The sequence below is a fragment of the Silene latifolia genome, chromosome 3 (genome assembly GCF_048544455.1).
Source record: "Silene latifolia isolate original U9 population chromosome 3, ASM4854445v1, whole genome shotgun sequence".
Taxonomy (NCBI): Eukaryota; Viridiplantae; Streptophyta; class Magnoliopsida; order Caryophyllales; family Caryophyllaceae; genus Silene; species Silene latifolia.
In genome coordinates, this window is record NC_133528.1 from 106,960,845 (window position 1) to 107,032,933 (window position 72,089).

General features: G+C 35.4%; 2 protein-coding genes across 2 annotated transcripts; both read left to right on the forward strand.

Annotated features, from left to right (window-relative positions):
* Window positions 1-17,235: 17,235 nt before the first annotated feature.
* LOC141649449 (uncharacterized) lies at window positions 17,236-18,120 on the forward strand. The gene has a single exon (XM_074458138.1). The coding sequence runs from the start codon at window positions 17,236-17,238 to the stop codon at window positions 18,118-18,120; it is 885 nt and encodes a 294-aa protein (XP_074314239.1).
* Window positions 18,121-58,939: 40,819 nt separating this feature from the next.
* On the forward strand, window positions 58,940-60,405 carry LOC141649450 (uncharacterized). Its single transcript, XM_074458139.1, has 2 exons — window positions 58,940-59,620; window positions 59,734-60,405. The coding sequence occupies exons 1-2, from the start codon at window positions 58,940-58,942 to the stop codon at window positions 60,403-60,405; spliced, it is 1,353 nt and encodes a 450-aa protein (XP_074314240.1).
* Window positions 60,406-72,089: the final 11,684 nt, after the last annotated feature.

Here is a 72,089-nt window from a genome sequence, read left to right on the forward strand (position 1 = left end):
GTAAGGTGAAATTTATACAGCAACTTGGTATTTGCAAATTCATTGGAAAGTATCTAAAGGTAATGGTGGGCACAAGTATCACAATTATAGCACTGACAAATTACGAAGATTAGAACATGAAAACATAACGAAGTTACCCCAATAACATTTGACTGACACACACGGCCACCGAGATTAGAACATGAAAACAAACACAACTACTAAACTTTACACAATCCCATTCAAACTGTCAAATGAGGCAGCATGCCATTTGACTTTGTCAACAAGCACCCAACCCAAAATCCTAATTTCTAAAAAAACTTAAAAATAGTGTAGCTAGCATGCTAGAAGTAAGTATCTACCTACTGTGAAGAGTTTATCTACGTGATAAGAGGTATGTATGTAGCAACTAATTCAAGTGTATCTAAATAAATAAGGGAAATTCCTACTTGTACCCCTCTGGTATGAGCTAATCCCACTTGTACCCTTACTTTTCAGGAAAGCCCACTTGTACCCTCCAACTTCCTAGTTATTCTCACATATACCCCTTAAGTATAGTAAATGATGAATATTGAGGATGAAGTGTGGTAAAAGGGTAAAAGATGAACGTTGAAGATGAAGTGGAGGCATATAAAAATGAATTTGGAGGGGAAAATGATGTTTGTTGGAGAGAAAACAAATATTTCAATTAAAGTATCATATTGTTTACATAGCCCTTTACATCGTACGTAAGGGTACTTAACACTTCTTCCCCGCTTCATAATGACAAGCAAGAATTCACTTAACGTCTTAGTTGTTGGTGCTTAGTATTATGATGTTGGAGTGGGACTTTCCTTTAAAGTAAGGGTACAAGTGAGACTAGTCTATACTTGAGGGGTATAAGTGAGAATAACTAGTAAATTGAAGGGTATAAGTGGGCTTTCCTGAAAAGTAGGGGTACAAGTGGGATTAGCGCATAGAGGGGTACAAGTGGGAATTTCCCAATAAATAAAGATATGTATCTAGCTACTAAAACAGGTGCATCTATCGAGCTATGTATCTATCAAGGCTTTAGGGTGCAGATGCAATTGCTAGCGGATACATTAATCAATTTGTGTATCCAGTAGAAGGACCATGTGTATTCAATAAGTGACAAATGTGTATATACAGTAACAAGACCTAATGCTCTCCATAGTTGTACTATACAATGTAGCTGATATCATGTCATTATGAATATTTTATGAACTTGACTTGCACGGCCTAAAATTTAGGACGTGAAAGGCTTTAGGGTGCAGATGTAATACCTAGCGGATACATGAATCGATTTGTGTATCCGGTAGGACCATGTGTATTCAGTAAGTGACAAATGTGTATCTACAGTAATAAGACCTAATGCTCTCCATAATTGTACTATAAAATGTAGCTGATATGGTGTCATTATGAATATTTTACGAACTTGACTTGCACAACCTAAATTTAGGACGTGAAAGGCTTTAGGGTGCAGATGCAATTCTTAGCGGATACATGAATCGATTTGTGTACCCGGTAGAAAGACCATGTGCATTCCGTAAGTGACAAATGTGTATATATAGTAACAAAGACCACGTGAAATTCTGCTGAATTCTGACACAACACAACTCACAAAAATTAATATAATGTTGTATAAATTTTCTTTTGCCATATAAGTGTTTCATTATTCTATATTTTTTTGTGAATAAATGAGTAAAGGAAATAACATGGTAGTGTTGCGACATGCACAACCTATTGCTAACGGATAAATGAATAGTTTGCGTAGCCGGTAAAAGAAGCATGTGTATGCTGTAGGTAAGAGATGTGTACCTAGGGTAAAAATACAGCTATGAACACAGCACAAATGAGCGCCACAGTCACCGGAACCCTCACCAATACGACCACCACTCCACTGGATTCCGTCCCTCAGTACCACGACAGAATAACCCCAGCAAATAACATTGGTATGTAATAACATCAAGCAAATAGTGTAAAAGCAATAAGAACACTAATTATATACGTTTGAGCTACAATAATTAACATTTTCAGCATAATAAAGGAAAAAAAATCAAATCAGAATTGACAACTAACACATAAAAACAACATAAATTTTAAAAATTAGGGTTACGAAAAGGGGGAACGCACATCAATTAATGAAGATAGAGATCCCGCCGCAGTTTAGGAACAGTATGAGACCACGTCGCCGTCACCGTCGCTGTTGGTGATGAGAGAGTGTGGGATTGTGAGTGTCGTTGCTAATAAGAGTAGAAGGGAGATTATGAGTGGCAGTTATGTTGGTGCGCGTGTTTAGAATTAGGGAAGTATAATATTGGCCATCAATTATTGTGATCTGATGGTGTATGTTTAGTTCGTACGGTTCCCACTGTAATTTAGTTCGTACGGGATCCCGATTATATATATATATATATATATATATATATATATATATATATATATATATATATATATATATATATATATATATATATATGGGCGGGTTCAGGTACGAAATGAGTTATCGTACGAACTAGCTTAATTACACTTTTTTTTTTCAGATACACTTATTATTCATATACATTTTATAACACAAGTAGATACATTTTTTCCACACTAAAATTTTAGAGCCACTTTTAACTTTTTAAATACTAATTTTTTTGGGATACATTTTATACACTTCTGGATACACAAGTTCATACTTCCGGGTACACAAGTTCATACTTCCGGATACACATTGTATCCATACTTACTACCGGATACACATGTATCCCGTAGTAATACCATGTGTATCCCATAGCAATAACATGTGTATCTAAGCTGCTATTTTATGTATTTACCGCTCCACTACAATCCACCACCACCAACCACCACTGCTACTGTCACCACCATGACCACCACACCCGACCACCACCATGACCACTGCCATGACCACCGCGAGCCTACAAACACCACTACCACATCAACAAACTAATGAACCACCATTACCATGCGTATCCGGTAGTAATATCGTACGTATCCGGGAATGTATTTTGTGTATCCAACACCGTCGCTGCCAACACCGTACATAACCTGCCACCACAACCACCACCAGCCCCACCCAACACTACCACGACCACATCTACTGCCAGCACCACCACCACCACCCCTGAATTAAACCTACGACGCTTCACATCGGACCTTCACCACCACAACAACACCACAATTAACCACCGTAAAACAAGCAAACCTTAACCCCGAAAACGAAAAACCCAGATTTACAACAGTCGTCGACGGCTACCAACGCCAGCGCCGACGACCAGCAATCCCAGCCATACACACAACCACCACGCTCACTCCACTACCAACGATATGCACATCTAACTTGGCCGTCCCACATCTGAAATGTTCTCATTGTCTAATCATCGGTAGGAACCGGCCGGAATCACGCCAGCGATCAGACGACCATTGTCGACAAGTCAACCAACATCGAATTTCTCAAGGATTTCAAGTATATGATTAGTTTTCGAAATTAATTGTATTTCTAAGTAGATCTAAGAATTGAAAAAAGAAAACAAGATGAAAACAAAAAAAACCACAAAATTAATTATAAAAGTAGGAGAGTATCAAAAATGGGGGATGTGGATGAGGTTCTGCCGGAGATAGGACGACAGGGAGCTCCGGCGATGGTATGGTCGTGGTTGGGATTGAAGAAGGTGAATGATTAGATTTGGTGATTACAAATAAAGAAATAATAAATAAATGATGTGGGGCGATTTTGGTGGTGGTCGTGGTCGTCGTCGCCGTCGGAGAGCATGGTCGGCGACGGACAAATTGAAAGCGATGAAGAATAGAGGTTGACTGGTTGTTTGGTTAGGGGAGGAGAGAGAACAGGGAAAAGTGATAGTATAAAGTGGATTTGGTGTGTGATTGAGCTGAAAAATGACGTAATTGGTTAGTTTTTATTAGTTCGTACGGTTCGTACCGTAATTCAGTTCGCACAGGATCCGATTATATATATATATATATATATATATATATATATATATATATATATATATATATATATATATATATATATATATATACTCCCTCCATACCAATCCAAAGGTAACATTGACTTTTTCACACTTGCCGAGACATGTTTTGCAACGTGAATATCTTTAGTTACACATTATTAAAAATTATAAAAAATGGATATTCTTGTAGCATTCATGACGATAAATCAAACAAGATCTCACATGACTATATTTTGTCTTATAGACTAAGAATAATATCGAAGATTCCCTCCGACCATGAATAATGCCATTTTGGTCAATGTTACCTTTGGATTGGTATGAAGGGAGTATATATGAGTTATTTCACATGTAATCCAAACTATGAGTGATATTCTTATAATAATCCCAACTACATTTAATCTCAGAATAAACCATACTATTAATATAACACCCCCATACCCCAAATGCCTTACCAGGCCACTTAAAGCATGAAAGTGTTACCATCTCGGTTACCCGAGGCAATGTATATCAAATAGACAATAAAGAAACATACTTTATTAAAAGAGTTTAAAGTGATACAAGCCAAATCCCAAAACTGATAAAGTGAATACAATTGTTTCCTCAAAACTGTAAAACCAACTTAAATAAACTAAGTTCATGACACAGCGCAAGACTCAAGTGACTCATGTGATGACTCCATCCCAGCTATCCCTCGTGCCAGCCAACTCATACCTGCTCAATAACTGCTCACCATCCCCGAATGAATCACCACAGTTTTTAAAACAATTAAACGGGGTCAGTACTGATTACACACAGCAACACAGCTGCAATAAAAGCAATACTACAATCCAATCCAACCAAACCAATCTCCATCACATCACCACACACCTGACTACACACTAAAGTGTGTAGTCCTTTCAGAATACTCATCGCAATAAGTATTCCACATCGCCAGTGGGGGACCGCAGCCGTTCCCCCCTTAGCACTACTCATCTCATCCGAGCGATAAACCCAAGTTCCTAAATGTGTACATCCCTTCTGCGGCGGGTTCAACAGAAGGCGAATCAAGGGCGTGAAGCCACTCCTGCATGCAAGTAACCCCACTCAGCCGAGGACGCACCTCGTAAACCACAGACAGTTATACAACCAACTATACAATCAACAATCACCAAATCCAATACTGATATGAAACACATACTACCAACAACCAATTATCAACAAAGCCATGTAAACAATACTGAGTAGGGAAACCCTACCTGGAATAGCAATCACAGACCGTCACAGCAGCTAATCAATACCGTTCCTCTACGAATCCTCCTCCTATAACACATATGCATACGATTATCACCTAATCAACACAATCCTCCCAAAACCCCCAAATCTACCCAATTAGGGTTCAAACAAACTTATCAAAACATTATAAAAATTATACAAGAAGCTTACCCTCGACACGACGATCACAACGGCGTAAAGAACAAGACAATCCGACGATTTAGCCTTGGGATTTGCTAATAATGTGATGAATGTGAACTACGTAATTCTTTTTCTTTTGTTTTGAAAGGTCTTAGAAGGTAAAAGTGATTAAGAATAATGACGAAAACCTTTTATATTAATCTCGCGTTATTAACAAAACTCCGCTAAACAACCCGTAATACGCACTTACTTGATCGAGTAAGTGACTTACTCGATCGAGTGCCCCTTACTCGATCCACTCGATCGAGTGTCACACTTACTCGATCGAGTACCCATCAGGTCAGCTACTGTTTTGCGTAAAAAGGTACTTACTCGACATAGTAAGCCCCACTCGATAAAGTACCCATAAACATAGAAAATCGTAGTATTACAATTAACTCCATTTTCTCTTAATACAGTTGGTGACCTGCTGCGGGAGCATTAGAATTAAGTGAAAATGAAGTTTTGATTTTTCAAAATGTAAATCACATTTCCAAGGGTTTCACAATGGGCTCGAGTTTAGTTAACACTAAGTAGTATCTCGCGCTTCGCGCGACCTGTTTTAAAATTTTATTATTATAACTAAAGAAAAATAATATAATTCATATATGATCTTTAATATTTTTACTTATAAATAAATAAAATTAAATTAATTTCTCTCAAATTTACCTTTTTAGGTTTAACTTAAATGTTTTAAAATAAAATACATACAATTGTAATTAATACTAATAAATGATAATTAATTATGCGTGATCAATGTTTTATAAATAAATTTGTGACCAATTAAATGTCATATTACTTAAAATAAAATTTGTTTAAATAATTCAACAATCAACATTAATTCTCAAATTATATCATTTCATGATACGTTATGTTCGAAATCATTTAATATTTGTTCAAAATGATGTGAATATAATTTGATGCAATTTTTAATTTTTTAAGTATAACATGTGATATTTATGTATAAAACATATAGGGTCCAAACTCAACTTATTCAAATGTTTTTGTTATGTCTTGCATGTGCTATGTGTCAAACATATCTATAACAAAATGTACTTTTTGTTTTTTAAACAACTATATATAATGATGTTTAAGAGTTTACTTGTAAATAAAATAGATTGAACTCTCGAATATTACTTTTTGAGGTTTAACTTCAAAATATTTAAAAGATGACATATAAAATATTTAAGTAAAAGTAATATTAAGTTAAGTTATAATCAATATTATACTTGACGTATACATTTTAATTAATAATATTAAAGAAAAATGTAATGTGTTTTCTACTTTTTATGTCTTTTATAATACTATATGTATTACTTAATAATCATTACTTTTTTTTATTATTCAAATGCACTTGCGATCACTGTGTACATACATACTCGTACACATACTATTTAAACCTCTCAAAATCTCATATATATTCAATTTATCGGAATATAATTTTTTTCATACCCGCACTATAAAAACTTATCTCTTAGTAGTTTTCTTTAAGTTTTATTTTTAATAAATACATTAACTCTTCCAAATATATTTTTCTTATTGGATTTAATGGTCTAACTTTTATAACTTTTTAAAATTTTTTTTTTTTTGCGTAAACGTAAAACATTGTGAGACACTCGCTTTAATCATATCTACATATCAAAATATTTCAATAAATATAATGAAAATTATACTCAATTGAAAGCATTTTTCATAATGAACGTAATTATTTACATTTTAGAATTTTTATCAAAATATTTTTTTAATAAATTTAGAATCAAATCACCGTAATTATTTAATGTAATTTAATAATAAAATTTATTAAACTATAATTAATATTTTGCTGAGATTTATACAGCATTTATTATGTTCATATTAACTAATTAGTTGTAATTAATGTTTGTCATTAAGGCTGTATATGACACGTGGCGCATCGACAACGTTTCAACCCAGTTTTATATATATACTATGTAGTATCCCGCGCTTCGCGCAGTCTGTTTTAATATTTTATGATTATAATTAAAGGAAAATTATATAATTCATATATGACTTTCAATATTTTCTCTTATAAATAATTTTTAATCAAATTTAATATTTTTAGGTTTAACTTCAATGTTTTAAAACAAAATACATAAGAGTTTTAATTTAAACTAATAAGTGATAATTAATTATACATGATCAACGTTTTATAAATAAATTTGTGACTGGTGAAATATCATATTAATCAAAATAAAATATATTCGAATAATACAACAATCAACAATAAGTTCTCAAATTATATCATTTCACGATATTTTATGTCTCAAATTAATTAATATATATTCAAGATGATGTGAACATAATTTTATGTAATTTTTAATTTTTTATGTGTAACATGTGACATTTATCTATCAAACATATACAGTTCAAACTCAACTTATTCAAATTTTTGACTGTGTCTTGCATGTAATATGCAACTTTTGTTTTTTTAAACAATTATATATAATGATGTTTAAGAGTTTATTACCTGTAAATGTAATTGGTTGAACTTTCTCAAATATTATTTTTTGATGTTTAACTTCAAAGTATTTAAAAGATAACATATAAAATATTTAACTAAAAGTAATACGGAGTATTTGGTTAGTCATAATCAATATTTTATATTTGACTTATACATATTTAATTAAAGATATTAAAGAAAAATATAATGTATTTTCTACTTTTTCATGTCGTTTATAATACTATATTACTTAATAATCATTACTTTTGTTTTGATTATTCAAATGCACTTGCAATCACTATATACATAAACACTCGTACACATACTCGTTATCACACTATTGAAACCTATCAAAATCTCATATATATTCAATTTGTCCAATATAATATTTTTTCATTCCCGGACTATAAAAACTTATCTCTTAGTAGTTTTTTTAAAGTTGTGTTTTTAATATATACGACTCTTCCAAATATATTTTTCTTAATCGATTTAATAGTCGAAGTTTTATAACTTTCTCAAAATGTTTTTTTACGTAAATGTAAACATTGTGAGACACTCACTTTAATCATCTCTACATATCAAAATAAATATTTCAATAAATATAATGAAAATTATACTCAATTGAAATTTAAAAGCATTTTTCACAATGAACGTAATTATTTACATTTTAAAAATTTTATCAAAATAGCTTTTTAGTAAGTTTAGAATCAAATCACCTTAATTATTTAATATAATTTTATAATAAAATTTATTAAACTATAATTAATATTTTTCTGAGATTAATACAGTATTTATTATGTTTGTATTTAATTTCAGCTGTAATTAATAGGTGTATTTAAGGTTGGGTTGACACGTGGCGCATCCATAGCGTTTCAACCCAGTTTTATTTATATACTAGGTAGTATCCCGCGCTTCGCGCAGCCTGTTTTAATATTTTATGATTATAATTGAAGAAAATTTATATAATTCATATATAACCTTCAATATTTTCTCTTATAAAATTTTTTTTCTCAGATTTAATATTTTTAGGTTTAACTTCAATGTTTTAAAATAAAATACATAAGAGTTTTAATTAAAACTAATAAGTGATAATTAATTATGCATGATCGACGTTTTATAAATAAATTTGTGACTGGTGAAATATCATACTAATCAAAATAAAATTTATACGATTAATACAACAATCAACAATAAGTTCTCAAATTATATCATTTCACGATACTTTGTGTCTCAAATCAATTAATATTTATTCAGAATGATGTGAACATAGTTTTATGTAATTTGTATTTTTTTATGTATAACATGTGACATTTATCTATCAAACATATAGAGTTCAAACTCAACTTACTTAAATGTTTTGATTGTGTCTTGCATGTAATATGTGTCAAACATATCTATGAGAAATTTGCACCTTTTGTTTTTTTAAACAATTATATATAATGATGTTTAAGAGTTTATTACCTGTAAATATAATAGGTTGAACTTTCTCAAATATTATTTTTTGATGTTTAACTTCAAAGTATTTAAAATATAACATATAAAATATTTAACTAAAAGTAATACGGAGTATTTGGTTAGTCATAATCAATATTTTATATTTGACTTATACATATTTAATTAAAGATATTAAAGAAAAATGTAACGTATTTTTTACTTTTTCATGTCGTTTATAATACTATATTACTTAATAATCATTAATTTTGTTTTGATTATTCAAATGCACTCGCGATCACTATGTACATACACACTCGTACACATACTCGTTATTACACTATTGAAACCTATCAAAATCTCATATATATTCAATTTGTCCAATATAATATTTTTTCATTCGCAGACTATAAAAACTTATCTCTTAGTAGTTTTTTTTTAAAGAGGTGTTTTTAATATATACAATGACTCTTCCAAATATATTTTTTTTAATGGATTTAATAGTCTAAGTTTTATAACTTTCTAAAAATATTTTTTTTACGTACATGTAAAACATTGTGAGACACTCACTTTATTTACATATCAAAATAAATATTTCAATAAATATAATGAAAATTATACTCAATTGAAAGCATTTTTCACAATGAACGTAATTATTTATATTTTAGAATTTGTATCAAATAACTTTTTAGTAAATTTAGAATCAAATCACCGTAATTATTTAATATAATTTTATAATAAAATTTGTTAAAATATAATTAATATTTTGCTGAGATTTATAAAGCATTTATTATGTTTGTATTTAATTCAGCTGTAATTAATACGTGTATTTAAGGCTGGGTTGACACGTGGCGATCCATTTGGCGTTTCAACTTTATATTTATATTTATATATATATATATATATATATATATATATATATATATATATATATATATATATATATATATATATATATATATATATATAGAGTGGGATCCGGTGAGAACGACCATTCGGTGAGAACGGTGAGAACAATGATAATAATCAATAACTTACGCTCACTATCACACAAACAATAAAACCCAAATTTTACAACACCCAATCTCACGTATCCTCTCTCTCACATCCCTATGAACTATTACCACTGCACCACGACCACAATCAGTCGTCACCGTCAGCCACCACGACTAACGCCGGCGACATCACCATCCATTCTATCAATCGCCGCTGATCTCACCGACCACCCCGAACGACGCCGGCACCACTAACAACATTTAGCTGCGTTTTACGGTGATAATTCTGTCATTGATGCTGCAATTAAGAGCGATTTCGAGAGTTGACCCGCATTTTGGTTAATATTTCAATGGTTTTTTTGTTTTGGTTTGGGATTTAGGGTTAATTGATTGAATTTATTATAATCTCCATTAACTTTAATGCTTGAAGAAACCTCTGATTCAAGTTTCGAAAATCCGTCGCTCTAAGGTCATCGTCGCAAGAACTCCGGTGATTTAATATCCACCGGAATCATACGTGCATCATTCCGTTTGTCCATTTGTTCGCAGATCGGGAAAGATGAGCGACATTTGTGCATCGGTCCTGGGCTTTGGTGGTTCGAATCGTGTTTTTGGTTGTAATTAGATTTCTGAACTTGATTAATCAAGTGGCCAATAAACTGGCCATGGTTGTGTATTTCTTTCGCTCGAGTACGTTCATTAGGTACTTAATTATGAGTGATTGTGTTTGGCAGATTAAAAACATTAGCAGTAGCTCACTTAAACTTTAGTTTATTACCTGTCAAAATTCGACCCGACCCGAAAACCCGACCCGACCCGACCCGTTTTCTTAGGGTTACATACCCGGTTTTTTCGACCCGCGACCCGTTTGACCCGAACCCGAAATGACCCGTTATTTTAGGGTCGAGACCCGACCCGAACGGGTCGACCCGTTGGGTCAAGGGAAAATCATGAATTTTTTTAAAAATATTATTATTTATATATTATATTTGAAAATATAGTTAAAAAATTATTTTTTTATTACTTAAAATTAAAAATTCAACTAAAAAGTCAATTTTATATAACTTTTATAATATTTAATAATAAAACAATTATTAAAAAAACTTTATTTTAATAATTATATCAATATAATTATTGTATATGATGAATATGACTTAAATAATAATTTTAAACATATTTTAATTTTTAAAAATATATTTTTTAAATTAAAAAAGTCGTTTAAAAAAGGCGTTAAAAATTATTTCTTGACCCGTATTCTGACCCTAACCCGACCCGTGACCCGTATGGCCCGACCCGTATCTGACCCGACCCGTATTTGACCCGACCCGTATTCTGACCCGACCCGGGACCCGACCCGCCCGACCCGTTTGACAGGTCTAGCTACATGTTTTGCATTGCGAAATTCCGATAATGTCCACTACATTGTCTAGCATGACAGTAGATTGAAGTATATAGATAAACAAGTATTATAGGAGATTGTCGGAAAAGTGAGACCAAATGTAATACGTGCAAGAGGAGTTTATGTAAAGGGTTGTTAGTCAATCTGATTTTTTGGTGTAATGTGTGTCTGACTCGTTATATTGTCACTGCCCTTGAGCCTTTCCTCGCACCATCCATATTAGTAGAGCTCGGTACAATAACTACAAAAGTTTGTACCCTTTGCTAGTCAATCTCCTTTGCTAGTCAATCTGGTATAATGTGTTTCAGAAAGCAATGAATGAAATCTCATACCTTTACCAAACTGGCAATCAACAATGACTTTGAGCTTTGTAGTGCACTCCTTTTTCGCAATCAAGTCAACAATATATGACTCAAAATGTGTTTTAACAATCATCCCCTTGCTTACGTCGGATTTCTTGGTTGCGTGTTAGTGGAGCTATTGAAAGGTGTTGTTGCCCCGGGGACGTTGGAATCAAGCTTTACCGAGTCTGCGATTACATCAGCTCGCTGGCTGTGCTCCGTCACGCAAATGGTGATTTGGTGTTAGTCGGTGTTAAGTGTGGGGTGGTATTGAGAGAGGTCGTGGTGGTTGTTAAAGGATTAATTATGTAATTAGGTGTGTATTTGGTTTTAGATACATCGAAAATATTATTAGATACATAAATTATACTATCAGGTACGTTATTTCTAAGTAAGAAAAAAATTGTACCTACGATAGAAAAAAGTGTATCTACATTCTTAGAAAGTGTATATAGAATCCCGATAAGAAGTGCACCTAGAGAAAAAAAATGTATCTACATTCTTAAAAAGTGTATATAGAATTCCGGTAAAAAGTGTACCTACAATAGTTAAAAGTGTATATGGAGTTAAGATCCGGTGAGAACAACCACTCAATGAGAACGAACTAGATACATTAAAAAATATGGTGGATATAATGTATCTCCATCGTCAAAAAATGTATCTAGGAACATGTAAAAAAATGTATCTATAATAGATTAAAGTGCATCTAAAATTTGGTAAAAAAAAAAAAAATACCTAGATACCCAAAAATATTCTTCTAGGTACACCAACATGTGATCTAGATACACAAAACAACCTTTGAAAAATAGTGAAGATCAACAAATAATAATAATAATAATAATAATAATAATAATAATAATAATAATAATAATAATAATAATAATAATAATAATAATAATCAAGTGGTATTCAATATTGTGGGATTGCAAATGAATTCGATGCCAACAAGAATAGATTTAGAAAGTAGACAAAACAAGACATTAAGAGAACACCAAAGTCAATAGAAAAGTTCGAAAAATGTAAAAAATGTTCTGATAACAACAACAGTGGCAAATAAGACCAAAATTCAGGTCACACCATACGTACTACCACAACACACCTCCCATGCAACTCCGACATTCCCAACCACCTCACGACGCCAATGAGGAGTAGAACAACGATCATGTCGGTATTTTGCATCTCCCAATCTTTCCCTCGCCCGAATTCGCGTAGCACCAACAATACTGCAACTTAACCCACGACTCAATTGAATCATTGCCGGCGTCGATTGAAGTCCGGTGACTATCGGCGAAGGGCATTTTGGGTAAGGGACGAAATAGGGGGAATAATAATTGAATAAAAAATAAATTGAAACCAACGCCGACGAACAGAAATGAATCGACGACGCTGGTCGACGCCTTTGCCGGCATTTTCTGTAGAGACACGCACTATTAGTCGACGGTGTGGTTGAGCTATTTCCGGCGATGTCATCATGTATCAACTTATAAGATAGGCTAATTCAGGTGTGGCCGCCGGCGTATGTGATGGTGATTGTGTCGTCGGTGTCGTCTTTTGGCGGTGCTGGTGGCTGGTCGTGGTGGTCACCGTCAATTAAGGTGGAACGATTGTCGTAATTGTTTATCAGTGAAAATGTAAAAAAAATGAGAGGTGAGGGAAAGGTTGACTTAGGAATAGGTGTTTTATAATTTATACATAAAACGTTTGGTTATCATTGGGATTGATCTAAGCCGCGAGTTGTTTTTTAATCTAATGGTTGTAGTTCGTTCTCACCGTTCTCACCGAGTAGTCGTTCTCACCGGATCCTAAATCTATATATATATATATATATATATATATATATATATATATATATATATATATATATATATATATAGAAGAGATCAACTAAGGCCAAAATATTAATTGAGTCCATAAGTTCTATTAAGAGCCATTGGATGGAGGGAGATGGAGGGATGAGATCAACCCCAAAAAAGTGTGTTTATAAGCTAATCTCACCATCTCTCTCCTCCTTCACTAATCCACTCTAATTAATCACTAATTTACTATATATTTGTTTTCCACTCATCCATTTCTCTTTCATCTTACACATTTCATTTCTCTCTTCTCTCAAACTCTAAAAAAAAACCCAAATAAATAAAAAAAAACCCAAAAATCCAAATAAATAAAAAACCCAAAAAATCCAAATAAATAAAAAAACTCAAATAAATCATTCATTCATCTCTTCCTCATTCACCACCACCCACCACCACCCCACCCGACACCAAATAACCACCCACCACCCCCGCCGCCGCCACCCCACCGTCGCCGCCCCACCGCCGCTGACTCTTTTTTTTTTTTTCAACTCGGTTTTTTTTTTTTTCGTTTTGTGTTAATTTGTATGTTTTGAGTTGTTTTTTCCATTCATTATTTTTTTTGTCTTTTATTTTATTTTAGTTGTCTTTTATTTTATTAGTTCTCATTTTTTATTCATTTTCTTAAATCTCTTCTTGTTATACGTTTTTTTTAAGATTTCGCGTTTTAAATCTCGTTTTTTTTGTGAGATACTTTTTTTTTCATCTAAGACAAAAATTGACTAAAGTTATACAAAAATGAACCAAAGTTATACAAAAATAGACCAAAGTTATACAAAAAAAGACTAAAGTTATACAAAGATTGGACTAAAGTTATACAAAAAATTGGACTAAAGTTATACAAAAATAAATCAAAGTTATACAAAAATGAACCAAAGTTATACAAAAATGGACTAAAGTTATACAAATATGGATTAAAGTTATACAAATAAGGACTAAAGTTATACAAAAATGAACCAAAGTTATACAAAAATGAACCAAAGTTATAAAAAAATGAACCAAAGTTATACAAAAATGAACCAAAGTTATACAGAAATGGACAACAGTTATACAAATATGGATTAAAGTTATTCAAATATGGGCTAAAGTTATACAAATAAGGACGAAAGTTATACAAAAATGGACCAAAGTTATACAAAAATGAACCAAAGTTATACAAAAATGGACTAAAGTTATACAAACATGAACCAAAGTTATACAAAAATAGACCAAAGTTATACAAAAAAAGACTAAAGTTATACAAAAATTGGACTAAAGTTATACAAAAAATTGGACTAAAGTTATACAAAAATGAACCAAAGTTATACAAAAATGAACCAAAGTTATACAAAAGAATTGGACTAAAATTATACAAAAATTGGACTAAAGTTATAACTTTGGTGCATTTTTGTATAACTCTGGTCTATTTTTGTATAACTTTGGTTCATTTTTGTATAACTTTGGTTCATTTTTGTATAACTTTAGTCCAATTTTTTGTATAACTTTAGTCCATTTTTGTATAACTTTGGTTCATTTTTGTATAACTTTAGTCCATTGTTGTATGACTTTAGTCCAATCTTTGTATAACTTTAGTCTTTTTTTGTACAACTTTGGTCTATTTTTGTATAACTTCAGTCCTTTTTTGTATAACTTTAGTCCATTTTTGTATAACTTTAGTCCTTATTTGAATAACTTTTGTCCTTATTTGTATAACTTCAATCATTTTTTGTATAATTGTAGTCCAAATTTGTATAACTTTAGTCCAAAATTGTATAATTTTAGTCCTTATTTGTATAACTTTAGTCTTTATTTGTATAACTTCAGTCCAAATTTGTGTAATTTTAGTCCAAAATTGTATAACTTTAGAACTATAAATTCAAATTTGAAACAACACATAAGAATATGATATTAAAAAAACCAATAAGTCAAAAAAGTAAAATAAAAAAACTTCAATAACAATAATAAAAAATTAACCAATAATTTAAAAAAAAACAAATAACAAAAAAAACCAAAACCAAACCAAACAAAAAAACCAACAAAACAAACTTGAATGGTTGTATAACTTCAATTTATACAATGTATAACTTTAGATGTTAATAGTGTAACTTTAATGTAAAAAGTGTATAACTTTAGTCATAAAATGTATAACTTTAATGTTTTAAGTGTATAACTTTAGTCATAAAATGTATAACTTTAGTCATGAAATGTATAACTTTAGTAACCAAAAAATTATGTAACAATAACAATGAAAAAACAAAAAAATTATGTAACAATAACAAAACCAAATTAGACCAAAAAAATAAAAAATGTTATCTATTAAGAAAAATTCACCCATAAATGAAATAACAATGAAATAACAATACAAATAAAAAAAATTAACAATGAAATAACAATACAAATAATGCTACAAATATTACCCTCATTCCTAAGTGTGATAGACCAACCACTGTGGGCCACTTCAGACCAATAGCTTGCTGTAATATGGTTTATAAGGTGATATCCAAGCTGTTGTGTAACAGATTAGCTCTTGTTCTTCCTGATATCATTCATGAGAACCAAGGAGCTTTTATTAAAGGCAGGTCAATCATTGAGAATGTGCTCATTTGCCAAGATATTGTCCATCTTTATGCTAGGAAAGCAGTGACTCCTAGATGCTTGTTCAAGATAGACTTGCAGAAAGCTTATGACACAATTGAGTGGGACTTTGTAGAACAAATGCTCCATGGGCTTAAATTTCCTACTCATTTCATTCAGCTGGTGATGCAATGTGTAAGATCTACCTCTTTTACCTTATCTTTGAATGGGAGTAATTTTGGATACTTTAAGGGACAAAGGGGATTGAGACAAGGGGATCCAATATCACCACTTCTCTTCACTATCTGTATGGAGTACCTGTCCAGGCTCATTAAATTTGCCACTGAGAGATGGCCATTTCAGTATCACCCCTTATGTAAGAATTTAAAGCTTACACACCTCATGTTTGCAGATGATTTACTGCTTTTTTGTAAAGGAAAACCTCAGTCTATCTGGTTGCTTATGAGGGCTTTCTCCTCATTCTCTAAGGCTTCAGGACTAGCAATGAACAATGCTAAGTCTGAAATCTTTTTTAATGGGGTAGCTGAAGATATTAAGGAAGGAATAAAAATGGTGACTGGGTTCAAGGAAGGCACAATGCCATTTAGATATTTGGGAGTGCCTATTAAGGCAGGAAGACTTACAAAATCGAATGCAAAGTGCTCTTTTGAAAAAATGGTAGCTAGGATAAGGAGTTTGGGAGCCAAAAACTGTCTATCTATGCTGGCAGGGTGACCCTTATCAATGCAGTGCTGAATACCCTTCACAATTATTGGGCTCAAATGTTCATTATCCCCAAGAGTATCATAAACAACATCATGGCAATCTGTAGGAACTATTTATGGGATGGCTCTTCTGAGTACCATAGAGTTCCAATGGTTGCCTGGGATAAAGTTACAGTGCCTAAGAAGGAAGGGGGCTTGGGGATTAGAAGAGCTGACACATGGAATATAGCCACTGTAGGCAAACTGGTTGATTGGATTTATTGTAAAGCAGATAGGCTTTGGATCAAATGGGTTAATGATGTATATATCAAGGAGCAGGACTGGCACTGCTATACTCCTACTCCTGATGCTACATGGGTATGGAAAAATATTTGCAAAGTAAAAGACAAGCTAAAGACTGGTTATGCTAATGGCAGCTGGACTGTGAGTCCTAAAGGATATTCTATCAGGAGTGGTTATGAATGGCTCTCCCCTGATCCTGTTCCTCTTGATTGGCCTGCAATTGTATGGTGTAACTGGAACATTCCTAAGTATTCTATGACTACTTGGCTTAGACTGCATGAGGGTATGAATGTGAAGAGTAAATTAGTGAGATATGGATGCTGTCCTGATGATCTGTGTCTGCTCTGTCAGCTACAGCCTGAAACAGTTGAGCATTTGTTTACTTCCTGTGTGTATGCTACCAAAGTTCAATCTTGCCTAACAAAGTGGTATGGTGGTGGATTTCCTACAGTGACTGGTCTGCTTGCAACTCAGAAAGATAGTATCCAATGGAAGGTAAGGGTAGCCATGTTCAATGCTTTTACTTATTCTATCTGGTATCAACGAAACAATGCAAGAGTGAATGATGTTCTGATGAGGCCTGAACTAGTGGCAGCACGAATAGAGGACGATGTCAAGAGAAGGGTTAAAACGAAGTGTGGTAATGTTGCTGATCAACCAGATTGTGGTTGGCTGCAAATTATGGGAGTGAATTGAATGCTTGTAATGGGATTCGATCCCTGCACCTCTTGTAATTATTTTCTTAGATAATGATATATAATATACTCACATTACACCAAAAAAAAATACAAATAATAAATTAGAAATTAAAAACAACCCATCAATAACCAACAAAAATAAAAAAACCAAATAACAATAACAAAATAAAGTAAATCTGAAAAAACACTAAAAAAAAAGAGACAAACACAAGCTAATAAAAGAATTAAAAAAACAAATAACAAAAACACAAAAATTAAAAAATTCGAAAAAACAACAACATCCGGCCAAAACCAAAAACAACACACAAAAAATTCGAAAAAATCGACCAACAACCAATACTCAGATCTGGAAAAAACGATAACAAAACAAAGAAATTGAACAAAAACAAATAACAAAATAACAAAAACAAAACAATAACAAAACAAAAAAAACAAAGCAAAACAAAAAATAAACTGAACAAAAACAAAGAAATTGAGGAGGTAACAAAATATCAGATTTGAGACGGAAGTGACGCGTGAATGGTGGCAATGGTGGCGGCGGAAATCGTGTGTGGTGGTGCGAGGCGGTGGTGGTGCGGTGTGGTGATGCGGTCTGTGGTGGTGGGCTGGGGGCTTGCAGATCCGAGAGAGGAAGGAAAAAAGGGAGGAGGCGAGAAGGAGGTCGTGGTGGTTTTTGGTGGTGGTGGCGGCATGGGTGACGGTGTTGATGTCGGTGGTGGTGTTGTTGTTCTTTGGTTGTTGTTCTGGTTGTTGGCGTTGTTGTTGTTGGTTGATGGAGGGAGGGAGGTGGGAAGGGAAGAAGGGAGGGAGGTCGGGTGGTGGTGGGCCGGGAAGAAGGGAGGGTGGTGTCGGCTGGGTTTTTGGTTTTTTTTTTTTTTTTTTTTTGTTTGGGTTTTTTTTGTATTAGTTTGGGTTTTTTTTTTTGTTTAGAGAGGGTGGGAAGAAAATGAGAGAGAAAGAGTGAATGTGAGAAATGAGAGAGGATGAGTGAATGAGGAAGTGAGTTGGGAGATTAGAATGGTGGAAGAGTTGTACAAAATTAGGTGGAGTTATACACAATTAGGGAGGGAGATTAGGGAGGTTCATTTGTGACCCTTGAATGAGATGTAATCTCATCCCTCCATCCCTTCCATCCAAAGGCCCTTATAAGGACTTAGGGACTTATTAGATGTAGTGGCCTTATAAGAACCCTTATATATATATATATATATATATATATATATATATATATATATATATATATATATAGATTTAGGATCCTATGAGAACCCCCTTCCCATGAGAACCATGAGAACCTCATGTTCAGAACTTTAATACCAAATGTTCAGAACCCAAACACACCCTTTATCACCACCATAGCCGTACCAAACTACATCATTATCACAACCATTCACACCTACACCAATAACCACCATTCCCAATTACCACCATCACCCACATTTGCCGCAACAGCCTGCCACCCAACACAAACGCCGCTAGTGTGTCACAATAACCACCATTCCCCCTGCACTTCGACCAACATTTCCGCATAAATGACCATCATCATCGACATTAACAACAAATACAAACAATCCAAAAAGCTAAATCACCTCCATCGTTACCGCCGATCATAAAATCGACACTGTTAACCGAACTCTATTCACCACCGTGAATAACCTGGTACTCACCATTGGCCGCCAATCACCGCCATCAACCACCGCAGCCTAATACTCCTCTGTTTTCCCCTTTTCTCGCCGATCTTCTGTTCGTGTCGCACCAAAGCCACCACCCCTGCTCCCTCCTCCTTCTGTCGAGCCCAGTGTAGGCCAAGACAACCGCGTCTTCCCCGCCGCACCACCGTGAGCCGCCGCCTTCCTTCTTTCTTCTTCATCTCCTTATATTGTGTCCCTTCATTTTTATCATCTAAATCGCAAGTTAGACTGGAAACCTCCATAATCTGTGGATAATCAAAGACAAATTAAAATGTGATAATAATTTACTTGTACCTTGTATGGTTTGATCATCCTGCATAATTATAAAATCAGCACTTTGATAATAACGGTAGACAACTTCATTATATTTAAAAGCACCATTTGTGAAAATATGGTTCCGTGAGACAAAACAATTAAGAGTATATCACGTGTGTACCTGAATGAGAAATTGCAGTGATTACCCTACTCTCTTAAATGACTGAACCTTTGGTATTAAAGTTCTGAACCCGATGTATAAAAGTTCTGAACCTTTGGTACAACAGTTCTGAACCCGAGGTTCTCACGGTTCTCATGTAAAGAGGGTTCTCATGGGATCTCAACCCTATATATATATATATATATATATATATATATATATATATATATATATATATATATATATATATAAAAGACTAGGTGGTATCCCGCGCTTCGCGCGGCCTGTTTTAAAATTTTATTATTATAATTGAAGACAAATAATATAATTCATATATGACCTTTAATATTTTTAGTTATAAATAAAAATATACTAATTTTTCTCAAATTTAATTTTTTTACATTTTTCAGACCCACTATTTAATACTGATGTAAAAATATGTTCGTTATTGGAAATATATAGCTAATAAATAACACTGTGTTATTAAATTATTGTTCATATAATTGTACTTTATACCTTATATCAAGACAATTTGTCACCAGCCACTACGTTGTATCTTAATATGTAAAATATTGAGTAACCTTCTCAATTTTTTGAAATTCAACTATTGAAAGCCGAGAAATGACATGTATTGAATAGAGCCATTAAAATGTATACTTCTGTATAAAGCTGAAGAAACATTACTATATAGTGGCAGTACTTAAAATTATATCGGTATCAACTATTTTATATGGTAGATTTTGTTTTCTCAGTTTGGATAAGACGCAAACACAAAACTATATTTGAAATTTAAATTTTGTTTGCACGGTTGTAATCTCATTCCGTACATTTACGATTAATAATAAGCATAATGAAAACAAAGTAAATGTACAAAATTGAAGATTTACTATTTTTTTTTGGCGTATACCAACTCAATTGTTTTTACGCCATTTCATGAGGCTGTTATGAGCTAGTTCATCACTTGTAGCTCTTGTTATACGAAATCGTTAGCCATCTGTTACTTTTTATACTACTCGAATCCATTGAATTTTTTAGTTTTAGAAATACCATATTAAACATATGTAGTATTAATAATGAATAAGAGAGAAATTCAAGAGTGACAATTTGATAGTTTGACCTCCATTCTATTATAAGAAAAGTAAAACTTAGAATCTCAAAAACTTCCATGCTTGGTTGTAATTCTTAGATCGTAGACACACACATATATATTAAATCACACACAAATAATATAGAATCATATTAGTGATAGCACCATATATGATATATGTGTGATTCAACTTTGCTATTAATCTACTTATGATGTAGTATAAATGTATAATATATAGTATTGAAGATGTGCTCTAGAATAAGACTAATGTAAGGTATTAAGGTACTTCGATGCCCCGTATCACTGAACAATTAATGAATCAAAATACACTTATCCCATTGTATTGTTTATTTGTTTCATGGGAACTATGACCAATAATTCCAACGATCGCGGTGAAATCAAGGGTTCTCATCTGTGGTGCGGTTAGCCGCCATGTTGCTCGGAGCGAGTCGGGTTCAGTGATGTTGTTTAATGAATCATCTTGATTTTAAATGATGTTCAAATCAATGATCAAGACATATGACAGAAAATGATCATATGATTCAAGAAATATTCAGTTTGTAGATGTTAATGTGACTACTGTAAATGCTTAGTTTTTATTTGACACTTTTGCAAATCTTTAGAAAAAAATGGAGAGAGAAGAGTGTAACTCAAATTTGATGAGAGAATATAAATTTATAGTGTAAATATGTGCATGACAGAAGGTAGAAAATGAAAATATATGGTACATTCAATGATGATCCATTACTCTTTTGAATTAAAAATTCGGAAATTGTGCTTTGAATATTTGACATTTTTTACTTTGAATATTACAAAAATTGCTCAGCAACAGTCGGACAAGTGGGGAATGTTGGAGTGAACCAGAAATAGTACACTGTACACATAATACTCCGTATATACATTGGGAATGTGTATATAGTTGTAGGCCTCACTACCCCATAGTCAATCTTACAAATTTGTGCACATACTAATTGGAAGTACTCTTTTTATTTTCAATAAATGATTTTAACCCGACGTCATATTATTATAATTGATGAAAAATAATTTTATAATTCATATATAATATTTAATATTTTTACTTATAAATAAAAATAAAATATTTTTTCTCAAATTAATTCTTTTAGGTTTAACTTCAATGTTTTTAAATAAAATACATACAATTATAATTAAAACTAATAAGTGATAATTAATTATGCATGAGCAACGTTTTATAAATAAATTTGTGACTGATCAAATATCATATTAATTAAAATAAAAGTTATTCGAATAATGCAACAATCAACACTAAGTTCTCAAAATATATCATTTCATGATACGCTATGTTCAAAATCAGTTAAATTGTTCAAAATTATGTGAATAGAATTTTATGTAATTTTTAATTTTTTATGTATAAAGTGTATGTGATATTTATGTATCAGATATATAGGGTCCAAACTCAACTTATTCAAATGTTTTGATTATGCTTTGCATGTGCTATGTGCCAAACATATTGTATAAAATTTACACCTTTTATTTTCTTAAACAACTATATATAATGATGTTTAAGAGTTTACCTATAAATAAAATAGGTTGAACTTTCTCAAATATTATTTTTTGAGGTTTAACTTCAAAGTATTTAAAAGATAACATATAAAATATTTAACTAAAAGTAATATTTAGTTAGTCATAATCAATATTTTCTATTTGACGTATACATATTTAATTGAGGATATTAAAGAAAAATTGTAAAGTGTTCTCTACTTTTTCATGTCGTTTATAATACTATATTACTTAATAATTATTATTTTTGTTTTGATTATTCAAATGCAATCGCGATCATTGTGTACATACATACTCGTACACATACTCATTATCACACTATATAAACCTACCAAAATCTCGATCATATGTATTCAATTTCTCGCAATATAATTTTTTTCATTCCCACACTATAAAAACATCTCTTAGTAGTTTTCTTTAAGTTTTGTTTTTAATAAATAAAATGACTCTTCCAACTTAATTTTTCTTAATGGTTTTAATGGGCTAAGTTTTATAACTTTCTCAAAATATTTTTTTTACGTAAATGTAAAACATTGTGAGACACTCACTTTTATCATCTCTACATAACAAAATATTTCAATAAATCTAATGAAAATTATACTCATATGAAATCATTTTTCAGAATGAACGTATTTATTTATATTTTAGAATTTTTATCAAAATATTTTTTATATAAATTTAAATCAAATCATGTTAATTATTATATGTAATTTTATAATACATTTATTAAACTCTAATTAATACTTTGCTGAGATTTACGTAGCATTTATTATGTTTATATTTAATGTTCAGGTGTAATTAATACTTGTATTTAATGCTGGGTTGACACGTGGCGCATTCACAACGATTCAACCAGTTTATATATATATATATATATATATATATATATATATATATATATATATATATATATATATATATATATATATATATATATATAAGACTAGATTACTAGGTAGTATCCCGCACTTCGCGCGGCATGTTTGATAATTTTATTATTATAATTGAAGAAAAATAATATAATTAATATATGACATTTAATATCTTTACTTAAAAATAAAAATAAATTAACTTTCTCAACTCTTATTTTATTAGATTTAATTTCAATGTTTTAAAATAAAATACATACAGTTTTAATTATAACTAATAACTGATAGACTGATAGTTAGCTATTCATGATAAACATTATTATATAAATAATTTTGTGACTTATCAAATATTATATTAGTTAAAATAAATGTATTCGAATAATGCAACAATCAATATTAAGTTCTTATTTTAGATCATTTCGCGATACGTTATGTTCCAAATCAATTAGTATTTGTTCAAAACGATGTGAATATAATTTGATACATTTTTTAATTTTTAATGTATAACATGTGATGTTTATGTATCAAACATATCGGGTCAAAGCTCAACTTATTTGAATGTTTTGGTTGTGTATGTCTTGCATGTGCTATATGTCAAACAACGTATTTATAAGAAATTTGCACCTTTTGTTTTCTGAAACAACTATATATAAAATAAGGTTAATTGATAAAAATTACCAATATAATGACCCTTTTTCGTAATTAATAATTAGAAATCAGTAATAAAATATTAACTTTTTTTCTACGATAGGTATCAAGTCGCCTTAAAACCTCAGCTTAACCTACTCGAAAAGGTCCAAAAAGCCATCATTCAAGTACAAATATCCACTCTTATCACATTATTTAAAACCTCTTAAATCTCAAATGTATTTTCATTAAATTTTTCATAATTTTTTCAAATATCTCACTCGTTATCACATTATCACTTGTTTAATATAATTTTTTCATTATCACATCATAAAAACTTATCTCTTAGTAGTTATCTGTATGTTTTTTTTAATAAATAAAATGACTCTTTCAAATATATTTTTTTGATGAATTTAATGGTCTAAGTATTGTAATTTTCTCAAAATGTTTTTCTTTAAGTAAATGTAACGCATTGTTTTTGGTATAAACCGGGGTATCCACCGTCGACAACAGTGTATAATCCCCTCGCCGCGGGTGCTCTCACGAAGAGGTAAACGGCTGAAGAGTTTGCTCCATTCCCATGGGCAGGGGTCGAACCCCTGACCTCGTGGTTTAGGGATGAAGTGAGCAACCACTACACCAAACCCATTTGGTTAAATGTAACACATTGTGAGATACTCACTTTAATCATATATAGACTCTATACATATCAAAATATTTCAATTAAATATAATGGAAGGTATACTTAATTTAAAGCATTTTTCGCAATAAAGGTAATGATTTACATTTTAGAATTTTTATCAATTTTTTTATATAAATTTAAAATAAATCACCGTAATTGTTATTTGTAATTTTATAATACAAACTCTAATTAATACTTTGCTGAGATTTATGTAGCATTTGTTATGTTTATATTTAATGTCCAGTTGTAATTAATATCTATATTTAATGTTGGGTTGACACATGGTGCATTCACAACGCTTCAACCCAGTTTTATATATATAAGATATATAAGATGATAACGTGGAGGAACGAAGGTGACGAGGCTACATGAAACGGATTCCAAGGTGGCAAGACCGTGTAGAGGAGCTAGCTGTGTCGGGTTCATAGTTATTATTTTAATAAGTGTTGTTTTTATTTTCCTTATGTTATTTTAGCTAATAAGTTTAAGGTAGTTGTTGTTTATTTCCTAATCATAGCAAAATAGGAATAAGGCAATTTGAGTCATGGTAAGTGATCCAAAAATGATGTGGTCAAGAAAGATGGGAGTTGAAGTAGCATTCGATGCTAGAGGATAAAACACAGCATCTCACAAACTAAGCTCACGGACTAAACTCGAGGCGGAATAAGCTGTTGTTAGTAGTAATTTTATTAGAAGAAATAAAGGTTTCCATAAACTAATAGGACTAGTTTATTTCATAGGTAATTAATTACTAGTTTATTTTATTTCCTTATTTTAGAATAAGAATATTATGACAATTGTTCAGCCATATTCGGTTTAGGAAAGTCAATTTTAGGGAAAAGTTAACTTGTGAAGCAAGGCAGCACTAGGTTGTTTATTTTCTAGTATAAATAAGAGGTCGTTGTATGTTATTTTTATATCGATGGAGAATTAACAAAAATTGAAGCAGAAGCTTTTTCGTGTTTGCAAGTTCTGTAAACATAGGATCGACGCGTTTTCGTCCCGAAACTGTTATTGTTTGACGCGTTTCAAACTCTAACTCGATTGCAATAGGTCTTGCGATTCAATCACCATCGTTCGATCTATAGGTCTAGATCGCGCAAATATCCCATTGTTTCGATTTCTAGATAAATTTCGAAGCAAATATCCTATTTTCATTATTGTTCGTTATTCTTTGAAACCGCTTCCGCGCAATTTTCGTATCATAAGTGGTATCATAGCTTCGGCTCTTGATTTTCCGAAATCTAGACGGTCCTAGGCGTGTCAAAGCCAAGTTGTTAGTTGAATTTCTGATTGCGATTGGAGTTCAAGGGTTAAACTCAAGCAGGTAGTTTGAGGGTTAATCGGTTTTGCATTTCAGGAGCAAGTTTCTAGTAACTTGCTATTCAAGGCGTGACAGATACAAAAAAAAAAGGTTATTGTTCACGAGTCGTGGTACTGTTCATCCGCGAAAGAAAAAAAACTGGAAAAAAGGGGCAAAAAGAAGAAGACATGTCGGGAATATTCTCAAGTTAAAGCACCTACGAGGAGAATGTTAAGTTTGATCCGACATCACCTCCTAATTTTGACGTTTATGAAGAGGAGGAGCCAGTGGAAGGTATCGATCTTCAAGTTACAAAATATGTTAATTCTTCTGTTGATAATCATCAAGAAGACAAGCTTGGAAGAACTCTTAAAGGGGCGAAAGTTGAATGTAAAACTGAACTGGTTCGTGGTAGAATTTCAAGACTTGTGCAAGGAGGGTGGAAGGCACAGGCTACTATGGCACAAAAGGATGCTGGAATTAAAAGGGCCGAATGTAACACCCGCGAATTTTCCATTTTTGACATTTCCAATTTAATTGGCCATTCCATTGTTTTATTCATATTTTTAAATTATTTAATTTTATTAATTTTATTTTTAAACACGATTTTTAAAAAAACTATATTTTTAAAGCTTTGTTTATATAAAACTATATATAATTAGTCGGATAGTAATAATAATAATAATAATAATAATAATAATAATAATAATAATAATAATAATAATAATAATAATAATAATAATAATAATAATAATAATAATAATAATAATAATAATAATAATAATAATAATAATAATAATAATAATAATAATAATAATAATAATAATAATAATAATAATAATAATAATAATAATAATAATAATAATAATAATAATAATAATAATAATAATAATAATAATAATAATTGTCGTCTTAAGTTATAGTAGATTTAAGACATATTTCCGTCTAGCAAAAGACCGTCACATTTCTCTTGTGAGACTAGTTTAATCCGGACCAATCAACAGTCGACAACACACCCAACTACTTTTTTTACACCTCACTTAAATTAATCTTTTTTCCCTCACTCTCACCCATTTCTACGGACCAACTCATCTCTTCATCTTTCTTTTTCGAACACTTACAGCAGCAACAACAAATATAGAAACACCATTGACATCCAACCTTCAAACTTAGATTTCTCCCTCATTTCTCAACCGTTTTAGCTAATTCTTGTGCCATTCTCTTCCTCTTTCCGTCCTTCATCTTTCTAAGTAAGAAAGTTTCACTCTTGTTGAGTTTTCGAAATGACCCGTCTTATAGGAATTTCGGTATTAAGCTTAAAGATCTCGTCTTTCCCATTCTAGGTGAAGAGTTTAAAGACTTGGAGGGAGATTCGTGCTTTGTGAACCATTTACTTGAAGATTAAAGAGCTGTCGAGGTAACGGTGATAGGTTACTCGACAAAGTGTCGATACTTCGCCCCTTTTTACTCGGCTTTGAATCGATTTTATGAGATTATGTGTTGTGTTTAGTGTCTTAATTTTATAAAGGGTGTATCCTGCCCCCTTCTTGTGCTTATTTGAAGAAAAATCGAGTCTTTAGCTTCATAGTTAGTTACATGTATAAAATCGCTGGTTGTTGCTGTGAAATTCATCTTATGCTTGCCTTAAAGAGTCATCTTACCTTGCCTTTCTTAGGGACTGTTTTGAGACGGAAATTAGACTGTTTTTGGGGACGATTTTATGCAGTTTTTCGGGATTGTTCTGGGCGCGAAAATGGTGCCTTTCGGGACTGTTTTTAGGGACGAAAAATGTGCATATGGGACTATTTTGAGTATATGTATGCTGAGAAATTGTAGTATATGAGTTGTTTGTTGTATACGTAAATTATTGTTTTCCGTCTTATGTATATATTGCTCAGTCGTTCGTCTCTGATCTTCGTGATACCCCCTTCCCTTGTGATACCAAATAGGATTTTATATCAGTAGGAGAATGGAAGAGTAGAATCTTTAAATTACCTCCATTTAAGGCTCTTAAATCCGTATAATTAATTTGTCTTCAATCTGTTTCATCACTGATGCATCCGTTATTGCTCGATCAAACTCCATCATCGATGATTGGCGTTTTAGGTCTGTTTGCTCTCAGCCCGTATATGCTGTGTGGTGGATAAAGAGATGGGATTCATTTTAATCATTAATATTTTTTTGTCATTCCACCTCTTTGCTCTTTATTTCCTTAACTCCTTTTTGCCAAAAACGTTGAGTTCATTTGCTGGACTAAAGTGTAGAAATGGGTTGGACTCTTTGAACTTTTTATCTGCATCCTTATTGGACCAATAATTTGTATCATCCTTGTTATGTTTAATTATTGGGCTCATTTGGCTTTAATTATTGGGCTCATTTGGCTATAATTGTTGGGCTCATTTGGTTAATTTGTTTGGCTATCATGTCTCATTTGCTAGACTAATTGTTGGGCCAATCTTATATTTTGTAGTGGGCTCATGAATGAGTCTCTTGTGCTTATTACCATTTTATTCCGTAAATTTCACATAACGTAAATTATTCATTATTGCTTGTTATATTTTATCTAACCGGCATGTTAAATTATGAAATGAAATATCTATTTATATGTTACAAGTATGAAAAGATTATTATAAATAATTACTTGTGAGGAGTCGTATTCTTATGATAATTCCTTTATGCTATACCTTTTTGTTTGACTTATCTTACGCCCTACTTGTGCCGGTCTGCCAAGTATGGGTTTAGCTCATATCTTCCGCCTCTTTCGGACTGTCCTACCGATTGTGGGTTCTCGACTTCCAGATCTGTTGTACGAGTCTTGGATGCGGACTGTCCTACCGCATGTCGAATCAGGAACAATACTGTCCCGAGAGTCTGGCCAGATTTAGACTAGGACCGAGTCTTTGTGATTATCATTGTCGTCCTACCATGGGAATTATATATAATGAGTAGTAAAGGTCTTGTTTGGTTATAGATATTGTCATTATTTGGATGTGAGAGTCTTGGTCCTATCGGATACTGGAGGTGAGATGTGAGCCTTCTAGTTGCGATATGATCGTCGGGATTGATGTTCTCTTCCGTTTTTATGGTGAGATGCAAGCCATAAGTATGAACGTGACATTAGTAGCCATGTCCCGTGCAATGTTTGTTAAGAGGTTTTCAAAGTAATGGCTACGTTTTCTATCCGAGTATTTTGTATTGATGGAACCCTTATTTACCTACTTCATATGATTCGAATTCTAATCTCATATCTGTGTCATGTTTTCTTGAAATGCGTGCCTTTGTCTAAATGACCGTATTCATGTCTTTGCTATTATCTAATTATCTCACATGAATAGTTGAGTCTTGTTTATACTAATATTGATCTATCTTGTTTCTCGGACTATGTTAACATGATTGACCCATGTCTATTATAATTCAAGTTATTCACATCTTGTTTTAAATGCTTGATTAATTAGGTTCTTTTTTATGTCCATTTTGACACTTTGTGGCTGGAAAAACCTTGAGTTACTCCCCACTGACTGTGGCTTTCATGTTTGCATGAATGACAGGCTTGTGAAGATGCATTTGTGGGGTTAGACGTGTGAGCTAGAGAGCACCACAGACTAGTAGTTGGTTTATTAAGATTGCTTAGACTCACCTTTTATCGTTTTGTCATTCGAGGGATATATTTTCCCTCTCCTTTGACTATAACTTTTGTATAAGCTTAATTTTATTTCCGCATTATTTATTTATGTTTTAGGTTTTGACGAACCCGCGCTTAAAACTTTAAAAAGTTTCAAAATTTTCCTAAAATTCCGCATTTTCTTATCGTATTCTCTTAACGTTTTTGTGGGGGTTCACAGTTGGTATCAGAGCCTATGTTGCTCTCGACGTACACACGTGTACCCCTAATTTAAACTGGAACTTGACCTTGAATAATGAATGAGATATGGGTAGAAATAAGGATCTAAGTTGGTAGTCTCTTTGTGTATGCTTTGTAGTAAGTTTTAACATGTTTGTTGATTGTCAATTATTTTCGTGCCCTTGGATCAATGACCGTGAGCTTACCAATGTGGTGATCAAGATTTGGTGCCTATTGCCGGGAATTGAAGACTTATTAAACCTTTTGAAGAGTGCTTCTACTTCCTTGAAGACATTCCTCGTTCTTGTGTACCTTGCCTTGTTCTTTTACTTTTGATGCTATTTCTCTTCTAAACTCTATTTTACTTTACCTTGGAAACCAGTTTGGTACCCACCCGACCTATCCTTCGTTTCTTGTTTCTCCTTTCATAACACCTTGTACATGGATCTCTTTCTCCTGAAAAATGTTTCTACTTTCCCGAAGATTCCTTCATCTCTTAGAGTACCTTGTCTTATCCCTTTACCTTTGTGCTTTTTATTCTTATAAGACCCCTCTTGGACACCTTCATCTTTGTCTTATGGAATGTTAACCATGGTTGGAAAATTTGACTTTTGAGGAGATTATTTGTGGTTAACCCATGACCCTGGTTTTGAGAGGTTGTGATGTTAGAAAAACTTAGGTAGTATGGTGAGACATACTTGGTGATTCTTATACCTAGTTCCTTGATATAGTGAGTATAATTGATTGGTGGATTCTGTGTGATAAGTGTGAGTTACCTATGATACTAAGATTATAGAACTTAACTTTATTAATCGTATTTGGGATTTGAAAGCTTAGTAGGTTGAGTGTTGTCACTTTAGGAGTAAACATGTGGTGAAGTTTATGACGTGAGTTTGGAAAGAGATACCTTTAGCATGTTGATAACCATACATAGATTGGTGTTACCTTTTGGTTGTGGGTATGAGTAGTTTTGATCTTGTTTTGTGGAAGTCGTTGTGGATGTTCCTGTAACACCCCCACATACCAAGGTGCCTTACCAGGACCACCCTAGCATGAGAGACTGTTACCATCTCGGTTTCCCGAGACTAGTAGATCAAAAGTAACCATGCCAAAACATTTATTAAAGTATATAAAGTTAATCATTACATAGTTCCAAAACCAAACCAAAAGAAATGTTTACTACTACTCAAAAACACTCAAAGCTAAACAGCTAAACTCGTAACAGCGGAAGCTAGACTCGAAGTGATGACTCCCCATCTCGTTCCCTTAGCTAAAGACCATCAACACCTGTCACAATCTGCTCACCATCCCCGAATGGATCACCACAGATTTACAAAACAACCACGGGGTCAGTTTACTGTATAATCAAAATAAGACAAAGTACGATAAGATAAACAGTTGTTCACAAGCCACCTCCAACTCCCAATCACGTCATATAACTGATTACACACTAAAGTGTGTAGCCTTGCCAGTGGGGGACCGCAACCTTGTCCACCTAATCCCTTCTCATCAACGAGCGATAACCCTGTTCATTAATGTGTAGATCCCCTCCTGTGGAGGGTTCCATAGAGGGCGAAGCTAGGGCATGAAGCCACTTGCGCAAGTGACTCCACTTAGCCGAGAACGCGCCACGCGAACATCACCAACAACCATCACAACACCAACACCAACACCAAACTCCAATCCAACAACATCAGATAATCACAATATCAATCGTACAAACAATTACCACATAATTTTAAATCCAATAAACAGTAAACAGAGTAGGGAAACCCTACCTTAGCACAATCTGATATGAGTCAATCAAGCAAGCTAAAATGGCCCCTCTACGAAATATCCACCTAATAATTATCATACAATTGAATCACAAACATGCACAACAACCCCTTTCCCCCAAATCACAAAACTAGGGCAAAACCCTAAAAGACAAATAGAAAAAACTCATAGAACTAGAGGCTTACCGACACAATCGATGCGGAAGAAGGATGAACAAGACTCTCGAAAGATCCACGAACTTGAGAGAGAGATTTGGGAGATAATTAGGGTTACGTTGTAAGTTTAGGTTTTGTTAAAATGATTAAGAAAATGAAATCCACGTTTATATAACTCTAATCCTCTCTAAATCAGACCGCGGAAATAAACATCGTCAGACCGGATACTCGGTCGAGTATAGAGTATACTCGGCCGAGTATTCTCTACTTGGTCGAGTATTCCCATACTCGGTCGAGTATTCTTGGACAATAGTCTGCCCAGAATTACACGACACACTATATTCGGCCGAGTAACAGACTTAGAAAACCGTAGTATTACAGTCTTCCCTCCTTGAAGAGAACTTCGTCCCCGAAGTTCAAACCCGACCTATAAAACATGAACATCTAACACTAAATCCACCCACCATGCTTACTTCCACAACACGGCTCACGATATTGTCTCAACTATAGCATATCCTCTCGATACTAACTCCATAATACTATCAAATACCCACGACATAAGTGTTGTCAACTCTGTCTTACTTCCATAACACTCACTAGCAAACTCAATGCCAAGACAATCCACTAAACAAGATCAACCACCAAAACGGAATGTTACACTCTACCACCCTTAAAACGAACTCCGTCCTCGAAGTTTACTCATACTCATAAACATCATACTACTACAAGCACTGCCATTACCTGTAATAAAATCAACCACGACACAAATCCATCCTTTATTCTACACCAACACTAAAACCTCCAATTATACTACAACATGTACAACTATCAAACTCTCTTTGTCGCATCCTACTCCTCTTAAGATAAATGTTACGTCCTCGTAACTCACTAATACTAGATCCTGAGCTGTATTATTCCCCTTATCCTCATGTTATATCACCCAATCGCCGACTATAACTTCAACACCGACAACCATCCCATATCCAAGGCTCTCTCTCCCTAACAGCTCTCGTGCCTCCAATTATTCCGCACTTCATCTAATCTATATCATAAAATCCTTAGCATAACCATTACCGCAAAACGACATATTTCTTTATACATGAACTTATCTCCACAATCATAACTCATGATCAACAATTGTTACCCACACTCACACTAGATCATCAAGTTCTCCTATTTATTGCCGTAAAACTCATCCATAACTCAACATAATACTAGTTCCCAACACTCTATACTCACTGTCCCAATAAAGATCACGAACCACTTACCGCTTCCAGCTCAGCACACACTCATTCCATAAAACTCTCGCCACAACTTTGTCCCAATCACAGAATATCACTATACCATGACAACAATGGAAACATACGCAACTTTCTTCCATATCATACTCTACCCTCACTCCCAAGCCGAAACTAGTAAGAAACATTAATAAACAGAACAACAATCTATATGCCCAGACCGACACTGACATGAAACAGCAGTAAACAAACAATAATCTATATAACTGATATATACTTTCGAAAACTCGCCTCATAAGTATCACGTTTACTCCACCATAACCGACGACGGCATCGCAACACCGCCACCAACAGCCACCCGCAGCGCGAGAATACTCGTATCACAATGCAACATATTACACGGAATAAACATATAATAACCTTATGAATATCATCCATACTATTACTCATGATGCCGGGACCCCACACTATCACTTACAGATATCATACATACAAGTACGAGTTTAACTAGCCATTCCATATCACCCAAATTACCACTTTTGAATATCATCCTATTAGGTTACCGAACACAACATATGACGCGGAACACTCATATAACGACTTATAACTGTCCCACCATACCATTACTCGTGAGGTCTGAACCTCACACAAACTTTTACACATATCATGGACCCATAATCGAATCTAACTAGCCAATCCTGATCATGTAAGTTACCACATGATAATGGATATCCTTCACCCGAGCATAACTCAGATGCCCTTCATAACATATCCTCCCACCTACACAATTATCAACACCCGGCGAACGTAACCATATCATCATAAGTACCCAACTACTAGCAAACACCTCCTATATCCTCATCTTATACCCCCCCCCCCCCCACAACCATACCTACCAATCAGGCCTCCACAAAATCAACCTTTTAGAACGGCTAACTTCCTCATCTAACATCATTCTTAACCACTAGTGACAACACTACTGTGACACCCTCACAAACCAAGGTGCCTTGCCAGGACCAACCTAGCATTAGAGACTGTCACCATTTCGGTTGTCCGAGGTTAGTATATCAAAGTTACCAATCCAAAACATAATTATTAAAGTATAAATAATTTAATGGTTACATATTCCAAAATCCAAAACCAAAGTACATGTTACTAATATTCAACAACTAAATTTGAATGATAAAATGATGTGTCCATTTTATATATAGTTTAATCCCCCTATTCTAGCTCGATTTATTTGACTATTGCGCTTTATTTAGTGTTTTTGTGAGTGAATATTGCATTCTAGGAGTATTGCTCGTATTTGTTACATTTTGTAGGAATCTAAGCGATCAGAAGCTTTTTCCCGTCATTTTAGCAAACATCGAAATTTACAAGGCTAAGTAGAGGCAAACTTGATCATGGCATGTCAATTTATAAGGAGTGTTGGTCTAAGCAAAAATGACACTAACTTATGTTAGTAGAAAAATGAAGAAATGAGCCCAAGTATAAAATCAAGTGTTAAAGCCCAAGTAGAGAAGATGGGAGAATGCCTTGGATGCTTATCTTAGGATGCTCTTTGGATGCTAATTGTGCAATTAACCGGGTGTTTAAGAAGGAGTTAATGGCTAACATGGGATTCTCTTGGCAATTACTCAAGAATTGAAGGAAAATTAAGAGTGTGCTTAGAATGCCATTTTGGATTCCTTTGCAAATTTTACTCCCTTATTCTTATATAAAGGGTGTTGATCAACACACTTTTACACACCATTTTTCTTAGTATTTTCTACACTAATTTCATGTTCTTAGTTTATTTTTTAGTTTAGTTTAGATTAGATTTAGTATAAACAATTTCCTTTAAGCATTTCAATTTATATAACAATTTCCATTTCAAGTTATATTCTAGTTATTTATATTTTCATTGTTCTTCAATTCCATTTCCATTTCCATTTCAAGGTAATTTTATTCCTATTTTCATTATATTTATCATTTCAATTGTCATTAGTTTAATTTACATTAATATTATGCTAGAGTAGTCTACCTTGTCTAGGGAATGAAGGGAGCCATGCATAAAAAATATTTGTAACATGATAAACTAGGATGTTATAATATTGTCTAATTGTTTCTATCACATGTTTGCACCACCACGTTTAATCTTTGTTTAAAGGCCTTTTTCATTGATTAAGTTTGTTAATTCGTTCTATAAGTCGAGAGGCACATAATCGGATTAGACTAAGCATGTGTAGTAGGACGACCTAGTCATAAACGAGAGTTTCTCTAGGACCCGCTCTATAGTAGAAACTAATATCGAGAGGTGGGTGTCTCAAAGCCTAAACAATTAACGATCCATCAAATCCTATGTTTAATTTAAGCATTTATATAATTTGCATGTGTGACCCGACCTCCCTAGACTATTTCTTTATCATTATTGTTTTCCTCCATTATCCCACCAACCAATCACACGATAACCGACCTTGATAAAATTCACCCCGTAACAACTAACTAACAACTCCCGTCTCTCTGTGGATTCGACCCCTACAAACTACATTCATTTGTGTCTATGGTATTTATTTTTGCATAGGTGTGCGATAGCCTATCAAATTTTGGCTCTTGACAGTGGAAGCTAGACTCGAGTGATGACTCCCCAGGACGACCTCATAGCTCGTAAACATCATCACATGTCACAAACTGCTCACCATCCCTGAATGGATCACCACATATTTTACAAAACAACAACGGGGTCAGTTACTGTATAATCAAAATAAAATAAGTACAAAAGACAAACAACTGATCATCATCCACCTCCAACTCCCAATCACATATCGTAACTGACTACACACTAAAGTGTGTAGCCCTGCTAGATTACCCATCGCAACATATAATCCTCACCGCCAGTGGGGGACCGCAGTCAATCCCCACCTAAGCCCCGCTCATCAACGAGCGATAACCCTGTTCATTGATGTGCACATCCCCTCCTGTGGCGGGTTCCACAGAGGGCAGAACTAGAGCGTGCAGCCACTCCCGCAAGTGACTCCACTCAGCCGAGGATGCACCTCGCGAACATCATCAACAACCATCACAACAACCAGACCAACTCCAACACACCAACAATGATCAACAGATAATCAATCGTACAACAATACAAATATAATCTTGTAACAATTAAATAATAACCGAGTAGGGAAACCCTACCTTTCCTTAATCCAAGCACACACAAGCAATCAATAGAAATACTCCATGACACTGTCACCTACACACAATAATCACATACCATCACTATAAACCCTTCCCCCAAATTAACCCAAAACAATAATTAGGGCCAAATCCTAAAAGACATCCTATTAGCTAATTACAAAGAACTAGAGACTTACCAATGAAATCGAGTTAAGAGACGGAAGTGTAGACTTGCGATCGATCAATTAGCCTTGAGAGTGATTAGGGTGATTAGAGAGATATGAGCGTCGTTGAGTTTTGGTAAAAATGATTTAGAAAGCGTAAAAGCGTAATTTATAATAATCCCTAATCAACTTAACCAAACCACGGAATTAAACCCGTCAGACCGGATACTCGGTCGAGTATAGAGTATACTCGGCTGAGTATCCTTTACTTGGTCGAGTATTCCTGGGCAGAAAACTGTCCAAAACCACACGACACACTTACTCGGCCGAGTAAGCCATATTCGGCCGAGTAACTCACTTAGAAAACCGTAGTATTACAGTTTTCCCTCCTTAAAAAGAACTCTGTCCCCGAAGTTCCAACCCAACCTATAAAATATGGACACCTGACACTAAATCCACAGTACTATCGGATACCCACAACATAAGTGTTGCCAACTCTGTCTTACTTTCATACGCTCACTAGCAAACTCAATACCAAGACAATCCACCAGACAAGATCAACCACCAAAACGGAATGTTACATTCTACCACCCTTAAAACGAACTTCGTCCTCGAAGTTTAATCACATACATAAACATAAAAAAACATACTACTACAAGCACTGCCATTCCTATAATAAAATCGACCATCACGCAATTCCATCCTTATTCTACACTAACACTCAAACTTCCAATTGCAACCTGTATGACCATCAAACTCTCTTGTCGCATCCTACTCCTCTTAAGATAAATGTTACGTCTTTATAACTCACTAATACTAGGTCCTTTGCTATACCTCCCATAATCCTCATTACCACCGCATGTCAACGCTAACACACTATAACCTCAACACCTACAACCATTCCTATATCCAGGGGTCTCTTTCTCTAACAGTTCTCGTGCCTCCAATTATTCTGCACTTCATCTAACCTATATCATAAAATCCTCTATATAACCACTACTCCATCTCTTCAACATTTCCGCCAAAATGATATACTTCTTTATACATGCACTCATCTCCACAGTCATAACTCACGATCCACAATTGTTACACACACTCACGCTAGATCCTCAAGTTTTCCTGTTTATTGCCATAAAACTCATCCATAACTTAACGTAATACTAATTCCCAACACTCTATATTCACAATCCCAATAAAGATCACGAACCATTCGCTGCTTCCAGCTCAGAACACACACATTCCGCAAAACTCTTGCCACAACTATGCCTCATATCGAAAGTATTCTAACATCCTCTCACAACTGTGTCCCATTAACAGAATATCACCATACCATGAGAACAACAGAAACATACGCAACTTTCTTACATATCCTACTCTACCCTCACTCCCAAGCCGAAACTGGTAAGAAATATTAATAAACAAAACAACACTCTATATGCCCAGAGGACCGACACTGACAATAAACAGCAGTAAATATACAAACAACAATCTATATAACTGATATATACTTTCGAAAGTTCGTCTCATCAGTAAATAAACAACAATCAATATAACCGTGCCCGGATCGCCATTCGAGGCACAACAACCATATCGATAGACATCGCAACTTTTACAATCCCATAACACTGACTTAGTACTACTTCCTTGACCAGAAGACTTTCTTAAAACCGCTTTACTAGATTACAACGCAACATATTACACGGAATAATATATAACGACTTATAACTATCACACCATACCATTACTCGTGAGGTCAGAACCTCACACAAACATTCACACATATCACAGACCCATAAACAAATCTAACTAGCCAATCCTGATCATGTAAGTTACCACTTGATAATGAATATCTCTCATCGGAACTTAACTCAGATGCTCTTTATAACATATCCTCCCATACACACAATTATCACCACCCGGCGAACGTAACCATATCATCAGTACCCAACTACCAGCGAACACCTCCTATATCCACATCTTATACTCCCTCACATCCATACATACTAATCAGGCCTCTACAAAATCAATCTCTTTAGAACAACTAACTTCCCTATTTAACATCATTCTTAACCACTAGTGACAACACTACGGTGCCACCATCTTTCATGTAACTACTCTCTTACCATCACCTCTAAATATAACAATTTATTTCCTCTCCTGGTTATCACCCCAAATAACGAACATTAAATCCATCAACAAAATTTACCTCAACAACTATCCAACCTTTATCCTTGATTATATAATCACCTACCTCGCCACCATAGTCTCCTACCGTAAAAACACCCTACCAACTTCCTACTCCTTTAAACCTTCAAACTCAGGTCTGACAAGTCGTCCTACAATTTATATATATACTCCTTTAACTCACGCCCTCATGGTAGCATCACACAATTCCAAGATGCCTGACTTTCATATCCCCTAATTCTTGTTAACGTTCAATCAACTTACCATCATCCTTCTCTTTCCATTACTTCCAAAAATCAAATTCTATTAGCCTATGTCTTTTTTTTTGGTGTAATGTGAGTATAATATATATCAAAAACAAGAAATAATTACATGAGGTTCCGGGGTCGAGTCCCAATACAATCATATCATAACACTCCCATGCTTTGCAGCCATGAGAAGACAGTCTGGTCATCAACTGCCCTAAATTTCTGATTAGCCTATGTCATTATTTCTCATTCATTTCTTATCAACAATCCCTCTCATCACACTTTTCACTCATACTCTCCACCGATAGATCCACCCACTCAATTATTTCTCCTAAATTCATTACATCTTCTTCTAATAATCCTAGATAACCAAGCTTCACTTCATCCCGTGACCTCCCAAATGATTATACACTAGGCTCAACTTCTAGTAATAGAAATCTCCATAACAATTACTACCTATATATCCTTGTTGAGGCATCCCTCGATCTAAACTCTCTAGACACCATTTTTATCTCCTTACCCAACATCGTCATAATCGTCTCTCTTCAGAAATCACAATATATCCCAAATTACCATAATTTTCACATCACTCATTTCAAGTTTTGTTTCTAACATTCCTCGAATTTACATTGCTGCTCTATCTTCACTTGACCATATACGATCATCACTACACCACTTAAGTCAACGACTAATTCACTCACCATAGCTCACAGAATGTGCTTCTTATCTCAATAACTCGTCAACTTCACTTATTCTTTCCACTATCCATCACATCCATCACAATCCCGTATACCCATGTCCTCTCTACCCAACACATATCCTTCATAAGCCGGCATTCTCCACCTCATAGTATCTGGTAACTTACGTATCAAGACCGTCACATACATATAGAATGCTTTAAGACCCAAAACATACATGTTCACATACCCTACGACTCAAAACAAATGTAAGAACATAGCCACCGACTCAAAATGACCGGCCAAAGAGGTACTCGGTCGAGTACATGGCATACTCGGTAGAGTACAAGATACTCGGTCGAGTAACTATATTACTCGGCCGAGTTTTCGACTCCAGAAGATGGCCCAATTGTCACAGAAGAATTACTCGGTCGAGTATTGGGAATACTCGGCCGAGTATCCCTTACTCGATCGTGTATTACCTTACTCGGCCGAGTACCGCCATAGTTCTCAACAACGTCCAGGTTTCGTAAAACAGTCATATCTCACTCGTTACTTGGTCATTTTTGGCGTGTGACCTATCGTTAGAATTATAAGAGGACAAGCTATCACTTCCAATTGGAATTACAGCAATATGATTTCTAGAACTCGACTTATGATAGTTTTAAAACAGCCCTACCATAATCGGTCTTCATACAAATCAAATTTTTTTCCTTAACAAAACAACTTGAACATGAATAAGGCAAACAATAATAACTCAATACTTCTAAAAACCAGTACATTGGTGAACTTTTATCATATCCATATGTACATTAAACACAACATAAACTTACAATAACATACTTAAACATGCAATTCTACATACTATACTTCGCCACCCTTTCGAAAGCCAAGTAATAAATCACATATCATGCTCAAAATCTATCATGTTCAACTATACAAGTCATCTTCTCATTTCAATCAAACTTCACAAAATCACAACTAGAAGTACCACACACGTTACTCCAAACACATAATAACTCCCAAGACATTCCCCATGTTGACCGGCTAGAAATTATAAGGGCCTTAATGCGACTTCGGGACGTCTCCCAAGTATTTGCGGTAGCTCCAAACAACTCTCACCGGGTTAATTTTATTTTGACTCCCCATGTTCATTAGGTTCATTGGTTTTAGGTTCCAGAATCGTCGATCTGATACAACTTTGTGACACCCCCACATACCAAGGTGCCTTACCAGGACCACCCTAGAATGAGAGACCGTCACCATCTCGGTTTTCCGAGGTTAGTATATCAAAGTTACCAATCCAAAACATAATTATTAAAGTATAAATAATTTAATGGTTACATATTCCAAAATCCAAAACCAAAGTACATGTTACTAATGTTCAACAACTAAATCTGAATGATAAAACTCTTGACAGCGGAAGCTAGACTCGAGTGATGACTCCCCAGGACGACCCCATAGCTAGTAAACATCATAACCTGTCACAAACTGCTCACCATCCCCGAATGGATCACCACAGATTTTACAAAACAACAACGGGGCCAGTTACTGTATAATCAAAATAAGACAAGTACAAAAGACAAACTGCTGATCATCATCCACCTCCAATTCCCAATCACATATCATAACTGACTACACACTAAAGTGTGTAGCCCTGCCAGATTACCCACCGCAATAGATAATCCTCACCGCCAGTGGGGGACCGCAGCTAATCCCCACCTAAGCCCCGCTCATCAACGAGCGATAACCCTATTCATTAATGTGCACATCCCCTCCTGTGGCGGTTTCCACAGAGGATGAAACTAGGGCGTGAAGCCACTCCCGCAAGTGACTCTACTCAGCTGAAGATGTACCTCGCGAACATCATCAACAACCACACCAACTCCAACACACCAACAATGATTAGCAGATAATCAATCGTACAACAATACAAATATAATCTTATAACAATTAAACAGTAAACCGAGTAGGAAAACCCTACCATTCCGCAATCCAAGCACACACAAGCAATCAATAGCAATACTCCATGACACCGTCACCTACACACAATAATCACATAACATCACTATAAACCCTTCCCTCAAATTAACCCAAAACAATAATTAGGGCCAAACCCTAAAAGACAACCTATTAGCTGATTACAATGAACTAGAGACTTACCAATGAAATCGAGACAAGAGACGGAGTGTAGACTTGCGATTGATCAATTAGCCTTGAGAGTGATTAGGGTGATTAGAGAGATATGATCGTCGTTGAGTTTTGGTAAAAATGATTTAGAAACCGTAAAAGCGTAATTTATAATAATCCCTAATCACCTTAACTAAACCGCGGAATTAAACCCGTCAGACCGGATACTCGGTTGAGTATAGAGTATACTCGGCCGAGTATCCTCTACTCGGTCAAGTATTCCCATACTCGGCCGAGTATTCCTGGGCACTAAACTGTCTAGAAATACACGACACACTTACTCGGCCGAGTAAGCCATATTCGACCGAGTAACTCACTTAGAAAACCGTAGTTTTACAACTACGACACCACCATTTTTCATGCAACTACTCTCTTACTATCACTTCTTAATATAACATTCCGTTTTCTCTCTTTGGTTATCATCCCAAATAACGAACATCAAATCCATCAACAAAATTTACCTCAACATTATTTCCAATTCTATCCTTTATTGTATTGTCACCTAACTCTCCACCAAAATCTCATATCGTGCAAACAATCTACCAGTTTCTTACTTCCTTAATACCTCGAAACTCACGACTAATACGTCGTCTTGAACTCCTATATAAGCATTAACTCGCACCCTCTTATGATGCTATCGTACATTTTCATGATTCCTTACTTTCATGTCCCATAACTTTGGTCAACGTTGTCCCAACTTACTTCTATCCAATAATACCAATTAATAATTCATCTCTTTCCTTCTTCTACCTAACTCTCTAGTAATCCGGTTACCTTCTTGTTGCTCCACCACTCAAATTCCATTAATTAATATCAATATTTTCTCATTCTCTCTTATCACTGATCCTCTCCCCTCATACTACTCACCCGCACTTGTCACCATCAAGTCCACACAACTAACGGTTACTCTTCAATTATTTTTATCTCCCTTTCGTATCCCTAGAAAACTAAAAATTCATCTCATACCGTTATTTGTCCAAGAATTACACAATAGGCTCACCTCTTGATAATCCGAATTCCTAAACTCAGTCACTATCTACAAACCCATGTCGCGATATAACTCCATCTAAGTTCATTATATACCCCTTTTCTCCATCCCTCTATAACAACCTTTCATTACGTATATATTCTTAACCAACACAATCCTAACCGTTTCCCTCCATAAATCCTTACACATCCCAATTTGCAACTATTCGCATCCCTCATCTCAATCTTTGCATTCTCACGTTTGTTTACCCTTACATCCCTCTTGCCCATATGCACTTACATTTATATTACTCAACATGTGGCTATATCACTCACCAAATCTCGCAAAACATGCTCCCTGCCTCGATATGCTCATCAATCTTCTCGTTCCTTTTCCACTATCCCTCATAAGCCGGCATTCTCCCCATCATAGCATCGGGTAACTTACGTATCAAAACCGTCACAAATGTAAAAGAATGCTTTAAGACCCAAAACATACATGTTCATATAATCTGCGACTCAAAATATATGTAAGAACGTAGCCGTCGACTCAAAACAACCGTCCAAATAGGTACTCGATCGATTACTTGACGTACTCGGCCAAGTACAGGACACTCGGTCGAGTAATGGGACTACTCAGCCGAGCCCCTGACTCCAGAAGCTGAACAAAATTATCGCAGAAATATTACTCGACCGAATATGGGTTACTCGGTCGAGTATGAAAGATACTCGGCCGAGTAGGGCCTACTCGATCGAGTACCGACACAGATCTCAGCAACGTCCAGTTTTCGTAAAACAGTCATATCTCACTCGTAACTTGGTCATTTTAGGCATGTGACCTATCGTTAGAATCGTAAGAGGACAAGCTATCACCTAAAACTGGAATTACAGCAATATCATTTCTAGAACTCGACTTATGACAGTTTTAAGACAGCCCTTCCATAATTGGTTGTCATACAAATCAATTTTTTTAAACAAAACAACTTGAACATGAATAAGGCAAACGATAACAACTCAATACTTCTAAAAACTAGTACATAGGTAAAATTTTATCATACCCATATATAAATTAAACACAACAGTCATATATATGGACGCATGACCTTAATCACATGCTACTACCAACAAACCAAACATTAACATCATCACGTCATATACTCATACCCCACATCACATTACATATACTCCAATCACTTCCATTCAACCCAAAAATATACTTCATCCAACATATACTTAAAGGTACAAGTACAACACACATTACTTTCTCATTTTATCCAACAACTTCACAAAAATCACCGCTATAACTACAACACACATTACTTTAAACACATAACGATTCCCAAGACACCCCCATGTTGACCGGCTAGAAATTGTAAGGGCCTCAATGCGACTTCGGGACGTCTCCCAAGTCTTTGCGGTAGCTCCAAACAACTCTCCTCGGGTTCAATTTATTTAGACTCCCTATATTCATTAGGTTCATTGGTTTTAGGTTCCAGAATCATGGCTCTGATACCACTTTGTAACACCCCCACATACCAAGGTGCCTTACCAGGACCACCCTAGCATGAGAGATTGTTACCATCTCGGTTTCCCGAGGGTAGATCAAAAGTAACCATGCCAAAATATTTATTAAAGTATATAAAGTTAATCATTACATAGTTCTAAAACCAAACCAAAAGAAATGTTTACTACTACTCAAAACAACTGAAAGTTAAACAGCTAAACTCGTAACAGCGGAAGCTAGACTCGAAGTGATGACCCCCTATCTCGTTCCCATAGCCAAAGACCATCAACACCTGTTACAATCTGCTCACCCTCCCCGAATGGATCACCACAAGTTTACAAAACAACCACGGGGTCAGTTTACTTCATAATCAAAATAAGACAAAGTACGATAAGATAAACAACTGTTCACAATCCACCTCCAACTCCCAATCATATCATGTAACTGACTACACACTAAAGTGTGTAGCCCTACCAGTGGGGGACCGCAGCCTTGCCCACCAAATCCCCGCTTATCAACGAGCGATAACCCTGTTCATTAATGTGCACATCCCCTCCTGTGGCAGGTTCCATAGAGGGCGAAACTAGGGCGTGAAACCACTCGCGCAAGTGACTCCACTCAGTCGAGGACGCGCCTCGCGAACATAACCAACAACCATCACAACACCAACACCAAACTCCAATCCATCAACATCAGATAATCACAATATCAATCATACAAACAATTACCACATAATCTTAAATCCACTAAACAGTAAACCGAGTAGGGATACCCTACCTTAGCAAAATATGATACGAGTCAATCAAGTAAGCTAAAACGGCTCCTCTACGAAATCTTCGCCTAACAATAATCATACAATTAAATCACAAACATGCACAACAACCCTTTTCCTCAAATCACAAAACTAGGGCAAAACCCTAAAAGACAAATAGACAAAACTCATAGGACTAAAGGCTTACCGACACAATCGATGTGGAAGAAGGATGAACATGACTCTTGAAAGATCCATGAACTTGAGAGAGAGATTTAGGAGATGATTAGAGTTACGTTGTATGTTTAGGTTTTGTTAAAATGATTAAGAAACTGAAATCCACGTTTATATAACTCTAATCATCTCTAAATCAAACCGTAGAAATAAACATCGTCAGACCGGATACTCGGTCGAGTATAGAGTATACTCGATCGAGTATCCTCTACTCGGTCGAGTATTCCCATACTCGACCGAGTATTCCTGGAAAGTAGTCTTCCCAGAAACACACGACACTCTTACTCGGCCGAGTAAGCCATATTCGGCCGAGTAAGAGACTTAGAAAATCGTAGTATTACAGTTGTATGATTGGGGGTTATTGAATCAAAAGTGTAGTGAAGTACCTTGTTTCATGGAGTAGCTTAGATTTAAAGTGGCGTAAGTTATCTTGAGGAATCCTTGGAGGTAATGTGGTTGTGAGATTTATTTTATTAGGAAGTTTTCGGAACCGTTTATGAGGATGTTGTTATTTGAGATTTGAGTATCTGGCGTTTCTGTTGTCTAAATTACCTTTTTCTTTGACCATAAGTGTTACCGTTCATACCTCTTTTCCTCGTTTCGTCGTGCTCCTCCTTTAAGTTTGATGCTGGTAACCTACAAAACTCTATCTTTGAGACCCTTGTTAACCTTACTTCGACTCTTACCCCTAGGAAGTTCATCATAGCTCTTTTGTTGGTTAAGTTTGGACTCTCTTGGCATACTTTGTATTTATGATGTCTAAGTTACTTTTCAATTCGTACAATTTCTAAACAATTCAAACTACCATTTTTGGTTCGTTGTTAAATATTTATGTTACTTTTACAAAACTTTACCTATTTCTAAAGGTTTGAAAATGAAAGTTCGATTTAGTTCCCTATTTGTTCTTTGAGTATAGATTCTTTTATCATGATTTTGATTGCTAAACCCGAGATTACTTTTAATTTTGCTCAATTTCTAACTAACTTTGATCTATTTATGATTTCTTTGTCCAAGTTTGAAATTATATTTTCAAGAACCTGACTCCTTTTTTATTTTGGCTTTTGCAAAAGAAAATTTGAGTAGATTACCATTTTCATTTGGTTTTAACGTTGATGAGATGTTAAGACTCGTTATTAAAAGCGTCTAGTAACTTGTTCTACGTTTATTGGCGAATGATTTTTGTTTTAAACTTCTCATTGACTTGGAAAGTTAGCGCTTTTGTGTACACGACAAGAGCAATTTCGTTCCATGAAAGAGACTTATACTTTTGAAAACTCTCCATAAATGTTTTGGAAAGATTTTGATTTTGGATTTCTACAAATGATTTGATATTTGACCTTATCTTTGATTTGGAATGTTGATGTTCTTGAATGCGTAACGAGAACACTTACGTTCCTTTGACCAGAATCTGGTACTGTTGAAAAATTCTACTTGAAACTTTTGAAGGAATTTTAATTCTTACAATGAGTAACCTTTTAATATTTTAGTTGCCGATTTCAAAAAGTCCAGCTTTATCTTTATAACCTTTCATTTTCTACTTTCAAGTTTCGAGGACGAAACTTTTTAAAAGGTGAGGTGATAGTAAAACCCGCGTATTTTCCATTTTTGACATTTATAATTTAATTGACCATTCCATTGTTTTATTCATATTTTTAAATTATTTAATTTTATTAATTTATTTTTAAACACGATTTTTATAAAAGCTATATTTTTAAAGCTTAGTTTATATAAAACTATATATAATTAGTCGGATAATAATAATAGTGATAATAATAATAATAATAATTGTCGTCTTAAGTTATAGTAGATTTAAGACGTATTTCCGTATAGCAAAAGACCGTCACATTTCTCTTGTGAGACTAATTTAATCCGGACCAATCACTATTCGACAACACACCCACCTACTTTTTTTACACCTCACTTCAATTAATCCTTTTTCCCTCACTCTCACCCATTTCTACGGACCAACTCATCCCTTCATCTTTCTTTTTCGAACACTTAGATCAACAACAACAAATATAGAAACACCATTGACATCCAACCTTCAAACCTAGATTTCTCCTTCATTTCTCAACCGTTTTAACTAATTCTTGCGCCATTCTCTTCCCCTTTCCAACCTTCATCTTTCTAGATAAGAAAGTTGCACTCTTGTTGAGTTTTCGAAATGACCCGTCTTATGGGAATTTTGGTTTTAAGCTTAAAGATTGATATAGAATTCGTAGATTTTGAACGAACGAATTAGGGTTTGTAAAGCTGGCAGCGGAATAATATTAAAAACGGATTGAAAATATTGAAAACTAATGAATAACAGGCTGTTTATGTAAGTATTTTTCTGTGAATGATTGAAAACAAGAAATAGATTGAATGATGTGCGTGAATTGGAACAAGGTAACCGGATAGGATAGTGGATCTCGTTCTAACCTCGCAAGGTTATAGCTCAACCTACTATAACTTCAACCTCTCAAGGAAGAAATAAAAACTAACCTCGCAAGATTAATTTGACAGCTCAAAATATGTAAACTTTTATTAAAAACTCATAATCTGAATAATCTGAAAAATAAGGTCACAAATCGGCCTTATTTATAGTCCTACTCAATGTCAGGAATCTGACTACAACTCTAATACCTTAGCTTACTAATTAAGCTATCTAACTCTTTCCTAATCTAATTAGAAAACTTATTTAACTAATAATTAAAAATACAACCAGAATTTAGAAATCCCATAATAACTAGGATTAGGAAATAACAAGTTTTCCTAACTTGACTAGGATAAGCTAATTTAGCTAATCTTATTCGAAAATAATAACTAATATTCTAAGTCCTATACGGTTTAGGATACCGTTTCTTATAGTTGGCCTAGGAAACCGTGTGTTTCCAGCAGCTTTTATTTGTTCCCTTATTGACCTACATCATTCTCCCCTTCTTCAAAAAAGAATCGACCCGATTCTTGGACCATCGACCTCCTGGATCAAATATGAACCATCCCATCTTAACCATGTTAATAGCAATCCATGTCCAGCGTATAAGACTCTTTCTTTTGTTCTTAAACCTATTTCCCTTTGACCATCTGATCTTGTGTCTCCCCTTTTTATGCATGCCCCTTTCGCGCCTCTTGAACCATCTTTGCTTGTGCCTTCCACCCTACCGCCCTCCATGCACAAGTATAGAAAAATCGAAATAGCACTTGCTTGAGCTAATCAGCCCATCGTGAACAAGTTCAGACATCGATCTCATGAAGAAATAGCATTGACATTTATTACCATATAGTTTCTTATCAATTGATATTTCAAGGGGCGATTGATAACGTTCTTTCTATTGAAAACTTGAACAATCATTACCATCCAATAATACCTTACCCAACATCATATTAGCTTTGTTGGGTTCATGAATAGACAGATTTGAAAGTTCATGAAACAAGGTTACATTAACCTTATCCGAGGTTATAGTACCCTTGGTTGAGGTTATAGTACCCTTGGTTAAAGTTACATTAACCTTGAGCTGTTCATCCGCATCTTCTACATGCTCCTCTTCTTCATGAATATTAGTAAAATTTTCAGCCTTTTCTTTTTCAATCTGATCACCTTCATCTAATGGCTTGACAATACATGTAAATATATCGTCTTCCTCATTTACTTAATCATTCGGAATCTGACAGTCTTCTAGACAGACTTATGGACTGTTCGTTTGGGTCAGTCGTCTCTACAATTTGACAGTAGTCTGGACTGTTCTTTGTCGTCTCTCCATGCTTTTCTGCTCCTGTTTCGTGAGCAACTTTAGGAGATTCAATCTTTATCACCTCTTCCTTTACTCCACAAGATTGATTACGTTCACGCTCCCACTTCTCGTATTTGGATGAAAGCTGATCAATTCTCCTTGTTATGTCTTCCCATAACAATTCTTCCTCATATTCCTCCAACTTCTTCAATGCTTGCCTGAGTTTTTTTCGAGACATGATTTCGTTCTTCCCAAGATTAATTTGTTAAGAAACAAATTTGAACATAGCTCTGATGACCAATTTGATATAGAATTCGTAGGTTTTGAACGAACGAATTAGGGTTGGTAAAGTTGGCAGCGGAATAATATTAAAAACGGATTGAAAATCTTGAAAACTAATGAATAACAGGCTGTTTATGTAAGTATTTTTGTGTGAATGATTGAAAACAAGAAATAGATTGAATGATGTACGTGAATTGGAACAAGGTAACCGGATAGGATAGTGGATCTCGTTCTAACCTCGCAAGGTTATAGCTCAACCTACTATAACTTCAACCTCTCAAGGAAGAAATAAAAACTAACCTCGCAAGATTAATTTGACAGCTCACAATATGTAAACTTTATTAAAAACTCATAATCTGAATAATCTGAAAAATAAGATCACAAATCGGCCTTATTTATAGTCCTACTCAATGTCAGGAATCTGACTACAACTCTAATACCTTAGCTTGCTAATTAAGCTATCTAACTCTTTCCTAATCTAATTAGAAAACTTATTTAACTAATAATTAAAAATACAACCAGAATTTAGAAATCCCATAATAACTAGGATTAGGAAATAACAAGTTTTCCTAACTTGACTAGGATAAGCTAATTTACCTAATCTTATTCGAAAATAATAACTAATATTCTAAGTAAATGTTGGCCTAGGAAACCGTGTGTTTCCAGCAGCTTTCATTTGTTCCCTTATTGACCTACATCAAAGATATCGTCTTTCCCATTCTAGGTGAAGAGTTTGAAGACTTGGAGGGAGACTCGTGCTTTGTGAACCATTCACTTGAAGAGTAAAGAGCTTTCGAGGTAACGGTGATAGGTTACTTGACAAAGTGTCGATACTTCGCCCCTTTTTACTCGGCTTGACTCTATTTTATGACATTATGTGTTATGTTTAGTGTCTTAATTTTATAAAGGGTGTATCCTGCCCCCTTCTTGTGCTTATCTGAATAAAAATCGAGTCTTTACCTTCATGGTTAGTTACATGTATAAAATTGCTGGTTGTTACTGTGAAATTCATATTATGCTTGCCTTAAAGAGTCATCTTACCTTGTCTTGCTTAGGGACTGTTTTGAGACGAAAATTGGACAATTTTTGGGGACGGTTTTATGCAGTTTTTTGGGACTGTTCTGGGCGCGAAAATGGTGCCTTTCGGGATTGTTTTTAGGAACGAAAAATGTGCATATGGGACTATTTTTAGTATATGTATGTTGAGAAATTTTAATATATGAGTTGTTTGTTGTATACGTAAATTATTGTTTTCCGTCTCATGTATATATTGCTCCGTCATCCGTCTCTGATCTTTGTGATACCCCCTTCCCTTGTGATACCAAATAGGATTTTATATCAGTAGGAGAATGGAAGAGTAGAATCTTTAAATTACCTCCATTTAAGGCTCTTAAATCCGTATAATTAATTTGTCTTCAACCTGTTTCATCACTGATGCATCCGTTATTGCTCGATCAAACTCCATCATCGATGATTGGCATTTTGGGTCTGTTTGCTCTCTGCCCGTATATGCTGTGTGGTGGATAAAGAGATGGGCTTCATTTTAATCATTAATATTTTTTTGTCATTCCACCTCTTTGCTCTTTATTTCCTTAACTCCTTTTTGCCAAAAACGTTAACTTCATTTGCTGGACTAAAGTGTAGAAACGGGTTGGACTCTTTGGACTTTTTATCTGTATCCTTATTGGACCAATAATTTGTATCATCCTTGTTATGTTTAATTATCGAGCTCATTTGGCTTTAATTATTGGGCTCATTTGGCTTTAATTGTTGGGCTCATTTTGTTTATTTGTTTGGCTATCATGTCTCATTTGCGAGACTAATTGTTGGGCCAATCTTATGTTTTGTAGTGGGCTCATGAATGAGTCACTTGTGCTTATTACCATTTTATTCCGTAAATTTCACATAACGTATATTATTCATTATCGATTGTTATATTTTATCTAACAGGCATGTTAAATTATGAAATGAAATATCTATTTATATGTTACAAGTATGAAAGGATTATTATAAATATTTACTTGTAAGGAGTCGTATTCTTGTGATAATGCCTTTATGATATACCTTTTTGCTTGACTTATCTTTACGCCCTACTTGTGCCGGTCTGCCAAGTATGGGTTTAGCTCATAACTTCCGCCTCTTTCGGACTGTCCTTCCGATTGTGGGTTCTCGATTTCCAGATCTGTTGTACGAGTCTTGGATGCGGACTGTCCTGCCACATTTCGAATCGGGAACTGTACTATCCCGAGAGTCTGGCCAGATTTAGACTAGGATTGGGTCTTTGTGATTATCATTGTCGTCCTATCAGGGAATTATATATAATGAGTAGTAAAGGTCTTGTTTGGTTATAGATTTGTCATTATTTGGATGTGAGAGTGTTGGTCCTATCGGATACTAGAGGTGATATGCGAGCCTTCTAGTTGCGATATGATCGTCAGGATTGATGTTCTCATCCGTTCTTATGGTGAGATGCAAGCCATAAGTATGAATGTGACATTAGTAGCAACGTCCCGTGCAATGTTTGTTAAGAGGTTTTCAAAGTAATGGCTATGTTTTCTATCCGAGTATTTTGTATTGATGGATCCCTTATTTACCAACTTCATATGATTCGAATTCTAATCTCATATCTATGTCATGTTTCCTTGAAATGCGTGCCTTTGTCTAAATGACCGTATTCATGTCTTTCCTATTATCTAATTATCTCACATGAATAGTTAAGTCTTCTTTATGCTAATATTGATCTATCTTGTTTCTCGGACTGTGTTAACATGATTGACCCATGTCTATTATAATTCAAGTTATTCACATCTTGTTTAAAATGCTTGATTAATTGAGTTCTTTTTTATGTCCATTTTGACACTTTGTGGCTGAGAGAACCTTGAGTTACTCCCCACTGACTGTGGCTTTCATGTTCACATGAATGACAGGTTTGTGAAGATGCATTTGTGGGGTTAGACGTGTGAGCTAGCGAGCACCTCGGACAAGTAGTTGGTTTATTAAGATTGCTTAGACTCGCCTTTTATCGTTTTGTCGTTCGAGGAATATATTTTCCCTCACCTTTGACTATCACATTTGTATAAGCTTAATTTTATTTCCGCATTGTTTATTTATGTTTTAGGTTTTAACGAACCCGCGCTTTAAACTTTAAAAAGTTTCAAAAATTTCCTAAAATTCCGCATTTTCTTATCGTATTCTCTTAACGTGTTTACGGCGGTTCACACCGAATAAGTTGCAGATTGACATTGAAGGTGCATGGTTGAAGTACATGTTCGAGTTTGTTGCTACTATTCATCATCTATTTCGCTCATATGCTTGTAGTGTTCATTTTCGATCTAGGTGGAGTGAGACTACAAGAATTGAGGACAATTCCTTTCAAAGGGGGAGGGGATGATCCAAAAATTATGTGGTCAAGAAACATGGGCGATGAAGTAGCATTCGATGCCAGCGGATAAAATGCAGCATCTCATAAACTAAGCTCATGGACTAAGCTCGAGGCGGAATAAGCTGTTGTTAGTAGTAATATTATTAGAAGAAATAAAGGTTTCCATAAACTAATAGGACTATTTTATTTCCTAGGTAATTAATTAATAGTTTATTTTATTTCCTAATTTCAGAATAAGAATAATATGAAAATTGTTCAGCCATATTCGGTTTACGAAAGTCAATCACTACAACAAATAAGGTCAAAGGCAACCATATAAGGCGACTGAGAACAGTCGCCATTATGAATATAGCGACTAAGGCCCGTCGCCCGCACTTGGTAGCTAGATTTAGTCGCCTTTGGCAACGGGACATAGTCGCCAAATTTGGCGACGGATTTATTTAAAGCGGGCGACAGAAACCCGTCGTCAAATTGGCGACAGATTTTATCCTTCAGTCGCCAAATTGGTGACTGTCATTAGTCGCCATAAAGAGGCCACTTCACCGCCATATTGGAACAATGGGCGACGGGTTAAAGTCGCCAATTTGGCGACCGGTTTTTGTCGCCATTTTGGCGACTGTTTTCTGTCGTTGTAGTCGCCATTTTTAATTTATGATCAGAAGGTTAGCGACTGTTTTCCGTCGCCATTTGCCCAGTTTCAGTGGCCAATTTCACATGTTTTTTAGCCTAAAAATCATTTTTGACCTAGCCAAATACGTAAAAACCTGCAAATAAACCAACACCACCAGCAGAGAACACATGGGAAGCCAACACGACCAAATTTTATAAAGAAAATCATGTTTCATACACACAAGTACGAGTTTTGGTGATCTAACATTATCCGGCAATAACATGTTCTCTAAAAAACTACATAACCGGGAAACTTGCTCCACTACCACCTCCATAATTAGGATCTCTAGGAACTTTTTCTTGCGGGCGCCACCCACTGTTGCAATTGGCGAAAAAGGAGTTCATCCTTTCCATTTCCTCCTTCATCCTCCTCATTTCTTCATCTCTCTCGGCATCCCGCCTCTCCCTCTCGGCATCCTGCTTCTCCTTGGCGGCTAATTGAGCTTGGAGCACACTTACGATACCCGGGGTACAAGGTTGTTGTTGGGAGAAAATTGACCCTCTTCTTGTTGGAGGATCGTAGTAAAGCTCCTTTGCCGTCCCGGCTCCGTACACATCTCCTCTTTGGAACCCATCAACAAATCAAACCATAGCTTGTTGTCATCAATGTCCGGGTTGTTCTTCTTTCGGACAAGGAATCGATCCTAAAAAATTGATAAAATGTTAATGGTTAGAGGTTACTTGTCTAAAAATTGATAAAACATATACTTTAGCACATTAAGAAATTTTTTTTTTGACACTTACATAAAAGTCTTGATCTTTTGCCTTCGTGAAGATCAACTTGCCCTTACTTGTCTTCTTTGCGTGAGTGTCAACAAAGAGATCAACAATCGTGGGCATCTTGCCCTTATTCTTCTTGGCCTTCCGGAAAAAAAAACAAGGAATTGTTACTCAAACATGATAACTAATGAGACTAAATTAGAAGACTATTAAATTAAAAGCTAAGACAAATAACTTACACTTGACAACACTCGATCATGAAAAGATTGAGACCCTCCGTAATGAGTAGGCTCAACTTCCGCATCCTTTTCTCCTCCTCTCTTGTTGATTTTGTTCCGGGCCGATGCTTCCTTGAACTCAGGACTGTTCCGGTACTTGGTAAATTCCTCATATGACGTACCTATAATCAATAAAATATCAATTATTAATTAATATAGTTTCAAAATATGTAATGAATTTTAACTAATTACGGGTATTAAAAGAAACTAAATACCTTTCGTGAAAGATGGCGCCTTCTTCCTCTTAGACACCTTATACATGTTGTCCCTTAGCCTCTTCTTGCCAATGTCATTATACCTTTGCCAAACTAGGCGCTCAAGGTCGGTTGGCCAATAGAACACACGCCACAAATAGTAAACAAATTCATGAGAAACAAATTAATAATAAGGAAATTAGAATAAATTAATGTTATTTAATAATATATTTTATAAATAGATACCCGGAAGTTGTTGAACCACATCTCCTTATCTTCAGCACTAGCGTTACTCCAACAAGTGACGCCGTGTGTCATGTTCTCTTGGGTGCTAGCAGTCACTCCACGAACAACTGTTTGACTCCTAAACCTGAAATCAAACATGTTAAAAACATAATTATATAGGAAAAAAAATAATGTATAACATATGTCTAAAAAAAGTCATTTATTACTAAATAAAAAAATTACAAACTAGGATGAATAAAAAATTACCAAAGACCAGCCGGATCAAGGATCATCCTGCCGTCAGTATGGCGGGGTATAGCAACCTCCTCCTCCTCCTCCTCACTCACCTCCGTAGTAGAAGGGTCAACGTCCTCCTCCTGCTCTCGGGAGCTACTACCTCTCTCACTATAGCCTCCCCGCTGCATACCTCCTCCACGAGCCATGTGTACTACAATTGAATAAAAAGTGTTAGCAAATATTACAGGATAATTATTATAAGATACAAAAAAGGTAAAACCTAATTAACAGATATAAAAAAAAGAAGATAAAACGCTAATAATTGTTTCCAAATTTTGATATTTATATTTTCAATACCTTCTCTTACTCATCATCATCATCATCATTATCATCATCATCATCATCATCATCATCATCATCATCATCATCATCATCTTCTTCTTCTTCTTCTTCTTCTTCTTCTTCTTCTTCTTCTTCTTCTTCTTCTTCTTCTTCTTCTTCTTCTTCTTCTTCTTTCTCCTCATCCTCTTCTTCTTCTTCCCCCTCTTCTATCTCATCCCTCTCCTTATCATTCTCTTCTTCTTCCTCCTCTTCTAACTCTTCCTCCGCTTCTATCTCATTTGCATAAATAATTTCATCATGATCAACTGGGGACAAAGCTGTTTCTGATACAACCTCTTCTTGGAAAAAAAGATGTATCAACTTCTGATCGTGCCTTTGTTTTAAAAACCGCCCACCATTGCTTTTGTTGTATATCATTACTTGTGCTCGGAAGAGATGCAAAATAAACTTGATGAGCTTGTTGTGCAAGTATAAATGGGTCATATTTAGAGTAGGTTCGAGTATGATTCACTTCCACGAGTTTGTAACGATCATGGACTCTCGTTCCAGCTACGGAATTATCCCTCCATTGAATCTTGAATAAGACAGTTTTATAACCCCAGTCCCGGCCATTGTAGCACAACTCAAAGATATCCTCTAATATGCCATAATATTCATTGCCATCAAGAGAAGAAATAGTAACGCCGTAGTTGCATCTAGCCTTACTTTTGCCATAGTCAAATGTTTAAAACTTAAACCCATTAACTGAATATCGATTCCACGTCACAACCTTTCGAGAAGGACCCAAAGCCAAGCTTCTTATCACATCATCTTGAATATTTAGCTTACATACATGCTTCCGAAACCAGGCTGGAAATTGATCCTCATGCTTACTCCAAACATCCTCTCTGTTCACATTAGGGTGTTCTTTAATGAAATCTATCACAAATTGAGCTTCATATGGCTCCAAAACCTCACAATTAGATGGCACATAAAGGTGGGCACAGTTATACTCCTTGTCATCCAAAAATCTTGTTCCCCCAGCTGATGAACACCCTATTTCATCTTGCATTTGGAAACACTTGGGTATACTTGTGTCTAGTTCATCCGCTTCATCAATATTCAAGTTTTTTGCTTTGGTCTCAATATATTTTTCAAAGTAAAGAGAGCAAAAATTGGCAATCTCTTCCGTTAGGTAGGCATTGCATATAGAACCTTCCACACGAGCTTTATTATCAATTTTTTTCTTCGCATGATTAAGAAACCTTTCGAAAGGATACATCCATCTATATTGGACGGGTCCACCAACTTTAGCTTCATATGGCAAATGGATAGGTAGATGCTCCATCGAATTGAAAAAAGAAGGCGGAAATATCATCTCAAGTTTACACAAAATTTCTGGTATTTGGTCTTCTAAACGACTCATGTCCTCAACTGATATCATGGAGGAACATAAATCTCTAAAAAATTGACTTATTTCTGTAACTGCATTCCAAACAGTAGTCGGGAGTAAATTTTTAAAAGCCACGGGTAATAAGCGCTCCATGAAAACATGACAATCATGACTTTTCAACCCTTTCAACTTCAGTTCCTTCAAATCAACACAACGGCTCAAATCGGATGCATATCCATCGGGAAACTTCAAGTTTCCTATCCAATCGCACAATACCTTTCTTTGAGCTTTGTTAAGAGTAAACATGGCTTTTGGTTTAGCCCCATCCTTGCGAATATGAAGTTTAGGACGATCACAAAATTTCTTCAATTCTATTCTTGAATTAATATCATCACGTGTCTTTCCTTTTACATCCATAATCTTATGAATAAGTAACTCAAAGAAGTTCTAAACAAATCTAACCCTAGAGAGAAAAAACAAAAAAACTGAGCGAAGCCATGCACGGCATGCTGTGCCGCCATTGATGTTGTGCCATGGCCAGGAAATCAATTCAACAGAGACAAAGAGAGATGACTCTACGTGGGAGGAGCATCCCCCCAACGTCTGAGGTGAAAAATTCGGAGGAACTAGTAGAAGAACAGGAGGTTTCAGAAAGCCCTAATAATATGATGAATGGACCTAATGTCGAGATGGAAGGGAAAACAAAGAACATTCATGAAGTGGTAGGGATACCAGAGCTTGTAGTAGAGACTGATACTGAATCAGAACAAGAAGAAGCAGATGAGGACGAAATTAATGAGAGTGAGGAGGAAAAGGAGACTGAAGAACAGAGTATTGATACTCCAGAACTTGTCCCTGAAACAGGGAATGAGGAGATGTTGCAGTTGGATCAGGAGGATGTTGCAGATGAAATAGAATATTGGCAGCAGGCTGTAGTTTGTTTTATCTTGGGAGCCAATCCACCATGGGATATAGTTGAAGGTTTCATAAGGAGAATTTGGACGAGGTATAATATAGACAAGATTTCTTTTTTGCCCAATGGGATATTCCTGGTTAGGTTTAAAACGATGGAAATGAAAGAGAAGGTCCTTGCATCAGGACACTATCTCTTTGATAACAAACCAATGATTGTGAAAGCATGGGAGAAGGACATGGAGATGACAAAAGAGGATGTGAAATGTGTTCCTGCGTGGATAAGACTGCACAGGCTGCCTCTGAAGTTCTGGGGTAAGGGATTACCAAAAATTGCAGGCATTGTAGGTAAATATGTCAAGAATGATATAGCTACTGAGGAAAGAACCAGGCTGGGGTTTGCTCGGGTCATGGTAGAGTTGGTAGTTGATCAGGAGTTGCCAGCCAAAATAGCATTCAAGGATGAGCATGGGTTAGTAAATCAAGTTGACATTGAATATGAGTGGAAGCCTATCAAATGTTTGAAATGTCAAGGCATGGGGCATGATCAGGAACAGTGTAGGAAAGACAAATTGGTTAAGGAGAAGAAAGTAACTAAGAAGGTATGGAGACCAGTTGTGAAGAATGCCAATCCCACGATCACCACAACAGAAATGCAAGTGGTTCCTAGCAAGGTTATTACCTCACCTTCCAAGTTGCCTAAGACTCCAGTCAAGAGATTGGTGCTACTGAGAAGGGGAGACAGTGAGCAGGAGAATGAGAAGAATGGGTATAGTAGGGAGACTTTTGGTGCACATTCATACAAAGAGGTACTTAGGTCACCCGGTAAAGCTTGTGCAGCTGGAAATGGTAGTGGTAACCCTCTAATTTTATCTAATGGATAGTATAGGGTTCTGGAATGTTAGGGGCATGAATAGAGTTGGTAAACAGAAAGCTATTAATTTCTTTTTGCAAAATAAAGGAGTAGGTCTTTTTGGCTTACTAGAAACAAAAATAAAGAGTAAAGCTTTTCATAAAGTTGTAAATAACTTTAATAATTGGAGTATATCTACTAATAGTGGTTATCACAATGGAGGTAGGATTTGGATTCTTTGGCAGCCTAGATCTTTTAGGGTCCATTTTCTGGAATACAATGCTCAATTCATCCATATGAAGGTAGAATCTTTGGTGAGTAAGACTGTTTTCTATCTGACAATGGTGTATGCCTTCAATGGTGTTAATGATAGAGCTCCTCTTTGGGGACATTTGAGGAGAATTGCAGGGACTATTGTTGGACCATGGGCTATAGCAGGTGATTTCAATTGTGTATTGGCAGCACATGAGAGAATTGGTGGAAATGTGCCTCATTCTGAAATGGAGCCATTTAGGGACTGTGTAGCTGACTGTGGTGTCCTGGACATAGCAGCTACTGGTGCCCTATATACTTGGAATAACAAGCAACAGCCTGAGGAGAGGATATACAGGAGACTGGATAGGGTTTTGATCAATAAGGACTGGTGTGATCATCTGAAAGACTTATATGCCCACTTTCTTCCAGAGGGTTTGTATGATCATACTCCTTGTATTGTGAGTAGCAACAAGCAAGTGCAGGGCAAGAAATGTTTCAAGTATTTCAATATGTGGGGTGGATCCAAGGAGTTCATTCCTATTGTGAGGAATACCTGGCAATCTAGAGTAGATGGGACTCCAATGTTTAAGCTTGTTAAGAAATTGAAGCTACTGAAACCTGCATTAAAGCAACTGAACAGGGAGAAGTTTAGTGACATTGAACAAGCAGCTGATATCAAACAGAAGCAGATAGAGGAGTTACAAGAGCAGCTAGGTAAAGATCCATCTGATATGCAGAAGAGAGCTCTTGAATCAGAAGCTAATGCAGTCTGAAAGAGCTATCTGCTGCTAGAGATAGCTATCTAGCTCAAAAGTCAAAGCATAAATGGGTACAAGATGGGGACTCAAATAGTGCCTTCTTCCATGGATTGCTTAAGCAGAGAAACCATAGGAACAAGGTTTTTAGTATTGAGGATACTGCTGGTAGAGTATGTGATACCCCTGATCAAATTCAGGCTGCATTCCTGGACTATTATGAAGGACTGCTTGGCACCAGTCAGACCATTAGCAAGGTTCATAAAAGGATAATTGAGCAGGGACCTGTGTGCAGTTCAGATGATTGTGTATCCTTGATGAGACCTGTCAGTGGGAAGGAGATTAGAGATGCACTGTTCAGCATTCCTGATATTAAATCACCTGGACCAGACGGATACACAAGCAAGTTCTTTAAGGATGCATGGGGAGAGGTAGGGGGAGAAGTGATTGGAGCAGTTCAGGATTTCTTCACTCAGAAGAGATTACTGACACAAATCAATGCCACCACTCTCACCTTGATTCCAAAGTGTGAGAGACCTCAGAATGTTACTCAGTTCAGGCCTATAGCATATTACAATGTTGTGTACAAGATCATATCTAAATTGCTATGTAACAGGCTTGCAGTAGTGCTACCAAATATTGTGGACCAGAATCAGGGTGCATTCATTCAGAACAGGAGCATTCAGGAGAATATACTAATATGCCAAGATCTTATAAGGTTGTATGAGAGACCAAATGCTTCACCCAGATGCTTATTTAAAATTGACCTGCAGAAGGCATATGATACAGTGGAATGACAATTTGTGGAGCAGTTACTGAGGATGCTGAAAGTTCCTAATGGCTTCCATAGCATGATTATGCAGTGTGTGACCTCTGCCTCCTTCTCATTATCTCTCAATGGAGATATGTTTGGCTTCTTTCAGGGCAAGAGAGGGCTTAGACAAGGGGATCCACTCTCTCCCCTTCTCTTTACCCTGTGTATGGAGTATCTAACCAGAACCTTGAAATATGCAGCTTCTAAGTATGACTTTCATTTCCATCCAATGTGCAAAGAACAAAGATTGGCCTGCCTGATGTTTGCTGATGATGTGCTGTTGTTCAGTAAAGGTGACACTACCTCTATGATGCTGCTTTTACAGTCCTTTTCCACCTTTTCAAAAGCATCTGGCCTCAAAATTAGTCCTGCTAAATCCAATGCTTACTTTAGAGGAGTGCCTGATCACATTAAGACTGATATCTTAAAGATATCAGGCTTTACTGAAGGTGCTCTCCCATTCAAATACTTGGGTATGCCTATCCAAACTACAAGACTTAAGAAAACTGATTGTGCTTGTCTCATTGAGAAAATCTGTGCAAGGATCCATAACTATGGAGCAAGAAAGTTCTCCTATGCTGGCAGGCTTGTGTTGATCAAATCTGTCCTAAACACCCTGCACTCTTATTGGGCCTCGATGTTTGTCCTCCCTAAGGGCATCATTAAGAATATAGAAGCCATCTGTAGGAATTTTCTATGGGAAAATGGCACAGAATATATGAGGGTTCCTTTAGTGGCTTGGGAAAAAATTTGCAAACCTAAGGAAGAGGGAGGATTGGGTCTGAAGGATCAGGAGGTATGGAACAAAGCAATGGTGGGTCGTCTGGTGAACTGGATTGCAGAGAAGAGAGACTCCATTTGGGTACATTGGGTACAATGTAACTATCTCAAAGGAAGAGACTGGTTTGAGTATAGTCCTTCAACTAACTCAAGCTGGGTTTGGAGAAGGATATGTAAGGTTAAGCAGGATTTGGCACATGGCTTTGTGGATGGGGTATGGGTGGTTCAACCCACGGGGTACACTCCTAGTGGTTGTTATGAGTGGCTCAGGAATGCAAGTCCTCCTGCTTACTGGAGTAAAGTTGTCTGGAACAGTTGGGCACTACCTAAGCATCAGTTCATGGAATGGTTAGTGGCACATGAAGCTATAAATACTGTGGATAAGCTGTTAACATATGGGATGGATGTTGATGCCTGCTGCCTGTTGTGTGGTCAGGCTAATGAGTCTTTGGCTCATCTCTTCTTTGACTGCCAGTATAGCAGACGTGTGATGATGGCTATGCAGCAGATCACTGGGTGCAGCTTTCCTCTGGCAGTTGATCTAATGTGGTGGGCTAATAGAGGAGGTACAGTGGCCCAGAGAGCAGTTCAGATTGCTTTGTTCTTGGGGGCACTCTATTCTATCTGGTTCCAGAGGAACAGGTGTAGAAATGAAATGGTTCTAATGCATCCTAGACAGGTTGCCTTTCAGATAAATGATGGTATGAAAGCTAGAATTCGAGGAAGAGGGAGGGAAAATTTGAGTCCTAATGATGTATCTTGGCTATGCCAAAAGAACCTTATGTAACTAAGGGTTTGCAATCCATGGAAATCCTTTTTTTGATATATATATACTCACATTTTATCAAAAAAAAAAACTCAAAGAAGTTCTTCTCTATGTGCATCACATCCAAATTGTGTCTGATCAGCATTGTTTTCCAATAGGGAAGCTCCCAAAAAATACTTCTTTTAAACCAACCATTTTTTTTCTTTTTCAACTCTTTAAACTCTTCTTCAGTCCCATCGACAGTTGATGGCAAATCACGTACAGCCTCCCATACCTCATCCCCTTGGAGTCGAACCGGAGCGTTGTCACGCACCTCCTTACCTTTTAAGAAAGATTTCTTCTTCTTCCTATGAATATGTCCATCCGGTAAGAAACATCTATGACAATCAAACCAACTATTTTTTTTGGAATTAGGAAGATAAAATGCTTTACTCCTATCCATGAAATAAGGACATGCCTTTCGCCCAGCGGTTGCCCATCCTGATAGCATACCATATGCGGGAAAATCATTTATAGTCCATAACAATGAAGCTCTTAGTTGGAAATTTTGCTTCTTCGACACATCAAATGTTTCTACACCAACTTCCCACAAATACTTCAGTTCTTCCACCAACGGTTGTAAATAAACATCCAGATGGTTTTTTGGGTTATCAGGACCGGGGATAAGTAAAGAGAGGAAAGTAAATTGTCTTTTTAGATAAAGCCAAGGAGGTAAGTTGTATGGCGTGGTCATTACGGGCCAACACAAGTAATTTCTACCAAACTGACCAAAAGGGTCAAACCATCCGTACACAAGCCAAGTCTCACATTGCGAGGTTCCTCGCCAAAATCAGGATATAACCTATCAAAATGCTTCCACTCCTCTCCGTCACTCGGATGACATATCTTTCCTGGTGTACGAGGATTTTCATTGTGCCATCTCATTTGGTTGGCAAGATTTTTCGTGGCATACATTCTTTGAAGTCTAGGAGCTAATGGAAAATAAATTAATGTGTTTGCTGATATTGGTTTCTTTCTCTTTCCACTCCTTTTATTACCTTTCTTCCCCTTCAAAACAATATTTCCTTCACTTGTCTCATATCTATCCCTTTGACATTTCTTACATTTGTCAAGCAAAGCATCATCTTTCCAAAAAAGCATACATCTTTTAGGACATGCATCAATCATTTCATGTGGAAGCTGAAGAACTTTGACCACTTTCTTGGTATTGTAGAATTTCGGGTCATAACATTATTATCGGGTACAACATCCTCAACCAACGTAGCAATACTATCAACGGTTTTAAATGGCATATTATACTCATATTTTAAAGCAACTATCCTGGATGCAACTTGTAAAAATGTCATTCTACTCCCCTCATATAAGGTTTTTTCGGAAGCACTTAGCATGTCAAAAAAGGCTTTTGCTTTTGGGTTTGGTTGTTCTTCATCAATCATTGGTACACGGTCGTCATTAATGAAATCATTAGACTGAAAGGCATCAAGTACTATATCTCTATATGGGTTCTCATTTTGTTGGATTTGAGGCTCTTCGGGGTAATATTTTTCTCCATGGGAGATCTAATTGTAGTAGTTTGGAAAAAAAACCATTTGTAACAAGATGCACTTCCACTTCAATGTCAAATAAATATTTTAAGTTTTTACCTTTCGTACAAGGACACCTAAGTTTATGTTGTTCCAAATCATATAAATCTTGACATCTAGCAAATTCAATAAATCCACGAACTCCCTTTACAAATCTAGCGATAGGACGTTTCTTCTTATCTACTCTTTCTTCGTACATCTAGCTACGTTCAGATCTCTTCATTTTAATCTATAGGCAATATATAGCAAACTAACCATTTTAAATAATAATATTTAATTTCAACAAAAAAACAATGGTTATCTCATCCTCCATTTTATGCTAATTTCAAGATTTCAATTGGGTCCTTATCACTCCAACCTAAACCCATCAATGTACGTTTCGAGTCACTAGCAAACACACATTTGTGATTTATTAATGAGAAAAAAATTCGGCAGCAATTCCCCTTAGTTCTCCAAATACACAATGTGGAATAGATTTATATTCCACATATGTATTCAGAAAACATTGAAGAAAATTGCAACCAAATTCTTTTCTCATTAGTAAAATCACAACTATGTGTTTACTACCTAAGTGACTTGAAACGTACAAAGACAGTCCCAAAATGGGGACTATTCAAGAATTGCTCCTAATGAGTAATTCTTGAACGGGTACTAGGTCATTATATATTAAACAAGTTGTCAAAATTTTAAATAAAATTTTGAAAAATACAATCTATACATCATGCTCATTCTAACTTAGTTTCGTCAATTATAAGGCTAATTTGTTTTATAACTAAAGTATGAAAAAAAATTTGACATTACTAACATTATACAACCTTCAACAATCCTAACATTATACTACATTTATAAAATTATACTACCTTCAACAATACTACTTCAATATTAATAAAACTAAGTTACTACCTTCATTAATACTAATATTATCAAGATAACCTTCAATTACATCCCCTAATCAAATGACATTACTAATTTAACAAAAGCCCCAATTTCTAACCCTAACTCAAATTAGTTAACGAAAATGCTAATTAAATTACAACTACATACCTTAATAAGCATCACTAATGTATAAATTACAACTAAATACTAAATAAGAATCACAACTTAAACAAAATATGAAGGATTGAAGTAATTAAATCAATTTGAGTCGAAAACAAACCTTTATAAAAAAGAACAGTGAAGGAAGGTGGTCGATAGTGATGTGGTGTGCGGATGTGTTGCCGCCCGGTGGTAGGGGTAGATGATGGTGGCGTCGAGTGGTGGCGTCGGGTGGTGGTTTTTTTTTTGTTTTTAAGATTGTAAGATGAATGAGTAAGAATGACGTGTGAAGAAAGAAGCGATAAAAACAAAGCAGGGATTTGGCGACCGTTTTCAGTCGCCAAATTGGCGACGGGTTTTAGTCGCCAAATTGGCGACTGTTTTCAGTCGCCAAATTGGATAATATTTTGATAGGCCTATCGTGTACCTATGCAAAGATAAATTCCCTAAACACAAATAAATGTAGTAATAGGGGTCGAACCATAAAGAAACGGGAATTACGTTGTGAAATGCTATGGAGAGATTCTTATCAAAGTCGATTTCGTTTTTAGTTTGGTTTGGTTGTTTAATGATTAACAAAGGTTGTAATGTAAACTATATAATAAAAGGGAGTCTAAGGGGTTCGGGTCACACATGCAAAGGTAAACATATGATTATGATAAATTCGGTACTAATAACATTGTCAATTGCTTAGGCTTAAAGATACCCACCTTGCGGCATTAACATCAACCATAGACCGGGTCCTAGAGAAACTCTCGTCCGTGACTAGGTCGTCCTACTACACATGCTTTGTCTAATTCGGTTCCATGCCTCTCGACTTTTAGAACGAATGAACACACTTAATCTATGAATAAGGCCTTAAACAAAGATTAAACATTGTGGTACAAACATGTGATAGAAACAATTGAACAATATTATTATTAACCTATTTTATCATGTTATATATTTGATTTATGCATGGCTCCCCTAGCCCTTAGACTAAGAGATTTAGCTACTCATATTCAGGTGTAAATTGTAAATTATATTAAGAGGAATGATAAACATGATTATATGTTTTATATAAACTAAATGATTTAACATGCAAGAGGAATAAAACTAAAGTAATCTAAATAGAGTGCTTAATTATAAACTAAGTATAAACTAAATAGAAATGTAAACTATAAATAGAAATACCTTAAAGAGATGAACTTGTATGGAAGAACAAATAATAACCAAATGCTTGAAAATGTATTAAGGACTAAAAGTTTTAAGAACTACAAGCTTAACAATATTGTAAATTAATAAGAAAACTATTGAGAGAAATATAATGCTTAAGGCTAATGTAAAGTAAAATGAGACGTAAAATTAGATGCCTAAAGCCTTGGAATACCTCTCGTATTCATAGGAGAGGAAGAAGAAACGTAAATAATCAAGGAGCATGCGGCCCCGATCGGGGTCGTGGTTATCCGGGCACTTTGGCTTAAATTCTTGTTTAATGCTTGAAGGAATCCAATGTTTTCAATAAATGATCCTTAATGCACCCGGTTAATGCTTCATAAATCCTTCTAAGAGCATCCAAATGAGCATCCTAAGCTTCGATATTTTCCACATAATTTTTGGACTTCTTATTGGACTCTTTGTAGGATCATTTTGCATTTCTCACACACACTTGCTTGGGCTTGGAAATACCTTTCATTGTCATGCTTGGTCCATCTTATTTCCACTTAGCTTAGTGAACTTGGTGTATGCTAATGTGATAGAAAAAAGCCTCTAAATGCTTAGATTCGTACAAAAGGTAACAAATGGAAACAATACACCTAGAACACAAGATTAGCTCACAATATACTAATTAAAGTATGATAAACAATAGAAACCGAGCTAAAATGAGGGGTAAAAGTGTATAAATTATGTACTTATCATATTTCGTCGCCCGTGGATTTCCTGCAGATTTTCGGATAAAAAGCTACAGTCGCCAAATTGGCGACTGTTGTCCGTCACCCGCTTTTTTTTCCTGTCGCCAAATTGGCGACTGTTTTGACAGTCGCCTACGGTAGACGCCTATACCTTGTTTTCTTGTAGTGAATTTTAGGGAAAAGTTAACTTGTGAAGCAAGGCAGCACTAGGTCGTTTATTTTCTTATATAAATAAGAGGTCGTTGTAAGTTATTTTGATATCGATGGAGAATTAATAAAAATTGAAACAGAATCTTTTTCGTGTTTCCAAGTTCTGTAAACATAGGATCGACGCATTTTCGTTCCGAAACTGTTATTGTTTGACGTATTTCAAACTCTAACTCGATTGATAGCAATAGGTCTTGCGATTCAATCACCATTGTTCGATGTATAGGTCTAGGTTGCGCAAATATCCCATTGTTTCGATTTCTAGACATATTTCGAAGCAAATATCCTATTTTCATTATTGTTCGTTATTCTTTAAAACCGCTTTCGCGCAATTTTCGTATCAGTAAATTTTGGTTTTAGGCATGTTCTCCTAGTCTCTTTTAGGCAAGTTTTCCTAGTCTGTTTTAGGCAAGTATTAGGCATCAATTTTAGTCGGTTATTCTACTATAAATAAGGGTCATTGTATTCAGTTTTAAGCATCCAATTTTCAGAATTAATACAAGAGTTCCTGATTGTGCTTATTGCTTGCGAGTTATAAGTTCTTTATTTCTTCCTTACGAGATAGAGATTGAGCGTGATTCAATCCTTACGAGGTGAGAGTCATACAACTCATTCGTGTATATCTTCGAATTTCTTGCGAGGAAGGAGAGTTTATTCACGTCATATCCTTGTTACAAAATATAAACACAAAAACACGTTAATTCCGCTGCAACTTTATTGTTCTAAATCAACAATAAAAATCGACCAAGTTTTACATCAATTTGGCTTCAGAGCAAGGTTTTAAATTTGTTGCTTAATAAATTTATCTTGGGAAGTTTCAAAATCATGAGAAACAATGGTAATGGTGATAACATTCTAAAGACTTGGCAAGATGGCCATGACGAGCTTAAGAAGGAGATGGCTCAAATGTCTTACGTTCTAAAAGGAATAACAACCATGTTGAAATAAAGACAAAGAAAGAAGAAGGGTGACTTGGACGACAATTCCATGTCAGAAACAGATGAAGCATGTCCAAGAGTTTAAGCTAAGGATAAGAACGATGATGATCGTGGTTTGAAGCTTGATATTCCGGAGTTTAATGGTTATATGGATCCATAGAAGTTCATGGATTGTATTTGTCAAACCGAGCGAGTGTTTGAGTACAAAGTCTATGATGATAGGAAGCAATTCAAGGTAGCTATTCTTAAACTTACTAAATTTGCTTCTTTATGGTATGAAAACTTAAAGAAACAAAGAAAGAAGGTTGGAAAACCTAAATCGAGTCTTGGGAGAAATTGAAGAAACATGTAATAAAATGATTTATGCCTAGAGATTATGAACAAGAGAATTATTTAAAACTACAATGTTTATCGCAAGAAGGCCTATCCGTGACTTATTATATCAAGGAGTTTGAGAGCATATCGATTGTAATACCTGGATATTGTGGGACCTAGCAAGGAACCTTGGGATGCGTGAAGGGGTCTTAAACTATACTAGAGGTGACTCGGGAGTGAGATATAACTATAAAGTGGACCGAGTATAACCTATACTAGACTTAGTGGAGTTGCTATAATGTCCGCCTATAGAAGGGTCGTCTTAAAACTGTCATAACTTGAGATCTAGACATAATATTGATGTGATTCCAATTGGAGGTGATAGCTAGTTCTCTTAAAATTCCAATGGTAGGTCACACACCCAAATCGACCAAGAAACGAGTGAGATATGGCTGTTTTACGAAAACGGGTCATTGTTGAGAACTGCGTCGCACTCGACCGAGTGAAACGGCACTCGACCGAGTGAACCGGCACTCGACTGAGTGAGTGACGCTGTTCAGAACACGAGATTAAACCCTTTCTTCCCTAACCCTAAAATCATCTCTATCTTCTTCCTTATCTCTCCAAACTCTCTCCCTTCTCTCTAAAACCCTCACAAACACCATATTAGGGGATTCAAGCTTGGATTAAAGGATTTCTCACCTTCTACTTTATCCTTTCACCTTGTAAGTTGAGATCTACCCCTCTTTCTAGTCTTATGAACCCTAATTTTTGTGGGTTTTTAATTGGGTAGATTAATTAGCAATTATTGTTAATATATGGGTAATTAGTGGGTAATAATAATGGGTTTTGTGTTGTATTATAATATAGAGTGATTTATGATAGTCAATATGTGATTTATGTAGGATGAGACGGTTTTATGAGATGGATACTTGGTGATTTCGACTAGTTTATGGATTATGCTAAGAGGTAGGTTAATCCTATTCGGTTTCAATATTGTGGTTGCCACATGTTTTGTGGTTAATGTTGTAACTAATCTCATCTAATTAGAGTAATTGCATTATAACATGTTTAGTCACTAATCATATCATAAAGAAGATAAGCATGATGGTTATTGTATATCACAATGTAATGATGGTTAAAACGATGTGATGAGTCGGTATTTGGCATATAAAGTGTCGTCTTGCATTTGTTATAATTATCTTGTGTATTGGAGGTTGGTGACGATATGGTGGATTACTTGTTGTTATAGAGACGTAAGGAGGTTAAAAGACCATCTTACGCTTGAGTCGCCTCTTGGAGCTTCCCACTCCAAGAGGGATGTGCACATTAATGGCTTGAGTTACAGAAGGACTCGTGTGGTTCAGACACGACGTCTGGCAGGGGATCTGGTTGGCTTCCGGACCCGATACGTCTGAGCGTGTCCCGGTACCTGTTTGTGGTTGTTGGTATGTCTGGGCGTGTCCCAGTACCAGTGTAGTTGTCGGTATGTCTGGGCGTGTCCCAGTACCGTGGTGGTGGTTGTTTGTTAGAATGTCATTCATATCATAGTCATGTTGCATATTCACACACTCGTGTCGTGTCACACTTTATATTTATTGAACTGACGTTTGTCTGTCTGTGTAATTGTCACCTATTTCCGGGGTGGCCTTTGTCGATCCATATGATATTTCCGATCACATGGGGAGCAAGTTAAGTACAGGTTTGCTTGTTGACGTGATCGGGATTCGGGCCGCGCTACGAACTTTGGAGTTGAGTACATAGTCATAGACGAGTTGTATTTCATTTATTCATTAGTTTACGTTTGTAATAACTAAACTTGTTATTTATTTATTAAAGTTTCTTGATTGTAATTCCGATTTCACTGCCTCGGGAAACCGTGATGATAACGCTCCAATTATCTTGGCCGGATAGTTGGGGTGTGTAGATACCTCATTTCTGCACCTCCCGCAAACCACTCGGTGATGATTGGGCCACATGTTTGGTATACGGAACGATTTGTGACAGTTCGTAGGTTTATCGTCAAGTGTCCGCTTAAACATTTGTGTCTACCTCTTAATTGTCATCTACGTGCCGATACGGTCGTTTTGGCAGTAATTAGAGTACATTTGGAGTCCGGGTCAAAAAACCGTCTTCATTTTCTAAAACCGAGTCAAAATGTTCTGGAATGTTCTGGATATTTCTATTCCATATTTTCCAATCTTTTGATCTTTAGTAAAATATCTCCCGTAATATTCACACAAAATATTAAGGAAACGAGATTAATCCGCTATTCCATAATAGAAACGCGGAAATCTTTCTTCCGCGGGAGGAAACCACTGAGGAAAGGACGCAGCAAGTGCTGCGCCTCTTCCAAGGGACGCAGTGCCTGCTGCGCCTCTTCCTCAGTCCTTTTCTGTGTATTTTCCTTATCTTTTCGAGATTCACATCCAAAGTTTCTTCGAAAACCCTATTTCCTCCGTGTGATTAGTATAAATAGAGACCTTCGGTCCTCATATTTCTCACGCGAGTGTCTGCCCTTCTCTTCGCCCTTTGCATTCTAGACCACGTACTTACTTTTTGGCGTCTACATGCTTAAACATTCGACCACGTAAGCTCGGATCCTTCTGAGTACCAGCCTCGTTTTGCATGACCGGCCAATTTGACCAACTCCACAATCAATCAATATTAATCAATCTGTTTAATTCCTCTAAGAGGGCACTTTCGTCGTACATTCGAGTTGAGCATCACTAAACGTTAACTTAGTTCATCTCGTTTCGTCAAACATATAAGTCTGAGGGTGTAAATCCTTCTTTTTATTATTGTTCTTTTTTTTTTGTAATCAATATTGTAAGATTTATGTCGAAAGTATTCTTAAAACCGATTTGTAAAACATTGTTTTAAACCCTTTTTGCGGATTATCAGAAGACAACCGTCGAGAAAGGACGCAGCAACTGCTGCGCCTCTTCGAAGGGACGCAGCACTTGCGGCGCCTCTTCGTGAGGCTGCAGCAGTTCCTGCTTCCTTTCTTCTTCCTTCCTCTTTTGTTCGTCCTTTTGTTTTTTAATTGTTCATTGTTTCGTTAACATAACAATTTGAATATGATAATTTTGACCTGTAATTCATAATTCATTATTAATTGTTCATCTTTCAAAATCCCGACTTAAATTCCTTATAATCCATATTTGCGAGTTTTCGTCATTAAAATCAAATTCGGTTTTTAGAGATTCGATTTACCCATATTGAGTCTCTGGAATTCAACTTTGATATATTTTCATCTTTTGTTTATCGTCACCATCATTAATTCGTCATTAACAACTTGTCTAACCTAATTAATTTGTCTTAGTTCGTTTTAATCCATCATTAACCTATTAATCTTGTAATTAACTCGTTTTGATTAATTTTATCTGTGTTTTATTGTTTTTATGACTCAGTAACATGTAAATAATATGTTAAATCACTTCCATCCGAGTCAAATAATATAATCAAGCATTACATTTACCTACGAATATTAACGAGATGCAGTTCCGGCTTCACAGCCAGAACTCAACCCAGGAACAGACGCAGTCTCTGCTGCGCCTCCTCCAAAGGACGCAGCTCTGCTGCGCCTGTTTCCGGTTGATTTCTGTCCCTGAACTCCCGTTTCTGCCTTGACCTAGTTTTAGTTTGCGTATTTAATTAACTATTAATCGTATTATCATTCATAATCTGTCCGTTTATTTATTTATTCTTTATTTTTCTCAAATTATCCGTTTTAAATGTATTTTCGACATAAATTAATAAATCCGATGTAATTATTGTAATTTTCCTTTATTGTAATTATTATTGTATTTCTTTTATTGTATTGCTTGTATGCTTTCACATGCAATTAACCTAAATTCCTACTTCGACTCAATTGTATGTTAAATTACGTGTCTACCGACTTAGTTTAATTCTCACATGTTAGGATCAATCTAATGGATGTTGCATTGCATGCATATAAATCAACAATATATCGAGTATAGATAACTTTCCTAATCATTAGTAGAGGCCGCTATCGAGGCGGGCGGGATTAGGTGTTCGATCAAAAGAGCTTCCTAATATGTACCCTCACCCCTTACGCCAGATCTCTGTGACATCCGTGTTCATTGGCATCCACGAGAGTCATTCTAGACATAGAATGCTAACGGTAA

Excerpts from the sequence above, each read along its gene's own strand:
- LOC141649449 (XM_074458138.1), top strand. The coding sequence starts at position 17,236 with ATGGCAATCTGTAGGAACTATTTATGGGATGGCTCTTCTGAGTACCAT.
- LOC141649450 (XM_074458139.1), top strand. The coding sequence starts at position 58,940 with ATGGTGTATGCCTTCAATGGTGTTAATGATAGAGCTCCTCTTTGGGGA. Across the intron at positions 59,621-59,733 it reads TTGAATCAGAAGCTAATGCA|AGAAACCATAGGAACAAGGT; the intron begins GTCTGAAAGAGC and ends TTGCTTAAGCAG.